Source organism: Schistocerca gregaria, chromosome 1, assembly GCF_023897955.1.
Source record: "Schistocerca gregaria isolate iqSchGreg1 chromosome 1, iqSchGreg1.2, whole genome shotgun sequence".
NCBI classification, from domain to species: Eukaryota; Metazoa; Arthropoda; class Insecta; order Orthoptera; family Acrididae; genus Schistocerca; species Schistocerca gregaria.
This window is the reverse complement of record NC_064920.1, coordinates 444,564,304-444,636,392: the sequence shown is the minus strand read 5'-3', so window position 1 is coordinate 444,636,392 and position 72,089 is coordinate 444,564,304.

Sequence of the window (72,089 nt, the reverse complement as noted above, 5' to 3'; positions counted from 1 at the left end):
CGAAGCTGATGAAATGTAGCACTTAGTGCAAAACTTTGTCAAAAGTAGAACGTTTACCATCAAAAAGCACCTTGTGCACATGGCCATGTCGGTACATGTAACGCTCACAGATGATCCTTAAGTTTTACAAATCAAAATGTATACACTCCCTCTAAAATGGATCATCAATAAAAGGAAGATGTCAATCGAAGGCAAACGGACGTGCTGTTGTACATTTCACTGTACATTGAAATTTTTAAGACCTAACAATCATCTTTGAGGAGACACTTACGAACACGACCATGTGGACAAGGTGATGTTCCACTGTAAATGTTTTATTTCTGACAAAAAATTGCATAATGTGCTACAGTTCAGGCACTAATATAACCTCTGGGCAATAGGTTCCAATGAAAAATTAACACGGTTTGTAACAAAAAATTTTACAGTCCAGAAGATGATAACAGAGTCTGTTGAAATCGGTTGGCGAAAATAATGAAGCATTTATGCGATGTTGGCTACGAAACGTTTTTACCAACCAAAAGTTTTACCACCAAACCTTTCTGTAAATTTCCTTTCGTAATATTGACGAACCTGACACCGGCAGTCCGGCCCACCTTTGGAGGCGCCCCGTGGCTCATATGCATCAGTGAGAATTTATGTTTGGAAAGCATGTTGCATTGCATGGGTGGTTGAAATCCTTTCAGAGAAAGCTCTAAATTCATATTCGCCACAACCGCGAGGACTGCGGTCGGTCACTGAACCCACAGCAGTTTTTCACAAGCTTTGCTAAGCTGGTCAAAATCTCATGTCGCTCTCAGCCTGCTCCCAAGGGGAGGGGGAGGGGTCAGATGGGCTGGTGGTTTCTCGCCCTGTCACGTGTCCAGTGACTCGACTCGTCTGCTGTGGCTGATGGGGGCCGAAATAGACAAATCTTTTAAAATTAAAGAATGAAAATCCTCTACAAACATTCCCATGGATAATACCACCCTGTTACTTACATATTAGAAATTATGAGCCTTTACCAGCAGCACGACGTCACCTGCAGCGCCTGTTCTGGGCTCACGAACATATCGGTTGAGACTTAGACGGCAAAAAAGTCGTGACCTGGTAAGATGAGATCCGATTTCAGTTGGTAAGAACTGATGGTAGGGTTCGAATGTGGCGCAGACCCCACGAAACCGTGGACCGAGGTCGTCAACAAGAACTGTATAAGCTGGCTATGACTCCATAGTGGTGTCTGATGCGTTTACATAGAATGGACTGGCCTCTCGCTTATATTCGGTTACTTGGCGATGACACGCAACCATTCGTGGTCATTACGTTCACAAACAACGATGGAATACTTTTCAACTTCTCGCAGCGTAATGAGTAATCCATTAAATTTCGGGCATGCTGCCTCGCAAATAAAATTTCCTCCACTTGTTTTTTGGCCGCGTATCGTCCGGCCATCCTCAGAGTGGCTCACAAGACTGACGACAAGATGCCAGGAGCGGACTTATATGCTCCACCGCGGCGGTACTGCGCATGCGGGTCACAGATGTTGGCCGGCGGCAGAGACATTCGCTTACACATGCGCCGCCTGTGGCGAAGGCGTTCAGACATTCGATTCGCTTATCGATGTATGATCGGCGGCGGTGACGCGATGACGACTTCTCTGCAGTTTAATTACTTCAAGAGCCGGATACCATGCTTTATCCAAATTAAAACCATTATCTCTATTTATTAAATTCTTAACATCGAAGATACACACGCTTATTACAGTCAGACAAGTCAGCTGTGGCCGAACATTGTAGTGATACATGTCATTCCATGAATTACAGTGGTGTGAAGATTTTAGCATCCCGCTCTTCTTTTTGGGAATCCGTCTTCAAGGAAGCTATAGAAATTAGACTAGCTAACAATTTAATAGAGATAATGGTTTTAATTTGGACATGCATGGAATTCTGCTCTTGGAGTAATTAAAATGTAGAGAAGTCGTCATCGTGTCACCGCCGCCGATCATACATCGATAAGCGAATCGAATGTCTGAACGCCTTCGCCACAGGCGGCGCTTGTGTAAGCGAATGTCTCTGCCGCCGACCATCATCTGTGACCCGTATGCGCAGTACCGCCGCGGTGGAGCATATAAGGCCGCGCTTAGCATCTTGTCGTCAATCTTGTGACTCAGTCTGAGGATGGCCGGACGATACGCGGCCGAAATATCAGTGGAGGAAATTTTATTTGCGCGGCTGCATGCCCGAAATTTAATGGCAACGGTGGAATACTTATGGATGATAACGCGGCATATCGCTTTGCTATAGTTGTTCATTGTTGGTTTGAAGAATATTCTCCAAGATCCGAGCGAATGATATGGTCATCCAGATCGCGTGATATGTATCTAATCGAACATTTATGGGACATAATCGAGAGGTCAGTTGGCGCACAAAGTCCTACACCGGCTACACTTTCAAAATAATGGACGGCAATAGAGGCAACATGGCTCAGTATTTCTGTAGGGGATTTCCAACGACTCTTTCAGTCCATGCCATGTCGAGTCGTGGCCCTACGTGGGGCAAAAGGAGTTCCGACGCGATATTAGGAAGTACTCAATGACTTTTGTCACCTCAATGTTCGTCTACCCGTGTGGTGCTGCGGTGTGGATGCCAGCAAGAAACGTATAAGTAGAAGGCCGACAGCGTAGACAGGCAGAGGTGGGCGACGCGCTCTGATGGAGTGGAGTGCGGGCCGTGGACCACGGGGCCACGTGGCTGCCTGCAGAGAGGCGGCCGGGATTAATGAAGGACCGTAGCGCCGCGCCGCGCCGCGCCGGCAGGTGTGGCCGTGGCCGAGGCTGGTGCCCGGCGCTGCAGCGGCGGCGGTTGCTGCATTATTAACTGGAGCACGCGCCTTAATTAAAACGCCAGCCGGCCGGGCCAGCAGCATAATGGCCGGCACCGGAAGCGACAAAGGCCGCCGCGGAGGCGGGAAGCCAGGGGCAGCCGCACAACGCACTGGCTCTGTGTGTGCACCGCCTCAAACACTTCTGCACTGCGAGACACCCGTAAACGGACGAATTTTAGGAAAAGCTTATCACAGTAGTTAAAATCCTCTGGGTTGTTGCGGCGTGTCATAATTCCTTCAAACAATCGACGTTTCGAACCTTGTTCTGGGATCTTCTTCAGGATCTTGTGATGTCCGCTTGTGGATTCAGCACATTTCGACCTCTCAGCTGGGACCTACTTCAGGATCTTGTAGAGCCAACTGTAGACTGAGCATTCAACGCACTTGAGTGTTCGATCTATAGTGAACACCATAATATCCTGAAGAAAATCTCAGCAGACGGTTCGAAACGTTCATTGTTTAAAGGAATTATGTCACTGCGTAGCAACCCAGAAGATTTTTAACTTCAGTGACAATGGCCACAAAAGACTGCAGACTTACAGTTCATAACTTTATCTACGTCAGTACTCCGTTACTCTCTGCACCATCCTCAGCAAAACCACATGTGGCCTGCGGGAATAATCACTGCCAATACGTCTACATACACTACTGATACTTAAAGCTGAAACATGCAGCAAACGTCAAATTGTATAGAATTGAACTAAATGCTTGGGTATGCCAATTATTACATTTTTCAAGGAACCGCAGAGAGTTCGTCGTACAAGGGGGCTGTCTAACCCCATTTTCATTGCTTTCTCGTTTGCAAAGTTGCGCTCCACCAAAATAATTGTTCCATAGTTTGGTACCCTAGATAAATGACGTAGTGAATAGTAGGATTAACGGTATTGGTATCATAGGTATGGAAGGAAACATGAATGAAAGCGTAAGAGAGAAACTGGGAGCAGACGGCTCCTCGTTGTGATTTTTGCTTTATTTTATTTATTTTCTTTTTTGGATGTAATTAGAACTGCACATCATTCACTGTTGGTCCATTGTTCATTTATATTCTTACAGAATAATATAAATTATGTAATTAAAGCAGTTATTTTTGTGCAACTAAAGTTTACATGTAAAAACATAAAAAATGTACGGCTATTGTTGTTTTGTACTCAACAGAACGTCCTTCATCATGATCAAAGGCAAAAGCTTCCTGTTATTATCGATAAATGTGAAAGTTGTTTATAAATAACAGGAACGTGTTTTATACAATTCGATGAAGTATTGAAGTGATGTTTGATATATTTTTGTTTTGCAGTTTTCTGTTGTATTTTACCTTCTTGTTGAGGAAACTGCGCTTGGTAGCGCTATATGGTAACTCTGTATTGTTTTATTTACTTTTACTACAGTATCTCTCTGCTTCACTATACAGATCAACAATTTTCGATTTAAATGATAGTTTCAATTTTGGTATAAATACTATTTAATTTTAAGTAACAGACAGGAGGACGATACATAGTTCACCACTTCCGGTTTTTAGCGGACTCTGTTGAGACATTGATGGCATGTGTAGAGAAAGTGATCATTATGAGGTAACGCCCGAGAGGTATGCAACATACCCAACATACAGGTAATGGAGGTACTACCTTAACTGCCCAAAGCTACTGTGGAAACTACCATAGCTTACCTTTACTTACGATGGAGTACCGTAGCCATCGGCAGTTTTACGACTGTATTTCCACGACACTGCATGATAGCCTCTTGTATATGTTGCACAGACAGTTTTTCTTGGAAAAAAGAATATGCACAGTATAACAATATCTATTTTTTGCAATAACCAGTATGGTCTTCTCATCCACTCTATGTCCAAAATAATCTCTGTACGTGTGAATGTGCGAGTGTGTGTATCCAATCTGTCAAGGAGGGAAACAAGAAGTTGTTTGTGTCCTCTGGTACTGTAGTGACATCTTTCATAATCTTCCCCAGTTAGGTCAGACAAAGCTGCTTCTTTGGGAGACATAATGCTTCCGCTCTTTAGCACAGAACTATTGACTGTGTGATCGTTCCCACTCCATTAAAGGAAAACGGGTCTTCGTGAGAACCGGTGCTGTATGGCTCTTATTTCGAATCGAGGAGTTTTCGTATTAATTTCCGTGAGTGATCTTTGAACTTGAGTTCTTCCTTTGTTCAAACCAATACCGACCCTGTACAACCAGCACTAGTGTTCCCTTAATTAAGAACCTTTCCGCATTTACTTAAAATTATTGTTTTATGCTATTTGTAAGCACAACGATACTCATATATAAGTTAATTTCTTTCTACATGAAGGAGACTGATGATTTCGTGTGACGAGCCACTTATAGAGGTTTGCAGCTGTGTAGTCAAATTATCGCCTTCAGCTTTCAACTCGTGCATTCGAAGCGTATTTACATGAACTATTTCTCTTTCTTGTATAGGAACCTTCAAGCAGAATGAAGCCCAGTTTAATAATTCTTTTTTATTTTTTAATATGATGCTGATTCCGGAATTTATTAATATTAGTGCGAAGGCTGTGACAACGATTTTAGTCACTGTGCAGCTTTCATCTGTGTGGTTCAGTGATGCTTAGGAAGAAACTGTCTCTTTCAGTCACTTATGTTGCGTATGATTTATTACAGTGCCACTGCTAGACTATTTTATTTTCCGAGTTTTCATGTCCTTGCCTCTGAAGTCATTCACGCTGGTTTCCTCTTGTAATTTTATTTAAGCATGATTTTCAGGCAAGTAAGTGATAGTGTAATTCAAACACTGGTTTAATATCAATTCCTGTCCCTTCCTCACGATAAAGAAATCAAGTCCTTTTATGTTCAAGATACCATTTAATTACATTTTATGTGTAATGGGTGTTTACGTGATGCACGCAACGTCACCATGTAATAGACCTGTTCTATAGCGATTTCTCCATTGTGAGAAAAAAATCAAGCTTTTCATGAACTTCGTAAATCGTCCTAAGTCTTGGCATTGCACTCACGGTGAACAAGAGTGAAACGAAATTTAACTAAATTATTTGCGTTCTCCCTTCATCACTCTACAGTTGAAACGTCCCCTTAGAAAAATTGTACATGACTGTGCTTGAACTGACACAATATTTTTAGCGCAACGCAATCTGACTTTCAATAATCCCTACAAAAGAATGGCCCTGACTAACATTAACCTATGCCTTTCACAAATCACTTACCTCACCAAAAATCTTCGTTACTCGAACTACTGCAATACAGCGAGCGCCACTACTGCCAGCTTTATAAAAGATTCAAACTACAGAAGTCACTAACCACTGATAGGCACAGTTAGCAAATGAAAGATTTTAATAGAGAGCAAACAATGTATTTACCTTAATAGTCATAATATATATATCAGTTCATGACATCAATTCTTACAAATTTCAAAACTCCGCCATCTCTCTCCCCACGTCCACCACTGTTGGCGGCTCACCTCCAACTGCGCAATGCTACGCGCTGTTCACTTCCATCTGTCCAACGCTACAATGGCGAGTATTACAACAATGCCCGCCAGCCAGAGACTGCACATAGCACAGCCAGTGATCTTCATACAGAGCGATACGTGGCGTTGCCAATATAAAAAAACCTAAACAGCCTACTTACATAGCCCCCATGCTCCCGACAAAAAATTGTTTTCATAACTACAATAACAAAGAAATGAAATGCACACACTTATCGATACAATGTTGGTCAAAAGCTAAAATTCTCTCACAGTTCATAAAGACAGTCCTGATCGTTCATCACAGTAAAATAGCAGTGTTTTTCTCAAAGACTGAGAAAAAAAATAAAATGCACTCGGAAGTAGTGGATTTCCATGCAGTCTTGAAGAAGTAGTGTTGTCCTTAGAACGAAAGACAGTGCTGACTCTTGACATGCAGACAGGTAATGGTCCACAACAGAGCAAACCCACAGCAGAGTCAGTCGAAGTTTTGAAGAATATTGGTAGGTAGTTCAACACAGAGTAGACCCAGTGTAGTCCTGGTAGAGATTATGGTATTGGTGGGCCACCAGAGGTGCAGACCCACTGCAGTCCTTGTAGAAATAATGGTATTGGTGAGCCTTCAAAGGTGTAGACCCACTTCAGTCCTTGTAGAGATAGCCAGCAGCCATCTGTTGTGACTGTGCAGGTGCACAATCACCATTGAAGAGTCTTACGGAGAATATAGCAAGTCCATCAACCACCACTTGTGCATGCACAAAATTTTTGGAATTGTCCTTAGAACCAGCAATGCTGTTAACCAGTCCCTTGCTGAATTATCAACACATGTGCAAACACTATCAGTCCCTACTTCTCACATATTGTCCTTATACTATGACCAACAGAAATGTGTGCAGTGAAATGAATGCTTACAGTTCACTTAATTTGATGAACTGGTGTCAATTACAATTTCATAACATGAGAATACAATAACAAAGGTACGAAATACATCATTAAAGAACATAACAATACAGATAACATTTGTAGTAATACAGGCTTTACAAAATAATAGAAATATACATATACATCAGTGTTACGGGAATTATGACATAAGTACATACATAAAAGATCAGAATAACTTTTGAAACATCAACTTCACACGTGAGCACTAAAACATAACAGAACAAACAATGTCTAAACATCTTTACAAAGTAAATAACATATTATTAGAAAAATTCTACAACATAACTCTTAATAGCTAAACACATAAATGCAGAAAAAAACATAAATATACAAGAGTACACGAACACGTAGTGAGATAACACAAGGAAAGGACAGGGTTTGTTTTACTGCAGTATCTTGCAAACAAAACTTTCTTTACTTCTCGGAGATCTCCCTTCGTCCTTCATTATTTCCAAAAAGTCCGATCTATACCTCCTTTCTGTACTTTCTCCATATAACTTCTCAATGCATTTCTTCCAATTCATCGCAACTCATTCTCTTATATAGTCTCCCCCCTCTTAAGCTAACTTAAATCTACTGAGCTCAGATGCATAAACTAAGGGATGAGGCATTGCAGCAGCACAAAACCATTAACACAAACAGCAATGACAAAAAGAGGAAATTGGCAAAGCAAGCATTAGTAAATGTAGTAACTTATATCTAAACATGACAAAGCTCAAGTAGAAAAAATAGTACACTAAAGACGACAATGCAGATAAGGAAAATGTATATTCACATCTTAATGTCTATATAATTAAAGTGGTGCACCACAAAAACGTATTCTATGAAATAAATTACCAAGTACTTGAAAAGAAAATTATGTATGCAGTTACTGTTACTAGTACCTTCTTATTGTTCTTTCCTTTCCAAGTGCTCCTTTTTTTGAAGAATGTGGATCATAACATTATTATTTAACAGATCTGTTGACAGAGAGTTTTCACATTAGCAAATGCATTTAATTTTATTTTATAAAACCAATGTTGTAACACAGCAGGGAACCAGATATCAAATGAAATAAGCAACTATGAAAGGCAAAGCATAAAAATATCATTCAATAGTCATGTAACATTTCATAAGTTAGTACAAATTTCATTCAACTCTCGTAGAAAGACGCTTGTCATTATCAGGTGTGCAGATGTAAATAAGTATCTTTTCCAAGTAATGAGCGTGTCGTTTTTGCGATGCTTTCTACAAAGGAATGTTAATATCGAGGATAATGGCCTCTATTTTTTTCTTGTGCCTCTGAAAGGCACACACTAATGGATTGTTTCCAGGTGGCTGTCGCGCAGCTGGGTGCCCACGGCGCATTACATGCACGTGGTCACTTAACTTTCTTACCAAAATATTCACGACACCAGTTTCCGCTACAGTGGCAGTCTCATATAAAAATTTCACAGGTCAGGAATTTGCGTTATTCATCTGTAGAAACAAAATCCAATTGATATAACAGTGTCCAAAAAATTATCGTCGGCATTGTAATACATTCACGCATTTACATACATTTCATAACTCTTAAAGTACGATTCTATGTTTACAACATTTTTCACAAACCAGAGTCCATAACCACTACTCATTATTCCTTGCTTCATTACACATATACATATTCGTAGACACTTCTTCAATATTTCATCATAATAAATACGTAGCATAATCAAATTCCTGATATAGCATCAGCTTATTGATCGTAAATATACCGCAACAGCGTAATACACATCGTCATCATAACATCATAAAACCTCAGCCAAATCTCAAAAGCGTCTTAGCTTCCTCCAATAATTTCAAAACCTAAAAAAAATTCCCTGCTCATGTCAAAGGTGTCATCTACCTCAAAGGTACTTTAAAAATCATGATCCCATACCAAATACATCATTCAAAGCTCTCATAGTAACACAATGGTTCCGAAAAAATATGAACAGTTCAAAAAGTACAGACAAAATACAGTTTCATAGGTGTCAAGTTATCCAACTGTGTAATTGTGTAAACATGTGTCACTGATGTAGTAAAAAAATGTTTATCTCTCAGTTAAATGATCAGATAGCTGCGTAATTTATATGTTAGAGAAATATGGTACCGATGTGTAAAGTTGTATAAGCAAATACCATATTAGCTAGGGCTCCTTGTGCTTGCCAAACACATGATACACAAAGTAAGCGTGTACCCCCCTGAGAATTAATGTAATTATATCCTCAGGTGTTACAGATTACAGCAATGGAATGAAATGTATCACAGAAAACCTTTGTATCATTGTACTTCAAATATCTTTAAAAATAAATGTTTTAATTACAAAATTAGTCACTCAAATACACGTACTGTAGCGCTAAACTGTGCGTCTTGTTGTAAGATAATCTCTGTGGAAGTGTCGTAGTTATCGTCCTCCGAAAGCTACGTTCTGCAGAAGTCAATGTACTTAACTCATGGTAAACAAAAGTGAAATGCTTTGTGTGTAGATATCGTAGTTACTACGCTTATTGCCGTGATGAAGTAAGTACTGTAGTGTAACGTATTGTTGTGCTACAGAAAAGGCTGTCTCATTGTAGCTATACCACAAAGTTACTACTGAAACATGTCTTACTTTCTAGAAGAATTTAGAAAAACTGTGCAGATATAAAACAGAAACACCGCAAAAACAACATTGTAAATTATCACTCATTAGTAGCGTCATGATATAATCGTGTGGCTGTCAAAGAAACCAATTGCTAAGTCATGTTTAATCTCACAGAAAGTACTTCAAATACAGAATGTCTTTTCAACTAAACCAAAATGTTGCATTAAAATCTCATTAACAATACATGTTCTAAGTATGTAAGACTTATAGTCATTACGTAATCGTGCAACTAACAAGCAAGAATGTACAAATAACAACACTGTGTCGTCTGTTCCCTATAACAATCCATTCGTAATTTCTGTTTAAAAATGTTCCCTAGATTCTAGACTGGATAGTTAACTTCAAAATATAGTTGCATGTTAAGAGTTTGTAAGTGTGACAAAGAGTACTACTAACGTGAAGTGAAAAATTTTATAGCAAAGACTAAGTTAAAAGGCAGATTATCTCTCAATAAACGGTTTTACATATGAAATATGGTGCAATCCTTTACTCTTCATAGTACTCAGAGTTTCAACTTGAACGCAATTATCATGTGATAAACGTCGGTAAAGAATACTGGAGTTTTTCTCAAGGTTAGCGCCTATGCTATTTTTCTCTGAGCCAGCCGGCGCACGTGGCTGCCTGAGGTGCGAGTCATTGTCTGCTATCTCTTTGTTGGCGTGCGTCGTTATTGGGATTAGGAGACCTAACTGCTACAAATTCACCTTGTCGAGAGTGCCCAGCTCTGTTTGAATCCCGCCAGTTCTGATGAAATTCCGGTCTGTCGTTATGATTATATCGTCTGTCGTCATGTCGGTAGATTCCATAGTTTCTTTCTTGTCTGTCACGTGGTGATGAATTTCTCCCTGAATCCTAACTGCGCGCTGGACCGTTGCGTCTAAAGTTATTCTGTCTCCCTTGATAATAATTATTTTGGTTCCCATATTGTCTGTTTCTCTGTCTCTGTGATAGTCACTACCGCGGAGATGTGATCTTTCCCTGTAATTATTACTACTCTGCCAACAGTTGTCATACGGGTGGTGTCTGTTATGGTCACGATTTACGTTGTACGAATAGCCATGTCCTGTCCAGTTATTGTTTCTTTCATCACGGAATTGCAACGGATGTGACCTGTAGTGATTGTTTTCCTGTTTCCGCATCCCGCAACTGTCTGTGTCAATTTCTAATTCTTGTAAGAGTCCCTGAAAAGCTTCAATGTCGTCTTTGCAACGCCCTGCCAAAATAATATTCCTTAAATATTCCGGCAATTTCATTAAGCAAATGCGGATGAGTTCTGAAGGGCTGTATGGGTTTGAAAGATATTGATTCTTATGCAACATGTCTTCGAAATATTTCAAAAGACTGGAAAATTCAGATTGTTCGAAATGTTTCATCATAATGATGCTATGTTTTACTCGGTTTTGTGTAGCTTGAGACCATTTTGCTGAGAGGAAGGCATGATAAAATTCTCCTTCACTGTGATAATCGTGAATGACCGATCGCATTCTTACAGCTGGTTCATTCTCTAAGTAGCCACACATAAATTCTAATCTGTGTGCTAATGACCAGTTGAGAGGAAAACAATGAGAGAATTGATGGAGCTACGCTTGTGGATGAATATCGTTGCCAGAATTCTTAAATGTTTTGAATTTACTTGTAGTAATGAACAGCTTATAGTCAAAATCATCATGTCGGCGAGTCGCATGTCGGTTATTGTTACATCGTTTCAGCGGTTGCATCTCAAAATTCGGTACCTTGCCAATTTCTTTCAGAATTTTCGAAGTGCCTTGTGTTATTATTTTGTGGCTGTTCCGTATTTCTATGTCCCTCTTCCCGTATTAGAGCGCGAGTGTCCTCTGAAATACGTAATTCTTGTATTACCTGAGCCAACTGATCTTGTACTTCCCGCATTTCTCTTTTGAACTGTGTGTTGATTTGATTTCGATTCTGTTTGAATTTTCTAATTTGTTCATACTCTTCAGTGTCAGTGAAGGCTACAGGTTTTGTGCCATTCAGATCATCATCTACCTTTGTAGATATGTTAGTGAACTGATCTGAAAGTTCGGCTACTTTATCAGATAGTGAAATTATATCCTCAGTGTGTTTTTCTGAACCACGTTTCAGAGTGTCCATTTGTGTTGAAATCGTATCTACTGTGTCCTTTAAGTTTTCCTGAGTTTTTGCACGTTGCGTAACCGAATCAGTAGATGCAACTGAGTCAATTTTAGCTTGCAAGGTCTCATGATTTTCATGAACAATAGTTTGCAGTTCTTTTATGGCTGCTTCGTGATTCTGTAATGCATTTTCATGCCGAGAAAAAAATAGGTTGAAAATGCTCACAAATTTGTGTTTTTACGTCATTACAGACTTTTTGACATTTCGATTCAATGTTATTAACTCATTAGCTAAATCTTCACGTGTTTGTTCAAGCGTGGTGTCTAATTTCCGAAGATTTTTTTACATTGTGTCTAACTTTTGAAGATTTTGTCCCATTTTGTTCCTGCTTTTGTTCAAGTGTTGTGTCTAACTTTTGAAGATTTTGCTGTGGTTGTCTCTGATTTTGTTCCATTGTGTCTAACTGTTGCTGTGTTTGTCTCTGATTTTGTTTCATTTGTTGCATTAATTGCAATAATAATGTATTAGTGTCTGGAATCTGTTCCTCTATGCTTTTCGGCAGTGCATTTGCACCGGCAACATTCACCTTTTGACAAGCAAAAAATGTGTCTTGACTTATTTGAGAAAACGGTGAGGACGCAAAACCTGAATGTACAGTATTTCCTAGATTGTGTCCTGTCATTTCGGATTCCTGACGCGAGCTGTTGCCAACCGATCGATCGATAATGCTTCCCTGTTTACTAATTGTTTCACTGCCTACACCATTATTTGCAGCCCGTTCCATTTCCCTATGCACTATTACCAAATTACTACTTTGAACATTATTTAATTCATTACATGGTGGCGCTAACACACTGCTTTCGTCTTCACTGTCATTTCTCAGTTTGCTTTGGAGCCTAGTATTACGTTTTTCACACGCCATTATTGTCACAACATTTCACATGACAACACAGAAAAACACAATTTGAAGAGCAAAAATAAGAGAACACATTAACATAGCAAATAATATCTAGTTAATTGCAAGCGCAGCTGCGAAATACTAGGTGCAAATCTACATGCATGCCACAATTGTTTTACTGTACAACAATGAAGGACTACAACTACAAAGGAAATTCTCTCTATAATTACGCGCTAGCAATAAACAAAATCTACACTAATTACACAAACTACAAGAAAAAAAAATCTGAAGATTCCAGTGAGGGTCGACATATGAAATGTCCCCTTAGAAAAATTGTACATGATTGTGCTTAAACTGACACACAATATTTTTAGCGCAACGCAATCTGACTTTCAATAATCCCTACAAAAGAATGGCCCTGACTAACATTAACCTATACCTTTCACAAATCACTTACCTCACCAAAAATCTTCGTTACTCGAACTACTGCAATACAGCGAGCGCCGCTACTGCCAGCTTTATAAAAGATTCAAACTACGGAAGTCACTAACTACTGATAGGCACAGTTAGCAAATGAAAAATTTTAATAGTGAACAAACAATGTATTTACCTTAATAATTATATATATATATATATATATATATATATATATATATATATATATATATATCAGTTCATGAAATCAATTCTTACAAATTTCAAAACTCCGCCATCTCTCTCCCCAAGTCCACCACTGCTGGCGGCTCACCTCCAACTGCGCAACGCTACGCGCTGTTAGCATCCAGCTGCCGCTGCCCAACACTGCAATGGCGAGTATTACAACAATGCCAACCAGCCACAGACTGCACACAGCACAGCCAGCGATCTTCATACAGAGCGCTACGTGACGTTGCCAATATAAAAAAAACCTAAACAGCCTACTTACACAGTGACACCATGTTATACGACAGCTACTCAAACATACTGATAGATAGTTTTTATGGATTATTTAGCACTATAAAGGAAGGGCAGATTTAAACAAGCTGCAGAGTATGAATCAAATCCCAGAAAAAATCTAAACAAAAGAAGTAGTAGACTTGCAGTAGGAATAACACTATATATATTTTTGCATATGACGCAAGATTAAACATTCTCATCATCCAAATCAACAGCTTGGTTCGGAACTCGGTAGCTGCCGGATTGCGGCTTGTCAAAACTGCGGCTTACCAACTCTCGGTAGTGCTGCTTACATTGCACGGCATTCCACAACTGTTAACGAAACACATGAACTTCCTCAATGGATCGGTGATCACTACGGATATTTGGTGATAAGTTCCTCCGATATCTCCGCTTAGGCACAGGTTTTATTGATTAACACTGATGTTGTTTAACACGTAGATAGATTTGCTCTGATGAGAACAGAAGTCGAAACCACGTTATAAATAGACAGATCAGACGATTTTATTTATAAAATTCTTCAGTTGTCATGCAAATTTGGAACGAATAGGTCCAAGGAAGCCGTACTCAATATCATAAAGGATCTCAATGGTTTCACGTGACTAGAGCTCAAGAGGATAAATATATTGTTCATTTTACTGTGTAGAATCGTACTGTGACATGATACCTGGAAATAGCCTCGATTGCCACAAGACTGGTACAGATACAAACGTGTGCATTTACATGTACCTCAGATTACCTCTAATGAAAATAATATGCAGTCCATGTTTAACAACACTGTATTAATTTAATTAATAATTAATAGCAACATGTCTCTTGTACAAATATTAGATGAATTTCTCGAAGCAGATTTTACTTTCAAATTAATCTTAGTATATGCTGTCATGGCTATCAGATTTTATTAATGTTAGAAGTTGCATAGCTGTGGAAAAAAGGATAGAGACATAATTAAGGGTAATAAAAAAAGTGGTGTCTGGTGGGCATCTGGAATTGGGTGGCTCTCCAGGCTACTGAGGAAAAAGCAGTGCTTTAACAGCTAGCGAGGAAAACACATCGGTTGCCAAGAAGACTAGCAGGCGCCGGCTACAACCGGACTCTTTTACAACTTTCTAGAAGGAACCTCGGTCTTTAGAAAGACATTCGGAAGAGTCAGGGGGAAAGTAATTCAAACCGGGTAGTCAAGGGAAGGCAGGATTCGGTTACGATTGTGGACGGGGCCGTAATCAGTTACTATTGGTTTCCTTTTACCGTTACACACAATTTATTTTAAACCACTAATTCCAGATTCAAAAATAAATAAAAATACCACACGTTATTACTGAAGGAAAACAAAACTGTGTAAATAATATTTTCAGTGAGTTACAATTTACAAATTTACCATTAAATACACATACAATAGATAATGTTTTAAAAGCAAGCCACTGTGATCTGGGCAGAAGGCCTTACACGCCAGGAATAGCAATAAATTAAGAATTGTTTAAAACTCGCTGCAACTTACAAATTACAGGTACTGAAATACTAAAGGCAAGTGGCCACAAACACAGCAGAAGGCCTCAAACGCCAGGAATGGCAGTAAATAACGTTTTAAGTTTTAGTGCCAAAATACAAATACCAAATTAGAATTTTAAGGCAAATGATAACAATCTCAGCTGAAGGCCTTACACGTCAGGAACGGCAATAACATAAAAATTTTAGAAACCTGCTGTAAAACAGCAAATACAGTAGCAATTGTTAATTCAAAACCAAGAACTTGATCACCAAACGGGTCAAGTAAAATAATGGTAAACTTTGTAACACAATCCTTACCATCCACTACACTGCACTATACAGCTAGATTTATTCCAGTAGGCGACCAGAAATATTAACTAGACATATATAACCTTTAATGTAAGCATTATAAGGTACTGTAATAAATAATACAGTAATAAAACACAAGGACCAATACATAAGTTCCTTAAAGGGTACTGAGGCAGATTATACCTGCAGAAGGTGTGGCCTGAAGGAGCGTTACACTGAACTACCTCCTTTTAGAACACATATATCTTACAAGAACCAAGGGGCAACAGACGGTGCTCCAGGAATCGACCTCTTAGAAGGTCGGCAACAAACACTTTCCCGAGCGATAAGATAGGCAGCCAAGAGTTGCATTCACTTCACAAGATGGTAACTCAACTACTGGCAGTCTAACGAATGACTAATGATAATCTTGCTGAAGCTACCTGACGTCCGATAAACCAAATGCAACGATGGAACAATACGCCAAACCCCGAACCGGCGGTCTGCACTACATCTCGTGAATACTGTGTTTAGAGCGCCCGGAATGAGGAGTAGGAGACTCACCAATCGACCTACAATCAAGAAAGCTGTCAAAACAACTCGCCTCACCGGACAGCAGCGGCAAGGCGAGGAAACGTACACTGCCGTTATATACACTAACCCCCAGGGCAGGTAACTGGTGCGTTAGCGGCCACCTGGCAAGAAAAATTACCGCTGGTTGAACTTAACAAACTGTAACAAGTTGAACGCAGTAAATAGTAGTAGGAAGTCGAGAAAAGCTAATCAGATCCGCCTTCCACAAGCACTATACTCGCTTCTCTTCACCTCAGCGACACTACGAGCAGCAACACAAACCCAAGTCACTGGAGAATCAAATGGTTCAAATGGCTCTGAGCCTATGGGACTTAAATTCTGAGGTCATCAGTCCCCTAAAGCATAGAACTACTTAAAGCTTACTAACCTAAGGACATCACACACATTCATGCCCGATACAGGATTAGACCCTGCGACCGTAGCAGTCGCGCGTTTCGAGACAGTAGCGCCTAGAACCGCTCGGCCACCTCGGCCGGTCACTGGAGAATCGCGGGATACCACAATGGTGGAGGTTTCGCTACTTAGACTGAAATTCACTCATCTTAAGGCTTGCTGTATTCGGTTTACGAGGAGGTTGTGCACCCTCGTGACCACAGCCCTCCCATCCGGCAGTCCATGCGTGCCGCCAGCAGTCCCGGCGTGTTCTGGCGCTGTGCGAACCTGGCTCCTCCTGAGTCCCAACCGAACTGGCACACTCACACGATCCGGAGAAACAACGACGTCGCCCCAAAGATAGGGAAACAGCTACTACGTATCAATAACCGCCGCTGCTACCACTAGTGGACACGCAACACTTGCGAAACCGAGTGGCGCCAGTCAAAACGAGAAGACAAACAACAGCGACCGTGCCGACTAAACGATACCGTCTGGCCTCCAACAGAGGGCGGAAACCTACAAACAGCACCAATGCGAGCCGCAGCACGGCTCAGTACTACTGTGGGAAAAAGTCACACAAGAGCCCTAAAAGACGATATACAAGTGGCTAGAACACAGAGCCAGCCCAGTCAATACCAATAATTAGAATCAGTCATTACCACGATGCGCTCGCAGTTGGTAATAGTCGGGCGCAATAACAATGCAAAGAATCTAAGGCACTAACAAATGAAAGCCGAGAAGACTGTACACCTGTGAGGGATAACAGCTTCGCCGGCCGCGGTGGTCTCGCGGTTCTAGGCGCGCAGTCCGGAGCCGTGCGACTGCTACGGTCGCAGGTTCGAGTCCTGCCTCGGGCATGGATGCGTGTGATATCCTTAGGTTAGTTAGGTTTAAGTAGTTCTAAGGTCTAGGGGACTAATGACCACAGCAATTGAGTCCCATAGTGCTCAGAGCCATTTGAACCATTTGATAACAGCTTCCTGTATGTATCCAGCAGCATTATCTTGAATTGCCAGACTGTGAAAGAAGATCGAGCACTATAAGCTTTCTTTTTCTAGTAGCAACGAATAATATTTGATATTTGCTGTGTGTCAGAACACAAACAGGAACAAGCGCTGTCTCTTCAGTTGTCACCTACTGTAAATAAGGTGTGTGGTTGTGTGTTATCTGAACCATTGCGTGATCGACAGGTCGCGTCACGTCTCCTGCAACACAAACTTTGGCATGATGGAAACGAGGACGTTTCCCGTGAGAGCCGTTCAGGCCATTTTCCGGGGAAAGGCAGTCAGCCTTCTATAGCCAAAATCGCATAAATACTTATTTATTTTCAACATCTAATTTAGACAGGCTTTGCTATCGTCTTCTGGCCTTTATAAATGTTTGTTAACAAAATGTGTTCACTGTCAGGTGGAACGTCGTGCGAAGTTATCATATAGTTGATAGATATAGAAGTAAACCGTTTATCATCAAAAAGCACCTCGTTCGTGTAGCCATGTCCGTATACGTAGCACTCACAGATGATTCTTAATTTTTTTTAAATCAAAATACACACATCAAAAAGGTTGACTCTTCCTGGCAGATTAAAACTGTGTGCCCGACCGAGACTCGAACTCGGGACCTTTGTCTTTCGCGGGCAAGTGCTCTACCATCTGAGCTACCGAAGCACGACTCACGCCCGGTACTCACAGACTTACTTCTGCCAGTACCTCGCCTCCTATCTTCCAAACTTTCCAGAAGCTCTCCAAAAAGGTTTTGCATCAACTCGATTCCGAGAGATCCGGAACCTGTACAGAAAATTGGAATAGAGATCAACATAAACATCATTTCCGCTCTTTTTATTGCTCATGAAAACCTCATATTGCCTGTTGTACCACAATACAGGGAGACTTTCAGAGGTTGCGGTCCAGATTTCTGTATGCTCCGGTACCTCTAATACCCAGTAGCACGTCCTCTTGCTTTGATGCATGCCTGTATTCGTCGTGACATACTACTCACAAGTTCATCATTTTTGGTCAAGATTGTCCCACACTTCAATGGCGATTCAGCGTAGATCTCTCAGAGTGGTTGGTGGGTCACAGCGTCCATAAACAGCCTTTTTCAATCTATCCCAGGAATGTTCGATAGGGTTCACAGCTGGAGAACATGCTGGCCACTCTAGTCGAGCGATGTCATTATCCTGACGGAAGTCATTCACAATGTGTGCACGATGGGGGTGCGAAGTGTCATCCATGAAGACGAATGCCTCTCCAATATGCTGCCGACATGGTTGCAGTATCAGTCGGAGTATGGCATTCACATATCGTACGGCCACTACGGCACCTTCCATGACCACCAACGGCGTAAGTCGGACCCACATAATGACACCCCAAAACAGCAGGGAACCTCGTTGCTGCACTCGCTGTACAGTGTGTCTAAGGCGTCCAGCCCGACTGGGTTGCCTCCAAACACGTCTCCGACGATTGTCTGCTTGAAAGCATATGCGACACACATTGGTGAAGAGAATTTGATGGCAAGCCTCAGCGGTCCATGGGACATATTGTTGGGCCCATCTGTACCGTGCTGCATGGTGTCGTGGTTGCAAAGTTGGAACTCACTATGAACGTCGGGACACAAGTTCCGTATCATGCAGCCTATTGCTACCAGTTTTATTCATAACACGACGTTTTGTGGTTGCACGGAAAGCATTATTCAACATGGTGGCGTTGCTGTCAGTGTTCCTCTGAGCTATAATCCGTAGGTAGCGGTCATCCAGTGCAGTAGTAGCCCTTAGGAGGCCTGAGCGAGGCATCTCATTGACAGTTCCCGTCTCTCTTATTTCCTCCATGTCCGAACTATATTGCTTTGATTCACTCAGATGCCTGGACACTTCCCTTACTGATAGTCCTTCCTGGTAAAAAGTAACAATGCAGAAGCTATAGAACCGCGGTATTGACTGTCTAGGCATGGTGGAACTATAGACAACACGAGCTATGTATCGCCTTCCTAGTGGAATGACTGGAACTGACCTGCTGTCAGACCCCGTCCGTCTAATAGGCGCTGCTCATGCATGGTTGTTTACATCTTTGGGCGGGTTTAGTGACATCTCTGAACAGTCAAAGGTACTGTGTCTGTGATACAATATCCACAGTCAACGTGTATCCTCAGGAGTTCTGGGAACCAGGGTGATGCAAAACTTTTTTTGATGTGTGTATATACAGTGAGTTATACCATGCACTCCATCGTAGGTGGACCATGTAATATTAGGACATGTCAGGCTAAGGCAAAGGGATGTGCTTTCGTACAGTTTTAAGACCTAAATCATCTGTGAGGCTTTTCGGTTGTAAACATTTTATTTCTGACCAAACTTTGAATAATGTGCTACAGTTCATCCTTTAATATGACCTCTTGGCATGACGTCCCAACGAACAATGAACACCTTTTGTAACAAACACTTTTAAAGAGCAGAGGATGATAACGAAGGCTCTCGAAACCAGTTGTCGAAAATAAAGAAGTACTTATGAAATGTTGGCTACAGAAAGATTTTTGCCAACTAAATGCACTACCACTGAAACTGTCTGTAAATTATCTTTGGTAATTTTTACGTATGTGCCACGGGCAATCTGGCAGGACATGACAAAAGACTCACACGTGGAAGCGCTTCGTGGCTCATATGCATGAGTAAGAAGCTGTGTTTGGAAAGCACGCAGCATTGCATGGGTGTTTGAAATCGTTTCATAGAAAGCTCCGAATTCATATTCGCCACTGTGGTGAGGACCGAGGTCTGTCACAGAACGCGCAGCAATCTTTCACAAGCTTTACTAAGCTGGTCAAAGGCTCAAGTCGCTCCCAGCCACAGAGAATGCACCAAGGGCCTTAGGGCCATTTCCTGGGGACGGTGGGGGGGGGGGGGAGGGGCAGGGGAGAATGGATCAGATGGGCTGGTGTTTTCTTGCCCTCTCCAGTGACTCATCTCGTCTCCTGTGGCTGATGGAGGCCGCTCAGTCATAATTCCTCTTCCAGATAAGCACCATAGAAATAGACTAATCAAGTATTTTAGGATTAAAGAAAGAAAATCCTCTAAAGTAATCAAACGTTCCCACAGATAACACCGCCCTATTCCACACACGTTACAAATTAAGGAGGAAACTGTTCTATTTTATTGAGGGATAAAGTTCGCTGGATGAGAAACAATGAAAGAAGAGGCTAGCTACATCCGGATACGTTTGAAGGTAACTGTATCATCTGCAAAACGTGTGCAGTTAGTATTAATATTGTCTACAGGTCATGAAACACACAACATTCATGGGAGATGTCCCGACACAATACCTTAGGGGACATTCGAAGTTAGGTCCATTTCTGTCAACGACTCTCCATCCATCCCAAAATTCGTTTGAAACCTATTATGATCATGCTTTGTATATAAACGTCGATGTGGTAGTGAGTCAAACACTTTTTGGAAGACATCCCTGACTGTCTTTATTCATGTCTTTCAAGATATCATATGAGCAAGGAAAGTGTTGGGTTTCGCATGATAAGGAATAGTAAGAACTGTGCTGAGGTAATGAAGTTATGTGATAGAGATATGTACATTTATAGATTGCAGTGTTATTGTGTACACAAGCATTATGCACAAGTGCGTTGTCCCAGCTGTCATTTGTACGCAGGTGATTCACGTGAAAAGATTTCCGACGTGATTATGGCAGCACAGATAGTGAATGTCTGCAGGACAATGGGCCAGCTGTTTATTCTACCACCTGTGTGACTTCCAAGTTGGTCTGACTGAGTATCCTCTGGTCATAAGGCACAGGCAGCAGTGATGGGAGTGTACACATTATTCCTTTGGCTGACATGGTCTGGAGGTGAGCGGTGGTTCATCATCGTCCACATATCTCCTGGCCACTGCTAGTTTATCCATAGTTTACAATCCCACAGCTGGTTTGGATGCTCGGTGTTTGGTTTTAGTTGAGGCTTCGGTGTCGAGACCACACGGCATTCATAAACACTGTTCTTCAATCCCTCTGTCAGCACAATAATTGTGACTCGTGTGTTTCCTGAGCGTGTTTGTGCCCTGCTGTTCCTATATTATGCTCGGTTCAGTCTCCTGTTGCTGTTCCATGTTCCTGCATCTGGCCAGACGATTTGCGGAGTGTGTCGCTCCTATCAAACATAATAGCTTGCATTTTGTAATTGTCATAGAGGTATAATACATAGTTTGTTTTAAATGATTGGGGTTTTGTAAATGCCTTGTACGTTCAATGTCATTTACATGAAGTCCAAAACATTTCTTCTTGCCTAATACCATGTATACTTATTCGCCAAGACGATTTCTTTACTTACTTTGAGCCTGCACACTTATATGCCTGAATAGTGCAAATCTTGTTGCTTGTATTTTGGTGGATTATACTTCCAGGCCTTTCTTGTGCTAGCATAGGTGAGGGTAATGGAGCAAAGGAGCATCAGGACAGTTTGTTAGTGCAGGTTGCCTACATTTAATGTCAAGCATGTATCCAGTGGCAAAGCTATTGTTCTCCTTTGATCCTTAGCCTATCGTTCCGCTAAGAGGATTATGACCTCATGGGAAAAACCCATGACAGGCCGTTAATCTACTGTCCATTTAAGGGGTTTTTCAAGAAACCACCACCCTTCCCCCTCCCCATCCCTATGCTCACCAATAGAAACATATGTTTGATATCAGTCTCATTGACTAATTAATTCAACAGATCAATTAATTAACCCCTCCCTATCTCATAAACAGGCTGGCCCATCCCCTCCCATCCCCCAACTGGAAATTGCCAGGAAAGAGACTCAATTTGACTGCTCATTTGGCGAAAATTGGTTTCATTGTACGGATTATTGTTTAAATAATTTAGGCAATGTGTGGAATATTGGTTATTTAAACAATTTTTGCGATATGTGGAAGTGTATGGAATAAAGTTTACTCATTTATATAAAGAATTTGACGGGAAATCGATTGCAGTGTATGGAATATTGTTTAAACAATTTAGAGGATGTGTGAAATATTGTTTATTTAAACAATTTATAGCATATCAGGCGGAATGTGGAATATATTTTTTTATTTATTGGAGGAATTTGGTGGGAAATCGATTGCAATGTATTGAACATTGTTCAAAAAAATTAGGTGCTATGTTGAATACCTTTTAATTAGAAAATTTATGGGGTATAAGGTGGTATATTGAATATTTGAACAATTGTGGCGGTTTCTAACTCCAATCGCGTAAGGTAACATGTAATGACAGCATCACAGATTGCTTAAACATATCTCAAAATCACTTGTAAATTATAGATTGCAGCGATCAGTCGTCCTTTTTAAATTTTATTGTGCAGATTTAGATGCATGTAATTCCCTTTTGGTCAGGCTTCTTTCACAGTTCAATGGGTGCACTTTTCCATGCACATGCATCCACTATTGCGGCTGCTGCCATGCCGGTAGATTTCACTGTCCTCTTAGTGTTGACACTGGTGATGTGTGAGGGATTGTCATGCTCCATGTGGACATTTGGACATGAGTGCACATGATATGCAAGTATTTCAGTGATCTCCAACATGTATCCATGAGAACTATTGCTATGGACTGAACATGGCTTATGTGTGTCAGATTAGTGCTTCTCAGTACATTACACTGGACTCTGTGTTACAGTAAGTGTTATCTGGTGTTCTGTCTGTCCTATCGCGCAATGGACCCTTCCTCCTTCTCCCCCTTCCAAAATTAGCGGAGAGCGTCAATTCAAGAATTCTATAGTGCTTTAGGAACCCACTCGCAACCTCTGATTCTCGACTGATGGTGATTTCCAACACCTATCCATGACAAGCACTGCTACTATGGATTGGATCATTACAAAAGTGCGTGAAGTGTGTCAGATGGTTTCAGGAGTGTTCCCCACGATCTCTTTACAGAATGTGTTCAAGAATGGCGGTGTACTACGCAAACTGAGGCAAACTAATGTGCATCGATCTTTTTGAAACTGTATTTAGAGTCATATTCAATTTGATTTAGTAACTCCTCAAGCAGATTGTGCTCAAAGGCCAGGAAAGGATGTGGTATTTACCACAAAAACACGTGAAGTGTCCCTGGGATAGGTTTACAAATGTGCCACAATATTTTTTCAGAGTTTGTGTTCAAGTGCAATGCAGGTATTCCTCGGAATAAAACATGTAATTACTTCGTAAATGGATTAAGTATTCTTGTGCCATCTGCAAATCTCACACTCTTTGTGCATTGGTGGATTTAATTCCTGTGACATCTTCAAGTAATGTATGTGACAATTTGCCACACATTACTTAAAAACCAGCTTCTGAAGAAGCTCGTGAATTGTACCACAGGCAAAGCGTATCATGAAGATTAGAGGCAGTTTGGATTCCATGGCAGAATGAAATATCTTATACTAGATCCTACATCATCTGTAAAGTAAACTACTACTCTCTTTGTATGCAATGATATTTTGTTGAAGTGTATTCCTAATCAGCCAGATAACAGTTTTGTGTCATCGTCAATTTGTGTGTGTGAAATGGCTACCGTGCCTCTCTTATATCCCCTATATGACGATCATATGACCGGAAGTTAATTGTTTATTAACTTTAACAGTATTTCAGGATCAATTCTCAGTCAGGTATTTGCTCTGGAAGGAAATCATCTCTCGCATGTGCTGGTATCTGACCTCACACATGCAGAAACAGAATGTGACTACTTGGCAGCCGACAGCCGACAGCCAACGGCGGTGAAGCGAGCGCGGTGGTGCTTCAAAGTCCATCCAGCGCACCCTGACTCTGGACAGCAACACAAGTGGCGAGATGCGAGACGTATTTTAACATATGTTCCGCAATCTGTGATGCTGTAAATACGTGTTTCTTTATATTTTCGAAGTTAAAAAGCGCCACAGTTTTTCAAATATTCTATACACCATCTTGTATCCCACAAATTGTTTAAATAAACAGTATTCAACACAATGTGTAAATTGTTCGAACAATATTCAATACACTGCAATCGGTTTCCCTCCAAATTCCTTGAATAAATGATTAAATTGTATTCCAAACACCACCTCATATCGCATAAATTTTTTAAATAAACAATATCCCACACTTTGTATAAATTTACACTGCAATCGGTTTCCTGCCAAATGGCTAATTAACTAAATATTTTTCCCACCAATTTCCGGGTGAGGAAGGGGAGGGAGAGGGCTGGTGAGTGTCCCAAAGGGAGAGGAGTTAATTAATTGATCGATTTAATTAATTAATCAATCAAGCTGCTATAAAAAGTGTGCAAGGGAAGTTCCCAGAGGAATGTGGGAGGAGGAGGTGGAGGAGTGGGTTTGAGGGGGTAGGGGTTTCTTGCAAAACCACATAACTAATCAATGGGTTATGGATCTATCAAAAGGATGGATTATCCCCAGGTGGTCATGATCCACCTAGCAGGACATTAGGTAAAGGTCATCTCAGTTAAAATAGAATGAGAGGTTTTCCAATGAATGCATGATTGCCCCTTAATGTAAGCAACCCACATGAACAAATTGTCCTGACGCACCCCTTGCCCCACTACTGGTGAGGTACATCAGCCAACCATTTGCACCTACCTTGCGTCCCATGAGTGTGTTAAGTATTTATCATTTCTGCCCATGGCATGATGTGAAGCTGAATCTCAATTGCCCACTGAACTTCCTTACTATCAGGTGTAAGTGATGGTGGTTGTCTTGGCCAGTTACCTTATTATCATTTACTGATTTTTCACAAATGTCGTCTATGCTGCCAGCTCTTAATCTGATGACTTAAGTTTTATCTGTGTTTATGCCTCGGAATGGTTTCCACTGGTTGCTTAGAAAAGGAGGAGTGTGGTGAGCAGCACATTGGGCTTGTCATAAGTAATTTACATTCCATTTGTCCAGACCAAATAGTTCAACACATTGTGGTTTCATATGAAGCAATTTTAATAGCTTTTTAATGAACTCGTTTTTAGGTAGACCTGAATTATTTGTTGTATTCTAGTCAAACATATTCAAAAGATGTTTGTGACCTACCTATTTGAAGACTGTTCCTTAGAACATCTGAACAGATTGTTATGTAACTTCAATTCTGAATTATTACCTTGCATCTCTTCGCTTTAAATATTTCAACAACTGTAACCAGTGTCACACAAGATTTCAATATGATTGCAAACAGAATAACATTTGCTGTAAATTTAAACATTCTTACTTCATGTTTCCATGAATGACTTTTGAGAGTTTGCGACCAAGTATTTGAACTAACACTACAGCTTTTTGTTTATTGATCCCACTGAAATATTTGATAACATTGTTGAGGGATTATCATTATTTTGTCCCAAATAATTGTATCTAATTGAACTGTGTTTTCGTAATGTGTCAGTGTCCTGTTGGCCTAATTGATGAAGTTATTTTGCTGGGAGGTGCCATAAAAATCTTGATATGAATACGTGCTCTCTACCCATATTTGATCCCAATCTTCCACACAAAGCCAACCTTAGGCCAGTAGTGTGTAAAATTCTAGTAGCTGTACGTGATTATTTCTTGTCACAATCCGTTGTTCTATGACTTTGGGATTCGGGTGCATTCGTCTGTTGTGGAGTCTCAAGCTGTGGCTGGAGTGGGCTGCCTTCAAAGGGAACAGTTGAGAATCGTCAATAAAACCGAGGATTGATAGAGAATGGGACCGTCGCACAGCTATCGGCGCATATTCGGCGCATATTCTGGGGCCTAGAAGTGGCGATATAGAGAACGTGCAGTCCAATTTTACCCCATGACTTATTGAGTGTGTCGCGTGGGATAGAATGCCTTGCTACCGATACTCAACAAGAGTTGGATTAATTTTTGTGGTTTGCTGTTACTTTAAAAGAACAAGTTGACGTTTCTAAGATGTCGTGGGAAACAGTTTTTCAGTTGGTGTATCCCTTGTCTCAAGGGTTCTTGGTCAGCGAGGTTTTATCCCGGAAGGGATGGTTAAGGGAACTTCGCTCCTTCGTGGTAAGGGAGCACCTGTCTGCCAGGGTTAGGAGCGACACCATTAAACAATATATTTTCGTGTGCAACTTGATTACAGGAACCTAGCTGAGTATATTCGCGGAGCATGCATGGCAACTGTGGCCTCTGATCTAAAATTGGCTGAGCACAAGATTGCTGCCATCATTTTGCGAGGAAGTAACCCGGAGGACCATTCCAGGGTCTTGTTTGTCGTTACTTAGATAACTTATTATATGTATGCATAATGTCTGTTCATTCGGACATATCCTGAAGGACAGACACAACGTGGAATCTGCAGCTATGATACACTGTGATGCAAGCTGCATCGGAGCATTATGCAGAATCGGTGGCGACGAGTGAATATGTATAGCGTAGCGACATTCAAACCTGCGATCTCGTGCTTACTATGCAGGTGCGTTAGCCATTGTGAATCTGGGACACAGTGTTAATGCAACTGCGCGAACTGTCTCGGCACGCCTCACGGCCGACCCACATTCTCACTGAATGCCATCTCTCTGCAGTCCCTGTCCATTTCCTCCGTGCTCGCTACTCTGAGATTCCCACTGCAGGTTGGACGTTCTTGGGCATCCGCTATGAAGAAGGTGGATCAGTCGCCCATCTAGGCGAATCAGTTATATGAACGCATTGTGTCTGTTCTTTTGAGAATATGAAATAGTGGTGTCTGTTCTTTCGGACATGTCCAAAAGAACAAATACCATGCAGAATCCGTAGCTGTGTTTCATCATATGTAAACTGAAGGTAGAGGGGGACAGGAAGGAAAGGAAAGAAAATAGATTGGTGTTGTCAGCTGCATAGGGCGATTGCACGGATTCATCGGTGACGAGTGAAAATGTGTACGGGGCCAGGATAACTTAGTAGCTCTTTTGGAGAAGAGGCTGTGAGAAGACGTTAGCTTAGTCTTACGTCAAACCCACCTCCGCTGTTAAGATGAGGTTCCCTCAAGGTTGGTATTATCACTTTCGTCGGTAGGGGCAACCGAAACAGCCGTTTCTTCAGCTGATGCCGCAGAATGGAACGGGGTAGGACCTTTTTCACGTTGTCGAATGCATGTAATAAAGTAAAAGAGGTGACCCACAATCCTCTTTCGTGTTTGTACGCGTACATCAATCATGACCCGCTCTGTGCGCTATTGGATTCTGGCGGCGGTCTTTTTTTAATGGGTTGTGGGTAGCAATTCCGACACCGGGATCATAAGTAAGTTCTCCAGTTTAAATCCCATGGATAGAACATGTAGAACTGTTAACGCTCAAGCTCTTCGTTTGATAGGATCCCTGGTGATTTCTTGTCTCGTCAGTGAATTTTCGTGGCGCGTGGAGGTGTTGGTGACAGAGGGTTTAAGCACCGACCTCCCCTTGGGGTGTGATTTTGTGAATGAACCGGGATTAGTTTTGGATTATGTTTATGGGAAACTCTATTTTGGGTTTCGATCTGCGCCGCCATTCTAGGAGGCAGGGCCCTGTAATACGTGCGTTAGAGGGGCGGAGTTGCGGACTTACCTCCTCATCAGGATTAGGCTGTCTTGAAGAAGTTCCGTGATTTCCCGGAAGTGTTGACAGATAAATTAGGTATGGCTAATCGTACCGAATACGGAATTTTCTTTTCCGATCATCTCCCAGTCAGGCAGTTACCCTACCGTCTGTCTCCACCTGGGATTAATTTATGGCACGAATTCCTAGATAAAATTGTCACTGACGTTTATAAGGTTGTCCACAACGCCATATACATCGCCGATATTTCCATTCCCTTAGAACAAAAGGGGAGGCTCGGGTTTTGGACTCGTTGTGCACTGTTTTGTCCCTAATCAGAAAATAATCTTGGCGTCTGTCCCTGTTCCTGATCTACATGGGTGTGTTTCCTGGTATTCTGGTGTCCACTATTGAATTGCAACTGGTTTTGGAGCGTTGAAGCAAGCGGGTCTAACTGTGAAACCGCCTACATTTACCTTAGCTCGTCGAGATATATCTTTTTCTCGGGCATCCAACCTCGACCGAGGGGTTTCAGGACTGATCAGTCTAGTACTCAAACTATTATTTACAATTTCCGCCTTCCTAAGACAAAGAATGGACTAGTCCGTTTCATTTGAATGATTAACTTCTCCCGAAAATTCGTTCCGAAGTTTTCTGCGCTAGCTGCTCCGTTAAACAGGTTACAAAGAAAGGGCAAGTCGCTTGTCTGGACCAACAGCCAGCAGGTTGCGTCTGATGCACTTAAGAGCCCCATGAGTAATGCCACTCTTCTGGCAGTTCCTTACTTCAATCAACCCTTTGTGTTCCAAACCGTCGTGTTGTTTTAGGAGCAAGGTGATGAACCGAGGCTCTTAGCCTATGCCTCTAGGCGCCTTCTCCAGATGAGACGAAATACTCTGCTTATGAGTCGGAGGGTCTGCCTGTCCTCCTCTCGCTAGAGAAATTTAAATACTACCTCGAATTCAGGCATTCACACTGGAGACGAACTATCAGGCCCTTCTGGCTTGCCCGCGTAAAACTGGGCATATTACGAGGTTGGCTTCTGCTTCAACGTGCGCTATTTTAGGGATGCGACAACTTTGTAGAGGATACATTGAGCAGACTTTCGAAGAGGAGGAAGGTTCTTCTGCCTGCGATGCCTAGATGGTAGAAGGTCTTTCTGATTCAGTGATTACCAGGGCTCCGGCACTGTTTACTGACCCTGAACAACAAGAGGAGGACAACAAATTGAGTTCCATTATGCAGCAGTTGAGAGCCCGTCAGCGAGCTTCCGGGTACGAATTGCGAAAGGACATTCTCTGCTTCAGTTGTTCAAATGGCTATAAGCACTATGATACTTAACGTCTGAGGTCTTCAGTCCCCTAGACTTAGAACTACTTAAACCTAGCTATCCTAAGGACATCACATACATCCGTGCCCGAGCAGGATTAGAACCTGAGACCGTAGCAGCAGCGCGGTTCCGGACTGAAGCGCTTACAACCGCTCGGAAACAGCGGACGACCATTCTTCGCTGCGAAGGGCGCCAGATGAAGAGCTTAAAATCTGTCTACTTGCCGCTTTTATTCGGAATATTTTCAAATATTATAATAATTCCGTTGTGAAGGTCATCTGGGGGTATATAAAACCCTTCATAAAAACCATAAGTCTCTAAATTGTCACATCCTATATCGCGATTTAAAAAAAAAATAGTCAGGAATGCAAGATGGCTAGTAAAAATTCCGAAGGGCTTAATGCTTGCTCCAATCCACTTGGGGAGGGGGTGGGAGGGGGGGAGGGAGGACCTCATGGACTGTCCTTTTACTGATTACACGGACCCAAGGTGGAAAGCGCTATGCAGTATATTGTGGAGACTGGTTGTTTTACTCGATTCAGCTGGTTGCTCCCCAGCAGTGATATAACTTACCGGACAAAGTATTATGCATCTGAGTGTTCTCTTATCTCGGTGCAGTCGTCTGAAGGTCATCGTCAGGAATAATGTGCCTTGTTTCTCTTCGAGGGAGTTTCGGAACTTCTGTTTCCGATCACGGGTGAAACATATCACCATGATACCGTATTACCTCCAGTCTTCGCCCTCGGAGAGCATTAATCGCAACTTAGTGTCCTCTCTGACTCTTTTTCCACTCTGAGGCTCAGACTAAATGGGATCTTTCTCTGTAATTCCACATTATCAAATACATGGTTTTCTGCCCAATGATATCAGTCCTGAGTTAACCAACAATAACTGTTGTAGAGCCTTTACAGTGGGCACCGTGTTGATTGCCCTTGATGCTCAAAACTTCGTCACACCATCCGCAATCAGATGACACCTAGGGGTAACATCAGTAGACTAAAACTACCTATAACTGTCCCAGGTTGGCCACGCCTATATAAGACAACAAGTGCTTGGCGCAGTTGTTAGATCCGTTACTGCTGCTAAGATCGCAGGTTCTCATATGTGTGAGACTGGTTCTCATCTATCTTCCCACCAAATTTATGCAAGGATGCTCTGTGAGAGCGTTAGGAATTTGGTGTTGAGCCTACGGCCTGCAAGATGGGAAGATACCATCTCACGCATGCAGAGTTCAGAAGAGTGAAGTAGTATGGACAGTGATGTAATCAGACAATGATATCAATGTCGGTTCCACTACACCCCTTGCCCAGGAAATTTTATCGCTAGCAGAAATTAGTGTAGGGTTTAGGCATAACTATATGTTATCAAAAAATGAAAATCTTTCATTTTCGTTATCAAGGTTTATTTTTTCTCTAAGTATGACTTCATAATATCATAGTTATAATACATAAAGGATGGTAAAATATTGATACTGATTGTTTCCAACTGTGAAATGAAATTCCTAACTATTATAAGACTCTTTAATAGTAATATGGTTGATGACAATGTCTGGGGGTCGATAAAATAAAATAAAATTAAATACAATTGCAGCCATAGATATCAATTAAGCTAAAAATGCACAATAACCATCATCACATAATGTTTTGAATTCGGTCTGTGTGTCATCGCTCAACGTTTTTATTTCGGTCTGGGTGTCGTCCCGCCATGTTTGCGCGCGTCCACCTGGAGCTTGTCAGCATATGTTCTCAATTGCGTGTGAGTTATAATAAAATTTGTTATCACATCTCGGGATTCTTTTGCCTCTTCCTCAGTTTGACGTAATTGCTCTTTGACCTCTTTGTTTTTTGTTTTTTTTTTTTTAATTTCACGTAGTTGTTTCGTTGCTTCTGCATTCTGCACTCTGCTCACGCTGCTCACGTACCTGATGTTTTACGTCTATGTTTTGTATCATTATGGTGCACGTTAATTGCTGGGGAATGACAAATTAAAGGGTCCTACTTCCTCTTCTTCCAACGCTCTCCATTCTGCATTTATTCTCGTGTCTGTCTGCAACTGACTGCAGTGAGCCATGCAGTGACATCTTTCGAGTTACATTGCCTGTTGTCAGTTGTAAGGGAGGTCTTATTACATGCACTATGGGTTCTATGTATTCGAGACGTTCCCCATCTTCCTGCACCTCTTCATTATGTTGGTCGCCGCTTATGGCGCCTTGTTGCTCGGTCCTGCTACACCCCCTTACCTACTTCTTGCGGCATTGTGTCCTGAGTTTCCCTACTTTATCTTGCTGGGTGTCAATCTCAATTCGGTCAAGATCTCCAAATGCCTTTGCTAATCTCACTGATTCCCGTCATTGCAATTTTAACTGACGCGCCCTACTTCGCTTAATCATGCGATAACACGACCTTACTCGCTTGATAAACTTATTACCTTCACCCTTTCTCTACTGTTCATAGTTCCCTTATCAGTTGGGACACAAACGACGTATCAATCCTGTATCAGCCACTTGCGCACTTCCAAAAAAAACTTAAATATAACAATGGCTTTACAGTTATACTGTGAAGATACTGCGTACGTCTCTCAGTGCATTGCACGTCCCTGTCTCCCTACTGACTTGTCAGTAGCCACTGATATTTACCATTGGTTGATACAATACAAAAGATTAATACGAAAATTTTTCTGGCCTACTAATTACATATGGTCGACCATGGTATTTTACCATCCTGGCAGGGTTGCTATTATCTAAAATGTGCGCGACTAGTTCTGATCTGTCTTCCTACCACAGTTGCCCGAGGACGCTCTGTGACTGTCTTAGGAATTTGGTATTGCACCTACGGCCTGCAATGTAGGAAGATACCATCTCACGCATGCAGAGTTCAGAAGAGTGCAGCAGTACAGACAGTGATGTAATCAAACAAGAATATCAATGTTGGTTCCACTACACTCCCTGTACAGGAAACGTTATCGCTAACAAATATTAGTGTATGGGTTCAGGCATAACTATATGTTACCAATAAATTAAAATCTTAGGTTTTCGTTATCAATGTTTATTTTTCTCTAAGTATGATTTCATAACATCATAATATCAAAATTATAATACATATAGGAGATAAAATATTGATATTGGGTGTTTTCATCTGTCAAGCGAAATTCCCAACCACTCTAAGGCTGTTTAACAGTAACATGGTTGATGACCATGTTTGGGGGTCGATGAGATACAAAGAAATTGAATACAGTTGGGGCCAGAGATATCAATTAAGCTAAAATGCACAATTAAAATAACCAATTAATGGATGGGAGTCAGTAAAGAGCAATCAGAAAGAAGTACACAATTAAAATAGTTTAATGATTTCAGGATGTAAAGCACTCTATAGGGGCTGATCAGTTCTTTTAATTAAATCGGATATCTCGATTTTTTGCTTCAATTAAACCTGACAGTCATGAATATATTTAACTACAAGTCATGGTTGAATGCACAAGAAAGCAAGAGAGACAGAGACGACCGCAGTTCTGAGTGTCAATTACATATCACTTGCTGGCGTAGTGTGAGCGCATGTTTTTACCTTTTGCTGTCGGAGGCAGTGGCGGTTGGCGGCGGAAGCTGTGAAATTGAGAATCTATTCCAAATCTCTCTCGACTGTTGAACCGCGGTGTATACATCCTACATCTTCGCTGAAACTGAGACTCCTAGTTCCCTTGCTAAGTTAATTGGCATGGTACACGCTATTTGCCGGGAATAGCATGTATGTCGTTGCCCTCAAATCGCTAACAAGCATTAACTGTCAGTGTTCAGTGGGATTCTCCATATTAGGAGCGTTTGCAGTTTAGCTCCTTACGAGTTAAGGCGAGTATGTGAACAAGTGTTCACCTAATACCCTCGCAGTCTCCTCAGCATGGCGCGAATCGGAATGCTCAAACACACGACAATTTGGTGCAAGAGAAAGTGCGAATTTCTCTGCCTACATTTGCCTGTATTAAATCCGGTGGCCACGCGTTTTCCTTCTGGCCAATCAGAACGTTTGTACTTGTTATAAATCCATCCCTAGAGTTTTTGTAGCCTGTCCTAGGTGTCGTTTCTTTCCTAGGGCAGGGTTTAACTTCTGTTAAGTAATACTGAGATAAAAAGCTTTTTCTTTCATGCAAGTTTTAACACAGATGGCTACAATGAGTCGCCAATGTTTTCAGTTGTGTTTCTCCATTTATATGCCATCTACAGCCATGTTCCTGTAGAACGGCTTCCTGAAGGGTCGTCGTTAAAAGCAGGGGCAAGGGCAGCTTTTGCTGATGGCCCGTGGCCTGGCTCTGGTGTCTCATTGTGTCCGCTAGATACCCTGCTGTGTGGGTTTCCGCCTAGCATAGGAACGGGCGTTGCCGTGATAAAATTATCGTTCCCTCAGAACTACGTCTCATAACTCGGATCTGGGAAATTACTTGCATTCAATTACCGATGTCAGTGTTGGTGGTTTATATTCATGAAATGCTGGCTTGTATATTAGCTTTTCCTGTCAATAATTCGTACGTTTACACGTAACTATGCCACGTGACATAAAGATTTAACTGGAACTGTTACAGGAATTCAGTTAAGATGTGTTATTTGTTTGACACATTACAAGGTTATCTAGATTTAAGTGAGTTAGAATGTGGTGTTATAGTCGGCACATAGGTGATGGGACAGAGCATCTCCGAGATAGTGATGAAGTGGGGATTTTCTCGTACAACCATTTCAGGATTGTACTGTGAATATCAGGTATCTGGTAAAACAACAAATCTCTGACACCGCTGCAGCTGGAAAAAGATCCTCCAGAACGGGACCGATTTTGGTTTTCCGGGATTTCCCTAAACCGCTTCAGACAAATGCCGGGATGGTCCCTTTGAGAGGGCACAGCCGACGTCTTTCCCTGTTCTTCCCGAAGCCGATGGGACGAATGACCTCACTGTGTGGTCCCTTTCCTCAAACCAACCAATCAACCACATCTAAACCTTGATCTCACACACCTGATTCAGCACCCAGAATGTCTCGAAATATGTAATTACGGCCCATCAGTTGTTCTATGTGCACTCCATCCCGTCTCCTTACAAAATTATGTAAAGTACAGCACACTTTTACAGTTTCATCAGTTTTATCAGGACGAACATGTGTGGTAATGAGTGACAAGTGCTATTTATTGCACAACACCCCACAATTGCATTTAACACTCCGACTGCACCGTCACAGCTTACAGTTAAAAACGTGTTGTCAACAGTACAAGTCGCGAAATGAGTAGGGCCGCAAAAGGTTAGTATGAAGTTTTAAAGCCTCATCTCCTACAAGAACAAAAGACTGTGGCAGTGGATCTGAGCTCAGAAAATCCCGCAGAGGGGGGATATCGAGCTGCCCTGAGTACAGATGTTCCTGGAAGGAACAGTTTCTGAAAATGGTCGAGATTCCTTTTTCAACTTCAGCCCCAACATCTATTGCGGAGAAACTGAGATTATTATTAGGTATGGCCTTTAAAATTGTCGAGAAATGCTTCTTGTAACTGAAAAATTAGGTCCCTAAATTTTTGGGCTTGACACATTTCATGCGTTTTCCATCTATCGCTCCCAAGCAGTTAGCGAATTTAGTCCTCTTGTAAAAAGTTTCAGCTATTGAATACCACTGCTGATACTGCACCAAAACTCAATCCAGTGGAGAAGTACCTGCAATGGTAAACACATGTATTACCGCACAGCAATCCTAACAGCTAGAAAAAGAATAACACGGAAGAAGGTTTCCAAGAAGGTACAGTGTCTTACTTCTACTGTCACCAGGTTTTTCTTCCTCCCTTATCGAAAATACGTACGAGTATGTACCTATGATTTTCACTTTCCTTTCTTCTTTTTGTGTGAAAAATGAACATTAAAAACTTGAGTCAAATTCAAACACACAATTCTATATCTTTTATATTGACTTGTACTTATTCGTTCCCCATTTATATTGTCCCTTTTTCTGTTCTCGTTTTTCACGAGTATGGACATACATATTAGTTTTACATGTACCTCTATTTGAGTTATCCATATATATATATGCCCTTTGTTTCCTTATGTGTATTGCAGTGACAAATGTGAAGACCAAGTGGAGCACGTGCGCGACCAGTAAGTGGGAATACTGAGAGAAGGTAAATTTGGGGATGCTGCAAAGAAGGGGAAGGAGTATGTGTGTAGCGATGCACTAGACATTCTACAGAATGCTGCAAAAAAAAGAAGATAAATAAGCTGAGGTGTGTTAGGCACCCTTAATAATACTGAGGCTTCCTATTTTCCATAAATTCTTGGTTGCTGTGCACCTATATGGGTTTCTATATTGTTATCCTATTTCGACATTGTATAATAAGATTTATATTCTTTCCATTTCACAGCACATCGGTCATGACTCACGACGAAAACGAGGAAGAAGGTGAGGATCCAATTTCACTACCACCAGCTACAGCTGAGGACCGTGGAGACCCTGCTATCAACACTGATGTCCCTCGCGTGTCGCCAGCCCTGTCTTCACGGCTTCAACAAGAAGTGTATCCTCGCCATCAGCCTTGATATGGTTCCAGCAACAGGAAAAATCACAACATTTCACAAACTGTTCCTAGATCGCCTCGATGAGAATTCACGAAAGCAAGAAGAGAATGATCCTCCACTCTTGATGTGGCTCCTTCCACATATGAAATAACTTAACATGGAAGAAAACTTTCAACTGTATGTCCTCACCTTCTGCAAACAAAGCAAATTTACAAAACAAGGTGTTCTGGTTTTACCCTCAGACTCTCACCCTCAAAACCCCAGCTAGTATTCACACTTACCCTTACCAGATTCTCAGTCTTTATCTCTACTTTAACAAAGCCAATACATACCACCTCCTTTCCTGCCACCATGCCTCCCAACCAGTCACGAAACCCTGTACTCCCCGAATCCACCAGCTCCAACTAATTACGAAACTATATCCTCTACAGCTCTACAGGATGATTTTCTCCCATAGTTTGGCGTTCCCACCACCCATTCTTATACAAATTTTATGCCGAAAATATATCGACTAACAAGTGCTTATATTGACGGATAAGTATACTGACACATTCTAATTTTAATTTCTGTACTGATATGTATATTGCCATGTTCTGATTAGAAATTTTCTGCTTGAAAGTGTATAGACTGATACTCAGTAGTATGTACCAATAATGGCATGTTCTAATTTCAATTTCTGTACTGAAAAGTATATTAACTGATAGTATGTATATTGGAATGTTCTAATTTCAGTGTTTGTGGTTATGAGTATGAGTACACTGACATGTTGTAATTTTAATTAACCCTGATAGTACAAATATATACTTTTATGTAAGTACCTACAAATGTGTACTTAAAATACGTACAAATTGCTTTTCTGTGATGTACAAATACTATAGATAGGCACCTACAATTTACGAGTAAGTACATTCCCTTTTTTCATTATTAAATTTTATTTAGCGTTTTCCATAAAAGCAACGTTGCTGATACCTGTCCATATATTGTCTCTTCTCCATAATTTACGTTTCTTTTTCAGAGGTCAAATGTTTTATTTTTGTGAAATTTCTCGTCTCAGTGTCACTGTTAGTCTCTCTTCAGCACTTACAGGATATGCTACTTTGTGACACAATATCCCGTCAAAAGATGTTAATGACACACGAAACTATGTAATAAAACTTGTCGTCATACTTTCGTACATCTTCGGAATATTTTTTGAAATTTTCTTCGCTTTTGAGATCATTGTGAAATGGATGGACACAAAACCTCAGAGAGAGATATGTTCATCAAACAACCCGCAGGTTTCTGCTGCACCAGCGAACATTAACATTTCATGGGACATGATTGTTATTTGCACAACTCTTAACCGTTAATTGATCATTCAGTCTCGGGATAAATCAGATGGGGGAAGAGATAAGAAGAACGGTGGAAATTAGTCGTTATTTGATGCGATAGGCGTGGGTTTGAAGACTCGACACGTATTCCCAGGTGAAATAAATACGTCGGCATAAACGCCATAGAGAATGTGCCATGTGCGGGTTGACATTTTCTGCATGAGGACGCACGACGTTGGTGACCTACCGTTGAACCGCCAGCCTTTCCCTAGTCACTACCAGCCCTGATCAGGAGTCATGCCCGACGCCAGCAGTATCAGTATCAGTAGCACCACATATTTACACACGCTGAAACACCGTTATTAGTACATGGTGTAGCCTCCACAGGCGGCAATGCAGGCGCTGCCACTGGCGTCCACTACATTTTACACATGGCGAACACTGTACTAAGATACGTTGTGCCAGGCCTGATCGAACTGTTCACGTGGATCCGTAAGCGTTGTTGGTGACAAGTCGTGCGAGTAATTCTTGTTCCATCTTATCCACACGTGCTAGACTGGGGATAATTTCGGAGATCGTGCTGGCCAGGGAACCTGCTGCACTTCTTGCAGAGCACGTTGACTTTCACGGGCGGTGTGTGGGAGAGCATTAATCTGCTGGAACAACACATCACCTTCCTGTTGAGAAAATGGGAAAAGAACGTGCCTAACAACATTCTGCACGTACGAAGCGCTAGGTAGCGTCCCCTCCTGAAATAGTGTTGTACCTTACTGCGTCCCAGACAATAATGCCTGGGGTGGAGCCACTATGTCGTGGACGAACGCACTCTACGAGACAGCGCTCACCGGATCTACATCGGACGCTCAAACGGCATCAACTGGGTGCAGGCAGACTCTCCTTTCATCGCTGAAGACCACAGCGCGCCAGTCCATCTTCCAAGTGATACTCTGACGTCACCAGTCGAGTCGTGCACGGCGATGCTGTGGCGTGCGCGAAGGGTGGCTAGAGGTGTGCGGGCGCATAGTCCCAGTGGTAGTAATCGTGTCCCAATAGTTTGTGGTTACATGCCTGGCCTCGCAAGCCCTATTACTTGTACTGTGGTTGCCGTAAGGTCAGCCACAGCTGCCGTTTCCATGCGACAATCCTGGCTTCAGCCACAGCTGCCGTAACCATGCGACAATCCAGGCTGGAGTCTGTGTTGCTTGGACGTCCAGAACCTCGTCTAAGTGTGTATAAATGTTCATGTGGCCGTTGAAACTAGCATCGTTGCACCACTGAAGCAGCACATCCACCTTGTATGGCAAGGATCGTCCCACCATCCGGAAGAGCACGATATTACCCTTCCCATATCCGCTCAGCTGGCTGTAGGAAGCTCGAGTGCCCCACCGTGACATGATTTCCTTCTTGCTTCACATATTTTCACCACACTGAGTCTTCTGGCTGTGAGCATTACTTATTAAAGTGTAGAGACGGATGGCGCTCTGGTATCCATACCACCAAGCTGTTTGTTAGCGGTCGACGTTGAAACCAGGTGTCATGCGCTGTCATCGGATCAACAGGGTATTGTATTGTACTGAACTGGGGACCTAGAAACGACGGAGAGGTTTCGTCCCCGCCGAAGCCCTCAGTGATTCACAACCTCACAACAGGCTACCTCAGTCCACTCACGCCACCGCCGCCCCAGACCGATCCCAGGGTTATTGTGTGGTTCGGCCCACAGTGGATGCTCCCCCCTCCCCCCCCCCCCCCCCCCCCTCGGGGAACTCTTACACCAGACGAATGTAAACCCAATGTTTGCGTGGTGGAGTAATTATGATGTACGTGCACGTAGAGAAACTGATTGCGCAGCAATCGCTGATGTAGTGTAACTGAGGCGCAATAAGGGGAAACAGCCCGCATTCACCGAGGCAGATGGAAAACCGCCTTAAAAGCCATCCATAGACTGGCTGGCACACCGGACCTCGGCATTAATCCACCAGGCGGATTCGTGCCGGGGACCGGCAAGGTTTTCCCGCCCGAAAAGCAGTGCGTTAGACAGCACGGCTAACCGTGCGAGCTACATGTGTATTAATTATTTTTTCTTAGCGCAGTGTATGACATCCTATTTCCCACATATTTGCTACTTATGAATCATCCCATTCAAGAAAGGAAATGAATTTTACGCCTAAACAATCTAAAATCATATGGTAGCCTCATCAGCTGTTACAAAAATTTGTTGTTCATGCTACCATTTTCGGTTTTTATAAATCATCAATGGGAACCTGGGGTAAGTAAATGAACAGAAATATTCTAAATATACGTAGAATGGGGTTAAACATCATATATTTATTAGCACAAACACTATGACTCAATAACTCCCTAGAAGTATGTTATTCGATCTTACAAGTTTGTACAACTTCTGCCTTTCGTGTTTTAAAAATTTCTCCTCGGCTGTTTTCTGGTACTTCTAGTTTATATCTTCTAATCGAAACCTGTAGCAGTAAGAAATATTTTACGTAGCTGCTGACTGTGATACACTTTAATTTTTTGATGGGTACGTGCAGTCTCTGAACATCATTTAATGACAATATTTCATATCTCTCTCTCTCTCTCTCTCTCTCTCTCTCTCTCTCTCTCTCTCTTTTGTTTGTTTCTTTTTTTTTTTTTAAATCTGTGGTATCCAGATATGACATATAAGGTTAATAAAATTTCACACAAAAACAGGCTGAGAAAGTTGCCGATAGTCTCCTGTGAAATGTTTTGTACGTTATGAACTGAAAAAGCTTTGGCCGACAGAAAGATATTTTAGAAACAACTGTGACCAAGAGCTTACACTATGCATTTCCTGATTGCCGTACAGTATTTTCGTGACGATCTGGCGGCTATTTTATTGTCATGTCAGCTTTTACCCTGAAAGCTGTGTTTACAGGCAGTGGTGAAGGAGAGATGCGACCAAACGACTTCACGCGCCGCTGGGCATCAATTCCTGTTTATACTGCGCCTCTCCCCAATAAAGTGCCTGTCTGTGAGCGGGCTGATGTCGCGCTGGTGATGGAGCAGATAAAACAAGAAACTGAGCATCTGGAACAGAGAAACGAATATAGCATCGAATGAAAATATTTACCGCCTCTAGTTCATCTTATCTGAGCCAACAATTTGTAATTTTTATACTCCTGAACCACACAAGGCACTCCAGCGAAGGAATACTACACACAAAATCTTAAGTATATTTGTCAGAATGTAACATTTAGCAGCGAATATGTAGTGAATTAATTACATATTACAAACATATTATTATTGCATATTATATAACACATATTATATTACAGATGTCGTATTGTTCATAGTCTATAGCACTGTTAATGAAGAGAACAACATCTACATCTCCATCATATTCCGCAAGCCATCTAATGATGTGTAGCAGAGAGTACTTTTTGACCACTAACTTAACCCTCCAACCTTTTTCCAATCGCGAAAGCGCATGGGAAGAATGTTTGTAGATAAGCCTCTGCATTGGCTGTAATTTCTCGAATTTTCTCCTCGTGGTCATTACGTGAGACGTATGTTGGTGGAAGCGATAGGTTTTCTGACTCTTCCAGGAAAGCGCACTCTCGAAATTTCGATAGGAAACCTTTCCGTGATGCACAATGCCTCTCTTTGTTAAGTCTCCAAATGGAGTTTGTTGAGCATCTTCGTAACGCCCTCGTGCTAACTAAACGATCCCATGACGAAACGTGCCGCTCTTTGTTGGATCTTTTCTATCTGTTCTATCAATCCTGCGTATTAGAGATCCCAGACAGATGAACAATAGTCAAGAGTGGGCCGAAAAAGCGCATTATAAGTCACTTCGTTCGTGGCTGAGTTACACTTCCTTAAGATTCTTCCTATCAATTTGAGTCTGGCATCCGCTTTCCCCACTATTCGCTTTATATGGTCATTACACTTTAGGTCGCTCCTAGATATTTTACGGCAGTTGCTGTTTCCAGCGGTTACTCCTCAATATTGTAGCTCTACGGTAGTGGATTTCGTTTCCTACGTACGTGCAGTACGTTAAAATTATTGACGTTAAGGATCAACTGCATCAGCCTGCAACATTCATTAATTTTATGGAGATCATTCTGCAAATCGTTACTACCTTGTAGCGTTGTTACTTTGTTGCGGACAGCCTTAGAGAGCATCTGACACTTTCTGCTACATCACTTACATATATTGTAAACAGTAACGGTCCTATCACGTTTCGTTCGGGAACACCGAACATTACCGTTACATCTATAGATTTTATTCCGTTAAGAGCGACGTGTTGAGGTATGTCTGCAAGGAAGTCTTGAATAAAAAACCCAACGGAGGAGGAAAGACAAATTCTCACAAAATCGGAAAGATATGAGGACTTGAGTTTAGTTATAAAAACATTTAGACGAGGGGACGGATTATTACCCACTTCCAAAATTTCCAGTGATGTGTATTAAACAGCTGGTGCTGCATTGTAGGAACTTTGTTTAGCATCGTTGGGTTATTGCCAGCGGCTTACAATAGCAATAGTGGTACCATGTACCATTTACATTCGAATGACATGTGAGAGTAGTAAACAGTATTCGGGAAAAGCTAATTTGAATGTACCCTGCTACCACCAACGTTTAGGTGTGTCACTAAAGGTCTTCTGCCAAGTTCTTAAACGCGTGCTTCCTTCAGCTGTTTACGGTTGCTTCCTTATCCTGTTTCGTCCCCAGTGGCCTGTTAAACCACATCAATGTCGACAAGACGCTATAATCTGACCTCGTTCGTGATGGTACCAGACTACAGATGCCTCCTGCAGGCTACTGCAATTGCCGCTGTGGAAAGGCCGATATTCGAGATAGTTGTCGTGAAAATCCAAGAGAGTTTATTTAACTGCATACTCTATGGATAGTAAATGCGATCTCTCGCTCTGATGTATAAAAACTCTTACAGATATCGTAAATTTTGTCAGCGAAAAATATGGCAACTTGCTGACGTGAGTGGCTGAATCTAAATTCCTTTTAAATTTCTTTTTGCAGAGTGATTTACGTTGAACTATGTTCAGTCTCTCTCTCTCTCTCTCTCTCTCTCTCTCTCTCTCTCTGACACACACACAAACACATTCGTAGGAAAACACACTATGGTATTGTATGTTCTGAAATTCCTCTAAGGAGTGAAAGAAAACGTTAAGCAAATACGATTTCAGTTTTTGTTTAAAGTTAATTTTATTATCTATTCAGTTATTTAAAAGTGACAAAAGATTTTTGTGGCTGAATGTCCCACTTCTTTCTGTACCAAACTAAGGCTGAGTGAGGGCTACTGCAAGTAATTGTTTTTTCAGAGTTATATTTATGAACTTTTTTTTGTACTTGTGGCGATTCACAGCGTCCAGATGCTTAATAAACGTAAACATGGTCCGTAGGCCGTAAAGCGATGTTTATTTAATCGTGCGATTAGCTAATTTTGTCTAAGTGTCGTTATGAAGCTCATTTGTAACACACGTATTTCATGTCATTTTCGACTCACTCCTAATTACAAGTAAAAAGAAGCCATATTCCATCACTTTACGAAATGATCCACACACATTGGTACCTTTTAATATCGTATTCTGAACTTTCCTGCACTGCATCGTAGTATTTGTGAGACTATAAAGGAATTAAGTTTATGTAGCTGCGCCCCCGAAATATAATGGAACAATTACTACGCTGCGAAAACATGAATGTAGATATAAATATTTTTGTCTCTTGATTATAGGATGGTAAATCATTTACGTATAACCAGAAGAAGAACGGGCCCAATACTGATCCCTGTCTTACACTTACAATGCTCTTCTCCGTTTAGGAAGTGCTGTTTCATTGTGTACATTCCTTGGGCCTCTTAATACTACAAGGTTTTTTAGTTTGAAGGTATCAAAACCACATACCAATAAGATGCCTTATACAATAAGATTTGAACTCTAGGATACTGGTGTCTTCACAATCAATTCCTTTCGTTAAGTCACAGAAAATACCAGTTCGAAGTGAAGAAAAAAAGAGCAGTATTAGGGTTGCCGGTGGGGTTGTAATTCTGTCAGAAATGGAGATGGACTTGGAAAACGTGTCAAAAGAATCAAGACTATGGAGTGTGGTCAAACTAAGTCAAGCGACGATGAGGAATGTAGATTAAGAAGTGAGACACTCAAACTAGTTCATGGGTTTTGCTGTTTGGCTAGCAGAATGACTGATGATGGCTGAATAAAAATGATATAAAATGCAGACAGCCAATAAAAAGTGAAATTTTTGCAACACAGAATATGAATGAGTTAGGAAGTCTTTTCCGAAAACAGAGTTTACCTTTAAACGGAATTTAACAAGGACCATAAGCACTACGCACAAGAGGAGAACAGATAAGTATAGAATGTGACTTTACAGAGTATTGATGAATATTTTATAGATAGATCAAATAAGTAATGAAGATGTACTGAATGTAACTGCAGGTAAGAGAGCTTTACAACACAACTAAAACAGGAGATGGATTCGTGGGACAAATGGGAAGTTTGAAGGATAAACATTTTAAAGGTAGCTCAAGGTTTGATTACAGTAAACAGGTGCCAGTCGTTTCAGGTTGCAGTAGTTATGAAAAGATGCAGAGATCCGCAGCACTCCGTTCTTCATACTGAAGAACACAACCACGATAACAAGTATCTACATATTTATACAATTGGAGAAATTAACGATCAGGAGACAAGTTTCCCTTGATTCACGTCCAAACTCGGTAATCCTGTGGTCACTGCCTTTGTAATTAACGGTCTCACTGAGTCAACGTAGGGGTCGTCTCCCCAGAGCTCCATGTTCAGTAACGTGCGCTGAACGCTGTGCTCCGCAGCACTTGTGCCTGCGCCAGCTTTGTACTGTGGAGTAAGGTCGTCGCCATCTTGCTTTATGTAGCGGGCGAGCCTTTGACCACCACGTTCTGTGACGAGGCGTACATCACCCAACATCTCGTCGCCTAATCGTCGTTTCATAGTCATTCAGCCAGTTTCCAGAGATGTCCAAGACAGTGGTACGCAAACAGCCGACCAGCTTCGCCGTTTCTGAGTTGCTCGTCTCATAACAATTTCGCCTTTGTCAAATGCGCTTTTGTCAGTGGACTTCCCATTTGCAGCCCGAGTCGTCGCTGCAAGATTCCCCGTTATTCTCTGCTGCGCTTATTTACTTTCCTTGCTAAGTCACGTTCTCACACCGCCACCAGAAGGCATTAGAACTTGCGAATAACAGCGAACAGAATTTTTTTTGTCTTCAGGAGATATATTCAATTACATTTACTTATTTGATAAGTTCAAAATTAGTGTGATGTAAGTTATTTCATTTTAATCTCTATAAAGCCGCTATACAGAATGTCTCAAACCTTTTATGGTCAAATTGAAACAGGTCATAATGAGTCCACAACCGATTATATTGAGATAGGGAACCAGTGATCGGAAAGGCATATTTGTTGTGTTATGTACATATACAGCGTACACCGGGTGACAACACCGTAGCTTATAGCAATTGTTCAAAGTGACGACCGCCAGTCTCCGTGAGTGCTTGACAATGGTTTATGAAGTTCTGTCGCACTCTCTCAGAGACGTCTGTTGTCTGTTGTACTACAAGACACGCAACTGGGAACCTATAAAGCAGGTCCTCTTCCAGTTCTTCGGCGGTTGCATACACAAACGAACTGACCTAACTCCAGAGGAAAACGTCGAGAGGGGTCAGATCAGGCGGTCGCGCTGACTATGAGACAGTACCTTCCTTTGCCGGCCGGGGTGGCCATACGGTTCTAGGCGCTTCAGTCTGGAACTACGTGACTGCTACGGTCGCAGGTTCGAATCCTGCCTCGGGCATGGATGTGAGTGATGTCCTTAGGTTAGTTAGGTTTAAGTAGTTCTAAGTTCTAGGGGACTGATGATCTCAGAAGTTAAGTCCCATAGTACTCAGAGCCATTTTTTTAGTACCTTTCTTTCCATTCCAGTGATGAGGGTACGTGTAGTTCAGATGCTCGCGGACACTAACATCAATGTGGGCTGATACACAGTCGTGTAGCAAGGGGTACACTCTCCAAAAACTGTGACAGCACGTCACACAGGAATACTAGGTAACGTGCACCAGTCAAACGGGGGGGTGGGGGGGGGTGGGGGGGGGCAGGTAAGATGCTATTAGTTGATCTTGGATAGTGACCTCCCAGAGAATCGTTACTGGTGGTCACCGATGTGGGTGGTGTGGAAATTGCTCTTACTCCATACATATTTGTTGGGTCTGTTGAAAATACTATCACGAGTTAATAAGGCCTCTCCTGTGTACAATATAAACTGTACGAAGTTAGGTGCTCCAGCCCTGCTGTAGATAACACACCGATAAAAGTTAAAATTGGGCTAGAAATTCGTTCGTCACAGTGCTTGCACACTTTCTTTATGATGCGGTTGTAATAACTACTCCACCAGTACTCTCCACACCGTATACTTCGAAGCGTGGGAATCACCGGCAAATTGACAGTTATTTATTATTGCTGGATGGTCTGCCACACGATCTCTTCAAAGTCTGATGTTCGGACCTGTCTTTGGCGGGTACTTGGCCGGTTCTCTGTGGCGTGAACGACTCCGTCTTTCGTAAGTTGGTATACGCGGAGATAAACGTCTTACTGTTATATATGTGTTTTTGGATAGGGTCCGCCTTTAGCAAAACACAGTTTTGTTTCATAACCCAAACATGTTTCACTGCAGTTGCAGCATCCTCAGTGGGCTTTTATTTTCCATCTGTTAAAGATAAAGAACGTTCTTTGTTGTTTTGTATACATGTAGCTATTAGTTAAAAAAATGTAATTATAGATATTTGAAGAAACACATAAATTATGAAAATCCATACCTTTTACAACATGGTGTGGTTTTTCTGACGTCTTGTGTTTCTACAGTGACCGGCAGTTTGTCATCTGCAACCACTTATACCTTAAAGTAGATAAATTGTTTAAGCCAAAATTACGATTTGAAGAACTATGTTATTATTACGCCTTAAATTGTTTAATTCTATGTGTGTGTGTGTGTGTGTGTGTGTGTGTGTGTGTGTGAGTGTCTATTTACATGGTGTTTCACTTACTCTTTTTTCGTCTTCATCACTGTCAAACACTGAATATTGAGTTGCCACTGCCACTGTCACTGTCACTCACTGTTTCACTGTTTATCAGCTATAAAAACAAAACATGGCTGGCAGTGGAACAGCTGGAGGTGTAAAAACAAAATGGCTGACAGTGGAACAGTTGAAGGTGTTCCTGGCGGTTGTTTTGAACCTTTCAGAGGTGACTGAGACTTTTTTTTTTACTTTGTGTGTGTGTGTGTGTGTGTGTGTGTGTGTGTGTGTGTGTGTGTATGTAAAAGGGGGAGACAGAGAGAGAAAGAGAGGGAGAGAGAAAGGGAGGGAGAGAGACATTTTAGGTTTCAGGATTTTTTTTTTTGTGGTGTGTTGGGGAAGGGGGATAAGATCTCTAAAGGTTGGTTTTGTCTGTTAATTCTTTGAGGGCAGAGAACAGAGTGCCATTGCAAAGAGCTGTGTATTCATTTATCGTTTGTTTGCCTTCCACTATGGCTTTTTGTATCTGGTAATTTTCTTCGATTATCAGTTTTTGTGAGGGGCTGTTGCTGCATTCGAGAATTTTCAAATCTGTGTTGATGTTTGTTGGGCTATGTTTCTTGTCCATGAGGTGTTCAGCAAATGTGGAATGACAGCTGTTACTTTTTAATGCTCTTTTGTGTTCTGTATATCTGATATTAAAGTTTCTGGTTGTCTGTCCTATATAAACTGCATTGCAATCCTGGCATGTTAATTGGTAAATACCAGATGTGTTGTGTTTGTCTGTGCTTGTGTTGGTTGTCCTTAGTTTTTTCTGTGTTGAGTTGTCTGTCCTGTAGGCTATTTTTATCCCTTGTTTTTTGAGTATGTTGCCTATTCTGTGTACTGTTTTGTTGTTATAGGTGAGAGTGAACCATCTGTTTGTCATTGTGGGTGTTTCCAGTTCATGTGTGTTCATTGGTGGGTTCTGTGTGTTTGTAGGCTGAGGCTTTTGTTTTCGATTTTGTATGTTGGGTGTCCTTTTTAATTTTGCTTTAACTTTGTGATTTAGTTTATCTATAGTGTTTGTGTCATATCCATTCTCCACTGCTATTTGTCTGATTGTCTGCACTTCATTCTTGTAGTTGTTATCAGTGAGTGGGGTTTTGTTTAGTCTGTGTAGCATATATTGGGAGCCGGCTAGTTTGTGTGTAATCAGATGATTAGAGTCTTTGTGAATGGTTGTGCTAGTGGTGGTCGCTTTCCTGAATATAGAGAATTGGTGTTGGTTGTTGTGTCTGTATATTGTGAGGTCAAGGAAGTTTAGCCTTTTGTCGTGTTCTGTTTCTATGGTGAATTTTATTTTTGGGTGTACTTTGTTTATATCACTGTGGAATTGTTGGATGCGACTTGGTGTTTCATCTATAAGGCATATGATGTCATCTACATAACGGTACCAATATATTATCCGGTATTGTTTGGGTCTAACTATTGTTTCGAATATTTTATTTTCAATGTGATTGAGAAAGATGTTGGCTAGGACTCCACTGACTGGTGACCCCATTGGAAGCCCATCTTCTTGTGAGTAAAACTGATTGTCAAAGGAGAAGTAGTTTTGTTGTGTGATAAGTTTTAGGATGCTAGCTATTTCTTTTATGTGGGGTTCGGGAATTTTGGCTTGTTCTTCTAATTGTTGTCTGATGATGTTGATGGTTTCAGTGGTGGGGATATTGGTGTACATGGATGTGATGTCAAATGATGTGAGTGTGGCTGTTGTGGGTATGTTGATGTCTTTGATTTGCTGTACCAGCTCTTCGGTGTTGCGTATGCTTCTGTTATTTGTGTATATGTAATGTTTCTGTATGTATGTGTGAATTTTTCTGGCTAAGTGGTATGTGGGTGCACTTGTGAAATTGACTACTGGGCGTATAGGAATGCCATCGTTGTGGAGCTTTAGTAGGCTGTTCAGTGTGGGTGCTTGGGGGTTCTTTTGTTTCAACCATTTTGCTTTCAATATACAGACACAACAACCAACACCAATTCTCTATATTCAGGAAAGCGACCACCACTAGCACAACCATTCACAAAGACTCTAATCATCCGATTACACACAAACTAGCCAGCTCCCAATATATGCTACACAGACTAAACAAAACCCCACTCACTGATAACTACTACAAGAATGAAGTGCAGACAATCAGACAAATAGCAGTGGAGAATGGATATGACACAAACACTATAGATAAACTAAACCACAAAATTAAAGCAAAATTAAAAAGGACACCCAACATTCAAAATCAAAAACAAAAGCCTCAGCCTACAAACACACAGAACCCACCAATGAACACACATGAACAGGAAACACCCACAATGACAAACAGATGGTTCACTCTCACCTATAACAACAAAACAGTACACAGAATAGGCAACATACTCAAAAAACAAGGGATAAAAATAGCCTACAGGACAGACAACTCAACACAGAAAAAACTAAGGACAACCAACACAAGCACAGACAAACACAACACATCTGGTATTTACCAATTAACATGCCAGGATTGCAAAGCAGTTTATATAGGACAGACAACCAGAAACTTTAATATCAGATATACAGAACACAAAAGAGCATTAAAAAGTAACAGCTGTCATTCCACATTTGCTGAACACCTCATGGACAAGAAACATAGCCCAACAAACATCAACACAGATTTGAAAATTCTCGAATGCAGCAACAGCCCCTCACAAAAACTGATAATCGAAGAAAATTACCAGATACAAAAAGCCATAGTGGAAGGCAAACAAATGATAAATGAATACACAGCTCTCTGTAATGGCACTCTGTTCTCTGCCCTCAAAGAATTAACAGACAAAACCAACCTATAGAGACCTTAACCCCCCTCCCCCACACACCACAAAAAAAAATCCTGAAACCTAAAATGTCTCTCTCCCTCCCTTTCTCTCTCCCTCTCTTTCTCTCTCTGTCTCCCCCTTTTACATACATACACACACACACACACACACACACACACACACACACAGACAGACAGACAGAATTAAACAATTTAAGGCATAATAATAACATAGTTCTTCAAATCGTAATTTTGGCTTAAACGATTTATCTACTTTAAGGTATAAGTGGTTGCAGATGACAAACTGTCGGTCACTGTAGAAACACAAGACGTCAGAAAAACCACACCATGTGGTAAAAAGGTATGGATTTTCATAATTTATTTGTTTCTTCAAATATCTATAATTACATTTTTTTAAAACTAATAGCTACATGTATACAAAACAACAAAGAACGTTCTTTATCTTTAACAGATGGAAAATAAAAGCCCACTTAGGATGCTGCAACTGCAGTGAAACATGTTTGGGTTATAAAACAAAACTGTGTTTTGCTAAAGGCGGACCCTATCCAAAAACGTATATATTGTTAAAGCAAACACAGAAAAAAAGAGCTTCAATACCAAGATGATTATGTCTTACCGTTAGGATGACAGCTGTTGGAAGAGCGTTCTCTGTACATTCGTGAAGCTTTACGGGCACCATATCGTGCCGCACCGTACATTAAATTCATGTCTGCTAAGTCCCGCAATGTTACGTCTTTGACATGCTAAATTTAAAAGAACGCAAAACCTCATGATTGGCAAAGTTTTTCAGAAGCTCGAAAGGTAGCACGTTCTTCAATGTGAGATGCTTTTAATGATTTCCACCATGAAACTCTGTCTCTAAATCTGGCAGAAAACCCAAAGAGTTTCTCAGCATACATAAAGCACACCAGTGCCAGGACGTAATCAATACCTTCACTGCGCGATAACAAGGGTGAAGTCACCGATGACAGTGCCACTAAAGCAGAATTATTAAACAGGGTTTTCCGAAACTCCTTCACCAAAGGAGACGAAGTAAATGTTCTTGAATTCCAATCAAGAACAGCTACTAAGATGAGAAACATAAAAGTAGATATCCTCGGTGTAGCAAAGCAGCTTCAATATCAGAGTAAAGGCAAGACCTCCGTCCCGATTTTATACCAGTCAGGTTCCTTTCAGTGTATGGTCATACAATAGCTCCATATTTAGCAATTATACAAACATGCTCGCTAACAGAAATATCCGTACTTAAACACTGTAAAATTTCTCAAGCCACACCAATACCCAAAACGGGAAATAGGAGTAATCCGCTGAATTACAGGCCCATATCACTAGCGTAGATTTGTGGTAGGGTTTTGGAACACATACGGTGTTCGAAAATTATGAAGCATCTCGAAGGAAACGATTGACACATAATCAGCACGGTTTCAAAAAATATCGTTCTTGAGAAACACAACTGGCTCTTTATACTCACGAAGTAATGAGTGCTATCGACAGGGCATGTCAAACTCATTCCATTATTTTTACATTTCCATAAGGCTTTCGACACCGTTTCCCACAAGCATCTCCTAACCAAACTGCTTGCCTATGGAATATCGCCATAGTTGTGCGACTGCATTTGTGATTTCCTGTCAGAAACGTCACAGATCGTAGTAGAGGACCGGTAGTCATCGAGTACAACAGAAGTACTATCCGGCGTTCTCCAAGGAACCGTGAGAGGCCCTCTATTTTTCTTGATCTGTATTAACAACATAGGAAACAATCTGAGTAGCCCTCTTAGATAGTTTGCAGATGATGCGGTCATTTACCGTCTTGCGAAAGTCATCAGATGACCAAAACGAATTATAAAATGATGTAGATAAGACGTCTGTACGGTGCTCAAAGTGGCGATTGACCCTGAATAAGGAAAAGTGTGAAGTTATTTACATGAGTACTAAAAGAAATACGCTAAATATCGACAAGTCACACAAATCTAAAGGCTGTAAAATCAACTGAATACTTAGAGATTACAATTACAAATAATCTACATTGGAAAGATCACATAGATAGGTTTCTGGGTAGAGAAAACCAAAGATTGCTATTCATTGGCAGAACACTTAGAAGTTGCAACAGGTCTACTGAAGAGACTGCTTATACCATGCTTGTCGGCCCAGTTCTTGAATACTGCTGTGTGGTGTGGCATCCGCATCCTGACGGATGACATCGAAAAAGTTCAAAGAAGGGCAGCTCGTTTTGTATTATCACGAAATAGGGGAGATAGTGCCACAAAAATGATATATGAATTGGAGTGGCAATCATTAAAACAAAGGCGTTTTTCGTTGCGACGGGATCTTCTTATTATATTTCGATCACCAGTTTCTCCTCCGATTGCGAAAACATATAATAAGAGAAATTTGGGCTCGCACAGAAAAATTTATGTCCTCGTTTTTCCCGCGCACCGATCGAGAGTGGAAAGATAGACAGCTTGAAGTGTTTTCTTGAACCCTCTTCCAGGCAATTTATTGTGAACAGCAGCATAATAGCGCAGATGTAGATGTAGATGCATTGTACACAGTAACACGTCACAGCACGGACACATCGCAAGCTGTCTGATACAATGGACAATTGACACCACGGATAGTGGTGTGCGTGCGGCCTAAGTTAATGTGCCGGTGATATGATTGTGGTCGTCACGTGACGCACGTGCTGGGAGCTAAGTTGTCTGCGGAAAGTCTGTTTGGTGGGCTGGGGTGTAGCTACCTGTTCCCGTGTGGAACAGACACCCGGGATCGTTGGGATAGTGCCGCAGAATTGCATACGCCGTTGGTGTACATGGATTGAAACTGGCGTTCTTCACTTTGAACAATTACTATCAGCTACGTCGATGTTGCGCACTGTATGCTGCCCGTAATACAATAAACGTGCATTTTCGACTATTGGTTCCCTGTCTCATTGTAATCGGTTGTTGGCCTACTATCTGCTGTTTAAATTTGAGCCAAAAGGTTTGAGATACTGTGTATATTCATTTACTTATCAATTTCTTCATTCTTAAGAGAGAGTGCAATTGCTCCACAAATGATCATTTGACGTTGCATCACTACGGCACCATTTTCAAATCCACTAACCAATACTGTAAACATAAACACGTCATAGTCAAAAACAGCTAAAATGTGGGTTTGTTTGTCGTCTCGTCCCCATCACCACTAGACACTGACAGCCAGTAAAATAGCATCAAGCTTTGTAGGAAATTTACTTTCCTCACTGAAGAAGTACGGCATGAAATTACTGCATGCTTCTTTGTGTTTCCACGAAGCTTTATTTCCTGTGTACTAGCGTATAATTGATACGTGCATTTGCGAGAGTAGCTCTGGCAATAAACACCCATCAGCGCCCCTCACGTGTAATACACGATGCCTGTCATCTAAGCCAGATGAAGCTAAGCTCAAAACCTCATTAAGTTAAGTGCTGCGAAACTGCAGTACCGAGTGCCAGCGTGAACTCCAAGGTAAAAGCGTGACACACAACGAAAACTAAGGTGTTGGCAGTAAAGAACTTCACACGACTGTTAAATGCAACCAAGATCCTAGCCGTGCACACTAAGATGACGCTTCGAAACAAACAATACCTGCAATATAACGGAAAGCAGCTGTCACGAATTCTCCTCTTCTGCTAGCCTTTTCACGTCAGAATAGCACTTTCATCCTACGTCCTCAGTTGTTTGCTGGATGTATACAAATCATTTTATTTACTCTACAGTTTTTAGCTTTCATATGTCCCTATAGCACGTGGAAGCTATTCCCCGAGGTCTTAACGTGTCACCCACACTATATGTTCAAAAGTATCCGGACACCCTCAAAAACATACGCTTTTTCACATTAGGTGCATTGTGCTGCCACCTACTGCCAGGTACTCCATATCAGAGACCTCAGTAGTCATTAAGTCATTAGACATCGTGAGAGAGCAGAATAGGGCGCTCCGCGGAACTCACGGACTTCGAACGTGGTCAGGTGATTGGATCTCACTCGTGCCATACGTCTGTACGCGAGATTTCCACACTCCTAAACATCGCTAGGTCCACAGTTTCTGAACCATTGGACGATGGAACAGTTTGGAAACGTTTTGTGAAGTGACGAATCACGGTAAACAATGTGCAAGGGTGCGGGTATGGAGAATGTCAGGTGAACAGCATTTGCCAGCGTGTGTAGTGCCAACAGTAAAATTTGGAGGCGGTGGTGTTATGGTGTGGTCGGATTTTTCAAGGAGGGGCCTTGCACCCCTTGCTTTTTTGCGTGGTACTATCATAGCACAGGCCTACAAAGATGTTTTAAGCATCTTCATGCTTCCCACTGTTGAAGAGCAATTCGAAAATGCCGATTGCATCTTTCAACACAATCGAGCACCTGTTCATAGTGCACGGCCTGTGGCGGAATGGTTACATGACAATAACATCCTTGTAATCGACTGGTCTGCAGAGACGCCTGATCTGAATGCTATAGAACACCTCTGGGATGTTTTGGGATGCCGACTTCGTCCCAGGCCTCACCGACCGACATTGATACCTTTCTTTATTGCAGCACTACGTGAAGAATGTGCTGTCATTCCCCAAGAAACCTTCCAGCGCCTGACTGAACGTATGCCTGCGAGAGTGCAAGCTGTCATTAAGGCTAAGGGTGGGTCAACACCATATTGAAATCCAGCATTACCCATGGAGGGCTCCGCGAACTTGTAAGTCATCTTCAGCCAGGAGTCAAGAGTTTTTGATCGCAAAGTTTGTCGACCTGTCCTTTCCTCTTGTAAGTGTTTTTCGTATGTTCCTTTCTTCGACTGTTTTTTGGATAACATTCTAATTCCTTATCTCAGCAGTATGCCTATTTTCATTATTCATCTGTAATACCACAGCCCAGACTCCACCATTCTTCCCTTTTCTGATTTTCCCACTGTTCATGATTCAATTCCATACAATGTTCTGCTCCAGAAGTACAGTCTCAAAAACTTCTTCTTATAATTAAGACTTATTAGAAGACTAACAGACTTCTTCTGGCCAAAAATACACTCTTTACCTTTGGCGTTCTTCTCCTCCTCGCTTCGTCAGCCACGGGTTATTTTACATCCAAGTAAGCAGATTTCCTTAAATTCGTTTACTTCATTCACATCAAGTTTGATGTTAAGCTCCTCGCTAATCTCATTCTGCTACTTCTCATTACTTTCATATTTCTTCGGTTTATTCTCAATCCATATTCTGCACACATTAGACTGTTCTTTTAATCCAGTAGATCCAGTGACTCTTCTTCATATTCACTGAAGATAACAATGTTATCTGCGAATCTACTCACTGGTATCGTTTAATCCTCGATTTTAACTCACTCTTGAATCTTTCTTCGCTATATAGACTGAACGGTACGATCGAAGGCCTGCATCTCTGGCTTACACACCTCTTAATTCGAGCACTATGTTCTTGGTTTTCCAGTCACATTGTTTCCTCTTCGTTCTCGTGCACATTATATGTTGTCCGTCTTTCTCTGTAGCTAACTCCTGTTTTTCCCAGCTCTCTAATGCCTTTACTTTAGCTAAAGCCAAACCTATCATCATCTAAAAGATCCTCAATTTTCTTTTCCATTCTTGTGTACATTTTCTTGTAAGCTCTTAACCTTATAGCTCTCGCACTTACCGGATATTTCTAACAGGGAAACACTCGTGCCCTCCTTGACAGACGCAGAAAAACTTCATCTTAGGGCTCCTCCGAAAATCATAATATGTGTGGTCTTATTTTGAGGGTACCAGTGTTAGCCATGAGACTACACTACCATCAGTCTGTAATTTGGGAAAACAGGGCACGTTCGTGTTTTCAAGCAGTCCTAATAACTGCATGTGCTCCGTACTCTTACCTTCGACCCAGTATCCCGTAGGCTACAGCTCAGATGATGCCGATATAGGGGCCCGAGTAACCTACAAGAAGTCGCAATTCTGAAAAAAATTATGTCACGATGGAAAATCAAGAAATAGTGCCACGATTCAGCATCATCGGTAGCAGAGCAAAGATAAAGATGCTGAGTGTAATACAGTGCATGCAAGTGAAACGACTCAATTTTTAAAAACAGTATCGTTTGTACTGATGACTATGATTGCGAGTGGATATTGATCACCCTGATCTACGAAACTGCCAGCAGAAGTCCTCACGGCAATACAAGCCCTGTACCGGTAGAAGAATGCTGGTGCACATTCGCACACATTAACTTATTGACTTCTTCATGTTTCTTTCCACACCTATAAATTTCAAATTACACTTCCACTGAACGTGTCTCCTACTTGAATAGAATATTAAATTTGTCACTATTGGACAAATAGACCGCTTGGGCCTAGTTAAGTGTCATGTATATACCCTTACAAACTGATGAGCCCAACGTTATGACCACTGCCAGCCGCCAGATACACTACTGGCCATTAAAATTACCACACCAAGAAAAATGCAGATGACAAACGGGTTTTCATTGAACAAATATATTATACTAGAACTGACATGTGATTACATTTTCACACAATTTGGGTGCATAGATCCTGAGAAATCAGTACCCAGAACAACCACCTCTGGCCGTAATAACGGCCTTGATTCGCCTGGGCATTCAGTCAAACAGAGCTTGGATGGCGTGTACACGTACAGCTGCCCACGCAGCTTGAACACGAGACCACGGTTAATCAAGAGTAGTGACTGGCGTATTGTGACGAGCCAGTTGCTCGGCCACCATTGACCAAACCTTTCCAATTGGTGAGAGATCTGGAGAATGTACTGGCCACAGCAGCAGTCGAACATTTTCTGTATCCAGAAAGGCCCGTACTGGACTTGCAACATGCGGTCGTGCATTATCCTGCTGAAATGTAGGGTTTCGCAGGTATCGAATAAAGGGTAGAGCCACGGGTCGTAGCACGTCTGAAATGTAACGTCCACTGTTCAAAGTGCCGTCAGTGCGAACAAGAGGTGACCGAGACGTGTAACCAATGGCACCCCATACCATTATGCAGGGGCATACGCCAGTATGGCGATGCCGAATACACGCTTCCAATGTGCGTTCACCGTAATGTCGCCAAACACGGATACAACCATCATGATGCTGTAAACAGAACCTGGATTCATCTGAAAAAATGTTTTGCCATTCGCACACCAAGGTTCGTCGCTGAGTACACCATCGCACGTGCTCCTGTCTGTGACGCAGCGTCAAGCGTAACCGCAGCCATGGTTTCCGACCTGATAGTCCATGCTGCTGCAAACGTCGTCGAACTGTTCGTGCAGGTGGTTGCTGTCTTGCAAACGTCCCCATCTGTTGACTCAGGGATCGAGACGTGGCTGCACGATCCGTTACAGCCATGCGGATAAGATGCCTGTCATCTCGACTTCTAGTGATCCGAGGCTGTTGGGATCCTTCACGGCGTTCCGTATTACCCTCCTGAACCCATCGATTCCATATTCTGCTAACAGTCATAGGATTTCGACCAATGCGAGCAGCAATGTCGTGATACGATAAACCGCAATCGTGATAGGCTACAATCCGACCTTTATCAAAGTTGGAAACGTGACATCACAACAATGTTTCACCAGGCAACGCCGGTCAACTGCTGTTTGTGTATGGGAAATCGGTTGGAAACTTTCCTCATGTCAGTACCTTGTGTGAATGCTCTGAAAAGCTAATCATTTGCATATCACAGCATCTTCTTCCTGTCGGTTAAATTTCGCGTCTGTAGCACGTCATCTTCGTGGTGCAGCGATTTTAATGGTTAGTAGTGTAGAATGCCGCCTGTGATGCTGCGGGTACGTGAAACGCCAAGGTAAGTGTATAAACGGAGCAGCACGAATGGGGGAGTCATTTTAGCGACGACACGTACTGAAAATGAGGAAACCCCGTGACAAAAGCGACTACTGGTAGCGTTTTTAATAATAATCAAATCATCCTTTGATTTTGGTTTGATCCCTGTTGCTGCTGAATAAATGTCATCAGACTTAGCCGCCGAAGACTTCCCGCATAAGAAGTATCTGTCATTCAGCCAACGGTCTTGTCAAACATGGCGGAGAAGAGGACAGAAGTTAAAAGAACTCACTTGCCTTTGTCGTGGGCAACTGTCACTAAAGGCGGAAGAATCAGCAATAATCAACGGCCCCTGCATTAAAGATACATAGTGGTATCCCCCGAGAAATGTGGCCTGTAATTGAAAAATTGTCATGATCATCTCTCCATTGACAAAAGATTTCGGACTAGCCACCATTCGATTCTCCGGAAGGGGACTGCCAATGTGGAGGTGACCATGAGAAAAATATTGAGTAACCAACGAAAGGATAACGTTATACGAGTCGGTTCGTGGAGGTCAGTACAGTGAAATGGATAGAACATCAGCATTTCTTGTGCGATGAGTATAGGCTAATATCAACAGCAGCAGAAAATGGTGTAACGGGGTACGATTCGTTATGAATAAGGAGGTAGGACATAGAGTGAGTTAATGTGAACAGTTCAATGATACGGCTGTTCTCATCAGAATCGACAGGAAACCAACACCGACAATGATACTTCAGGTATTGATGGCGAGATAGGGAGAGTATATGAGGATATCGAACAAATACTTCAGTACGGGAAGGGAAATGGAAATGTAACAGACATGGGAGACTAGAATGCTGCTGTAGAGGAGAGAGTAGAAGAAAGGGTTAGGGAAGAATATGTGATTTGTAGTAGGAACGAGAGAAGTGGAAGAGTAATTGAGTTCTGCAGCAAATTTCAGCTATTAATAACGAATAATCTGTTCATAAATCACTAGAGGAGGAGGTGTACTCGGAGAAGGCAGAGACATATGGAAAGATTTCAGTTACATTAATCATGGTAGGGCAGAGAATCCGAAATGAGATACTGGATTCTAAGGCTTACCACAGGAGCAGAGACAGAATCAGATAGCAATTTAGCAGTGATTAAGAGTAGGCTGAAGTCTAAGAGATTAGTGAGGAAAAATCAAAGCTCAGAGAAATTGGATACGGTAGCCTTAAGGAATGAAATATAGGCTTTCAGTTTTCTAAGGCTATAGAAAAAGCGACAAGAAGTAATTCACTTACCAGTTCAATAGAAGAGGAACGGACGTGTCTAAAAAGAGTAACCACAGAAGATGCATCGAAAACCTTATGGACAAAGGTAGCAGCAAAGTAATCGTGGGTAACAGGACAAATACTTCAGTTGATCGATGGAAGAAAGAAGTACAAAAATGCTAAGGGAAATTCATAAGTACAGATATACATGTCACATGGGTAGATAATAAATCGGAAGCGCAGGGAAGCTAAGACGAAATTGCTGTATGAAAAACGTGAAAAAATCGACGAACAAATGATTGTCGGAAGGAATTTTTCAGCATATACAAGTATGAAACCGGAATTTAGTTGCAATAATTACATGTCTGTTGTATAAAAGTGATAAACAATATTTTATTCAAAATAATATCCATTGCAATTCATACATTTATGCCATTCCTCAGCCAGTCTATGAATGTCACGCCAAAAAAAAGTTGTGCTTTTGAAGCAAACCAGCCAGCGAGCTATTTTCGTACATTTTCATATGATTTGAAGCGATGTTCAGCGGGAGCGTGTCATGGTGACGCAAATAGCTGATAATCGGACGAAGTCAAATCTAGAGAATAAGCCACTTGCCAAGGTATTTCCCAAATGAACGCCTCCATCGTTTCCCTAACCCGCTTTGCTGTGTGTGATAGGGCATTATCTTGGAGTAATATGACTGTGACTTGTCTTTTTCCATATTCTGGTCGTTTTTCACGTAATGCTCGATTTAAATCGGTTATATGCTGTTTCACTGTTTCACCGGATTTTGGCAGCTCATGATACATGACAACCTCCTGATCCCGGCGAACACAGAGTATTTTCTTTTTTTCCCAAAGCGATTTGGTCTTGTAGTGGATGTCGATGGTTTGCCTGCATTCACCCATAATTTACGACGCTTAGGATTCTTAAAATATGTCCATTTGCCATCACCTGTCGCCATTCGATGGAGAAACGACTTTCTTTTGTATGTGGAGCGCAGCGTTTCAATAATGGTCTTTCGATTTGCTTGCTGTCTTTCATTCAGTTCATGCGGATCCATTTTCCCATTTTCTGCACCATAGCTTTGAACCGAAGTGAAGCGGCATTCTGCCCCACATTCAACTGTGCGGCGAAATCCTGTTGAGTTTATCATCTTCATCCAATAAGGCCTGCAATTCGTTGTCTTTTAACTTTTTCGGTGGTTTCCCGCTCTCGTCGTTTCTCACGAAAAATCACCACTTTTGAATTTTTGAACTACTCGAAACACTGTTTACCCAAGAGCTGTTCGCCGAAAGCTTTGACAAGCATTCGATGTGATTCTGCAGCAGATTTCTTCAAATGACACCAATGATGTGCGCAAATCGTGGGTTGTAGCCACAAAACTCGAGATGTTTACTGGTTTGAAACAGACACCGAAGTACGGAACATGGGATACTGTGTGCTGACTTTCGTCGTCACCCGTTAAAGGAAGCAGATGGCGCTGCAGACGCGGTCTCACGGACCCTGCACTGATGGCTAGTACCATCCATAGGGAAATTCCGGTTTCATACTTATACACCTGGTGGAAAAGTCAAAACAACCTTCGGTAAATTAAGGCAAAGATAATTCTACTGTTAATTGCAGAGAACAGAGCAGGCAGGTGAAAAAAGTACATTCAAGGCGTCTGTGAGGGGAAGACATGTCTGTTGACGTGATAGAAGAAAAAAAAAAACAGGCGTCGACGTAGAAGAAATAAGGGATCCACTATTAGAATCAGAATTTACAAAAGCTTTGGAAGACGAAAGATGAAATAAGGCAGAAGTGATAGCTGACCTTCCATCAGAATTTCTAAAATGATTAGGGGAAGTGGCAACAAAATGACTACTCACGTTGGAATGTAGAATATATGCGTCTGGTGGCATATCATCTGACATAATTACGGAGACTGTAAGTGCCTACAAATGCGAGGGTTACCACACAATCAGCTTAAAAACTCATTCACGCAAGTTAGTGACAAGAATAATCCACAGAAAAATGGAAAAGAATACTGAGGATATGTTAGATAACAATCATTTTGGCTTTATAGAAGGTAAAGGCACAAGAGAACCAATTCTGACGTTGTAGTTGATAACGCAAGCAAAAATAAAGAGAAATGAAGATACGTTCATAGGTTCTGTCGACCTGGAAAAAGCGTTCGACCATATCAAATGGTGCAAGATGTTCAAAATTCTTAGACAAGTTAGAGTGGAAGACCAAGAACGAAGCGCTCTGGTTTGAAAAGGTTTAAGACAAAGAGGTCGGCTTTCGACCCCCCCGCCGTTCAGTCTACTTAGCGAAGAAGCAATGACGGAAATAAAAGAAAGGTTCAAGAGTAGGATTAAAATTCAAGGTATGTTTTGTTTGGGTTTTAGGGCGCAGCTAGGGTCATAGACGCCCATGTCAAAACTGTAGAACACAAAGACAAACGAGTTAAAAGCAACTAGGTGTCGATCCCATCCGACGGAAGAGAAGACAGCTAAAAACAGGGACGTGGGGGAAGGTCTATAAAATACGCCACAGAAAACGGAGTCCAGAACTAAAAATTAAATGGTCGTCGCCGTATTGCTACAACGGATAGAAAGTAAAACGCAGTCGACAGTCCGCGCGTCGTTCGCTAAAACGTCGGATAATTCAAACGGCAAACACAAACGGGGACAAAAGCGGTTAATACATCTACATCTACATTTATACTCCGCAAGCCACCCAACGGTGTGTGGCGGAGGGCACTTTACGTGCCACTGTCATGACCTCCGTTTCCTGTACCACTCGTATATGGTTCGCGGGAAGAACGACTGCCGGGAAGCCTCCGTGAGCTCTCGAATCTCTCTAATTTTACATTTGTGATCTCCTAGGGAGGTATAAGTAGGGGGAAGCAATATATTCGATACCTCATCCAGAAACGCACCCTCTCGAAACCTGGACAGCAAGCTACACCACGAATCAGAGCGCCACTCTTGCAGAGTCTGCCACTTGAGTTTGCTAAACGCTATCACGCTTGCCAAATAACCCTGTGACGAAACGCGCCGCTCTTCTTTGGATCTTCTCTATCTCTCCTGTCAATCCGACCTGGTACGGATCCCACACTGATGAGCAATACTCAAGTATAGGTCGAACGAGTGTTTTGTAAGTCACCTCCTTTGCTGATGGATTACATTTTCTAAGGACTCTCCCAATGAGTCTCAACCTGTCACCCGCCTTACCAACAATTAATTTTATATGATCATTCCACTTCAAATCGTTCCGCACGCATACTCCCAGATATTTTACAGAAGTAACTGCTACCAGGGTTTGTTCCGCTATCATATAATCATACAATAAAGGATCCTTCTTTCCATGTATTCGCAACGCATTACAGTTGTCTATGTTAAGGGTCAGTTGCCACTCCCTGCACCAAGTGCCTATCCACCGCAGATCTTCATGCATTTCACAGCAATTTTCTAAAGTTGCAACTTCTCTGTAAACTACAGCATCATCCGCGAAAAGCTTCATGGAAATTCCGACACTATCTACTAGGTCATTTCTACACTCCTGGAAATTGAAATAAGAACACCGTGAATTCATTGTCCCAGGAAAGGGAAACTTCATTGACACATTCCTGGGGTCAGATACATCACATGATCACACTGACAGAACCACAGGCACATAGACACAGGCAACAGAGCATGCACAATGTCGGCACTAGTACAGAGTATATCCACCTTTCGCAGCAATGCAGGCTGCTATTCTCCCATGGAGACGATCGTAGAGATGCTGGATGTAGTCCTGTGGAACGGCTTGCCATGCCATTTCCACCTGGCGCCTCAGTTGGACCAGCGTTCGTGCTGGACGTGCAGACCGCGTGAGACGACGCTTCATCCAGTCCCAAACATGCTCAATGGGGGACAGATCCGGAGATCTTGCTGGCCAGGGTAGTTGACTTACACCTTCTAGAGCACGTTGGGTGGCACGGGATACATGCGGACGTGCATTGTCCTGTTGGAACAGCAAGTTCCCTTGCCGGTCTAGGAATGGTAGAACGATGGGTTCGATGACGGTTTGGATGTACCGTGCACTATTCAGTGTCCTCTCGACGATCACCAGAGGTGTACGGGCAGTGTAGGAGATCGCTCCCCACACCATGATGCCGGGTGTTGGCCCTGTGTGCCTCGGTCGTATGTAGTCCTGATTGAGGCGCTCACCTGCACGGCGCCAAACACGCATACGACCATCATTGGCACCAAGGCAGAAGCGACTCCCATCCCTTAAGACGACACGTCTCCATTCGTCCCTCCATTCACGCCTGTCGCGACACCACTGGAGGCGGGCTGCACGATGTTGGGGCGTGAGCGGAAGACGGCCTAACGGTGTGCGGGACCGTAGCCCAGCTTCATGGAGACGGTTGCGAATGGTCCTCGCCGATACCCCAGGAGCAACAGAGTCCATAATTTGCTGGGAAGTGGCGGTGCGGTCCCCTACGGCACTGCGTAGGATCCTACGGTCTTGGCGTGCATCCGTGCGTCGCTGCGGTCCGGTCCCAGGTCGACGGGCACGTGCACCTTCCGCCGACCACTGGCGACAACATCGATGTACTGTGGAGACCTCACGCCCCACGTGTTGAGCAATTCGGCGGTACGTCCACCCGGCCTCCCGCATGCCCACTATACGCCCTCGCTCAAAGTCCGTCAACTGCACATACGGTTCACGTCCACGATGTCGCGGCATGCTACCAGTGTTAAAGACTGCGATGGAGCTCCGTATGCCACGGAAAACTGGCTGACACTGACGGCGGTGGTCCACAAATGCTGCGCAGCTAGCGCCATTCGACGGCCAACACCGCGGTTCCTGGTGTGTCCGCTGTGCCGTGCGTGTGATCATTGCTTTTACAGCCCTCTCGCAGTGTCCGGAGCAACTATGGTGGGTTTGACACACCGGTGTCAATGTGTTCTTTTTTCCATTTCCAGGAGTGTATATATTGTGAAAAGCAATGGTCTCATAACACTCCCCTGTGGCACGCCAGAGGTTACTTTAACGTCTGTAGACGTCTCTCCATTGAGAACAACATGCTGTGTTCTGTTTGCTAGAAACTCTTCAGTCCAGCCACACAGCTGGTCTGATATTACTTTGTTTATCAGGCGACAGTGCGGAACTGTATGGAACGCCTTCCGGAAGTCAAGGAAAATGGCATCCATTTGGGAGCCCGTATCAAATTTTTCCTGCGTCTCATGAACAAATAAAGCGAGTTGGGTCTCACACTATCGCTGTTTCCGGAATCCATGTTGATTCCTACAGAGTAGATTCTGGGTTTCCAGAAATGACATGATACGCGAGCAAAAAACATGTTCTAAAATTCTAAGGGTATTCCGTCAGGAAATGGCGGACAGTCAGAGGTTGGGTGCAATGTGCACCAAGTTTGCAGTGCAGCACCACTTAAAAAATGGCCATGGCTAAAGAGACAGTGCCCAATACGCAACCTACGTAGTTAGAACGATCTCCTCGCGATGAGAGCGCCGAGAGGAGTTCGTCCAAGCCGCTGGGAAAGGCTTAATAGCCCGGAGCTTGTTCCCATGAAGGGAGGAGCAGTGGTGATTCCAAAGTGACACCACCTACTGACAAACAATAACAAAGAGATCATCGGAGGAAGTATAAGAACTAGCGGGCAGAGGTGCGAGGACTGCAGCCTTGGCGGCAGCGTCAGCGACCTCGTTTCCTGTCAGACAGACATGGTCAAGAATCCACATAAACATCACAGCCGCTCATCAAGAGTGGGCAAATGACAGCTTTGCTGGACCCGTTGCGCTGAGGGATGTGCTGCACACATAGGCTCAGAAGGGCGCTGAGAGGGCCGGAGTGGATGACGTACTTGAAAGACCTGTGTCACAGGATGTACTTCGTGGCCTGTTACAGAGCGTAGAGCCCTGCTGTAAATACTGAGGAGTATTCCGGAAGCCGATATCGAAAAACGACGGTGCCATTGACGAAAACACACCCGACACCACGGTCAGTCCGAGAGCCATCAGTGTACACAGATGTACTATCGCGAAATTGCATGCGAAGGTCGTGAAATTGACGGCGATAGAGGGAGGCTGAGGCAGTGTTATTAGGAAGTGAATGAAGGCCATGCTTAACATGGGCCGCCGCACGAAGCCAAGGTGGTGAAGGGTTCACACCTACTGGGACAGTAAGTTGTAGGTGGCGTGAAGTTAAGCTGCCGGAGAAAGAGCTGAAAGCGAAATCCAGAAGATAACAGAAAAGATTGAGGCGTCCCCTACTGGCGATCAAAAAAGGCATCGAAGGACAAGGCATAGGATGGGTGGCCACGCATGTCAGACAAGCAACATCCATATCTGCTGAGGAGAAAAAAAAGGCTCTGAGCACTATGGGACTTAACATCTGAGGTCATCAGTCCCCTAGAATTTAGAACTACTTAAACCTAACTAACCTAAGGACATCACACACATCCATGCCCGAGGCAGGATTCGAACCTGCGACCGTGGCGGTCACACGGTTCCAGATTGAAGGGCCTAGAACCGCTCGGCCACTCCGGCGGCCCTGAGGAGAAAGTCACGACGGTAGGACAGAGGTAGTTCGGCAGTTTCTACATACAGACTCTCAACCGAGCTAGTTTAAAAGGCGCCAGTGACCGAAGGGATGCCACGATGGTGGATAGTATTGAGACGGTGTAAGAGGGACGGACGTGCAGATGCATAAACGAAGCACCCATAAGTTTCAAACGGACAAGGGACCGGTACAAACGGAGGAGAGTGGTACGATCTGCACCACAGGAAGTACCACTGAGGACATGTAGGACACTGAGCGACCGTACACAGCGGGCTGCCAGGTAAGACACATGGGAGACTCAAGGAAGATTCCTATCGAGTAAGAGCCTCAAGAATTTTGTAGTTTCAATGAACAGAAGAGCAGCATGCCCAAGATGGTGGAAGAAGCCACTTGTGTCGCCAGAAATTCATATAAATGGTTTTGTGTGTAGAAATACGGAAGCCATTGTCGATGCTCGATGAGAAGAGACGATCGAGACATCGCTGAAGACGCCGGTCAGTGAGCCAGGAACTGCAATAGATGGCAAAATCACCAACGGAAAGATGTCTGGCGGGAGACAGGCCATTACAGGGTTTATGGCGATAGCAAAGAGGATGACGCTCGGGACGGTACCCTGAGGTACACCGTATTTTCTGGGTAATGGTGTCCAACAAGACAAAACCCACACGTACCATGAAACCTCGGTCTTTTAAAAATTCCACAAGGAAACAGGGCAGACGGCCACGGAAAGATCTACGGAATGGATTCAACAGCTGAATGAGTACGGAATGTGGATTGACAGTAAATCGAAGAAAGATGAACTTAATGAGAAGAAGCACAAATGAGAACATCGAGAAACTTAACATCAGGACTGATGGTGATGAAGTGGATGAAGTTAACCCATGAGGAGAAAGAAAGGACATAGAAAAAGGATTATCACTGGAAGAAAGCACATTTGGCCAAGAGAAATCTACTATTATCAAACACAGGCCTTAGTTTGAGGGAAAATTTCTAAGAATGTAAATTTGGAGCACATAATTTGGGTAGTGAAACATGGATTGTGGGAAAATCATAACAGAAGATAATCTAAGCATTTTAGATGTGATGTTGAAAATCAGATGGACTGATAAAATGAGAAGCTTCTCCGCAGAAATCGGCGAGCAAAGATATACGTGAGAAACACTGGCAAAAATAAGAGTCACGGTGGTAGGGCATACGTTAAGACATCCATGGCTCTATAGGGAGCTGTAGAGGGTGAGAACCTTAGACGAAGACAGTGATTGGAATACATCCAGCAAATAATTGAGGCCGTTGGTTGCAAATGCTACTCTGAGAGGTAGAGTGAACAGGTTAGCACAGAACAGGAATTCGTGACGGGTCGCATAAAACCAATCATAAGACTGGTGAATCAAGAGAAAAAAAGTCTTCGACAGTGGCCAGATTCTTACAGCCCAGCGCCAGAAAAAGAGCGTTTCGGATAGGTTGTTTGGCTGTTTCCACGTGCTGCTGTCGCTGACATATATGCAAAGCGATCGAAGTGCCGTGAAACGACAAGTGTTGGACGTTCGCGCATCGTCTCAGAACGTGGAGATCAGAGGATTTTCCAGTTTATAAAGCAGGATTGACAGCGATCTGTAGCAAAAATCCGACGAAACACTTCAAAACTTCACAAAAGGCAATGTCCATGTTACTGTTCTCTGTCCGATCCCTACACTATGCGTTGGTACACTAACACTTTAAGGGAACTATACAAGAAATACCACACAGTCACATGTAAGAATCCCCAAGTTAACACACACACACACACACACACACACACACACACACACACACTCGATACAAGAAGGGAGAAAGTAAAAAAAAAAAAGGTTCAAATTCGGTGCAAGACTATGAAAACAGGTGAAGACCTGCAGGGATCGGATGCTGCATGAGTCACAGGGAGAGTAGCGCCTTGCTAAAGTTGTCGCCAGAGCCAGCTCAGTGGTGCGATGACGTCTGGGCCACGTGGTCTGTCCCGCCCTGATTGCTTCCGCGAGCGTAACAGCTCTCACTCTCTCGTAATGCCGTCGCTGGAGTCGCCACCGTCCTGCTCGTAATACTTACAGCGCGTTACTCAACTGCTGACAGAACTAACGGCCGTTTCAGTGACGTGAGACGCCGCTAACGTCGAGTATCAATTGCTAAAGAAAACCCCTGGGGGGAACTTACATTTAGACTGTCTTATCTTGTGTTCCCACTATGTACTTTCTTGAGACGGAGAAGCAGAGTTTTTAAAGGTGGTGTGAAGGTGTATGATTCTCAGTGATCATTATTATCATTTGCCATTTTTTTGTGAGGAAAGCAGCTACTTAATGAGAGAGCACTTGCTAGGTGACCAGAGGTCTCAGGATGTGGAGACGTTTGATAGAGGCAGTTTGGTAACAACAAAGCGGTCTTGGCGAGGTCTTATCCAAGGTGAAGTAGAATTCCACCAACCAAGTTTTAGAGGTTGTTCTGGAATACCTTTTCAGGATTTTGGTATAAGGACTCCGTGGCTGCAACGGCTTGTTAGAGACTTATTGTATTTTGTTTGGTTTCTTGTCCCAGTTGGCTTGGTATCTGCATTGCACTGTAAATAACATTCGACAGTGCAAATGTCAACGGTATGCTCCGTGTCTCCTGTTACGAAACAAACTTCTTCATTTACTCACGGTTCTTTCTGCCGATGATGGTAATAGTCAATTTACTCGTCGGCCTCGAGACTGCATTTACAACTGTTCGGTCCTGTCCCGGGTTTTACTGGAAGTGTTGTACGTTAACAGTGATACATAAAAGTACGGATAGGTATACCGATGAAGAGTTGGCGATATGTGTCTGGTTTCAGTGAATGTAATAAATATACGACCGACGTAACGGTGCTGAACTGTTGAAACAGCCACGGCAACCACATCACGATACTTCTGCGTCGTCTGAGGTTTGTTGCACTGCTCCGTGTTGTGTGTTCTACGTTTCGATTATTGCACAACACAGGCTTCTTCACTGTTCTGAAGGTGTTTTTACAAGAACAATGATGATTGCGGTAATAAACTAAATAATTCATAATTACATTATTAGTCTGTAACTGGCCCTCAGGACAGTAGGTCCCTCATTCCAAAGTAGTCGGAAGTTATCCCCAAACAACCTGTGAAAGTTTGTCGGTGGATTCCTGGTTTATCCTGTAGCAGACAATAAATTCCATTTGTTGCAGAGGAAAATTGTGATGGTTTTGTGTTCGTCCTTCTTCCTTTAAACTGTAAACTGCTATCCAATTTTGTTTCGGGATTCAAATATGTGTGATGCGTGAATGGACGCGACCGTAAACTCGCAGTGTTTCTACTGTGGCCGCCAGGTGGCGATACCACTGCGCATCCTTGACGAAATGGAATTGCAATTAGGAATTACAATTACGAACAACTTATATTGGAAGGAACAGGTAGAAAGTGTTGTGGGGAAGACTATCAAAAGACTGCGTTTTATTGGCAAGACACTGAGAAAACGTATAGTAACAGATATACGCTTGTCTGTCCTCTTTTAGAATACTGCTGCACGGTGTGGGATCATTACCAGATAGGACTCAAAGAGAACCTACAAAAATTTCAAAGAAGGACAGCACGTTTTGTATCATAGTGAAATAGGGGAGAGAGTGTCACTGAAATGATACAGGAATTGTGGTGGACATCATTGAAACAAAGACGTTTTTCGTTGCTACGGAATCTTCTCACGAAATTCTAGTCACCAACAATTTCCTCCGAATGCGAAAATATCTTGTTGATACCGACATACATAGGGAAAAACGTTCTCCATTATAAAATAAGGGAAATCAGAGCTCATACAGAAAATTATAGGTGTTCGTTCTTTCCGCGCGCGATACGAGATTGGAACAATAGAGAATTGTGAAGGTGGTTCGATGAACCCTCTACCAGGCACTTAAATGTGATTTGCAGAGTATCCATGTAGATAAAAATGGCGACAAAGCAACAAAAGAGTTTTTGTGTGTTGGAATATGTTATACGCAATTAAGTGCAGCATACATTCAGAAGGAATTATGGAAAATAACAAGTGAATGCTTTGTTCTTTTGTCCGTTTGTATCGACAACTTAGGGTCACTTTTTGTCTGTGTAAACAGAAGAGTGCTGGACGCCCAAGTGTGCTAGATGCAATAATGAAAGAATGAGAGCAACTCTCGTACATAGTTAAAAAAAAAAGAAAGATATACTCTCCGAGCAAGCCACGAGTTTTGGAATACCCGACCAAATTGTGTGAAACATTTTGCAATCGTTGTTACTACCTGCAGCTAGAGCATACAATTAAAACCGGAAAACTGTAGCTGCTCCTTTCAGTTTCATACCACCATGCAGGAAGGACAGAGAGGTAGAACATTTCACCTACAACCTAATATTCGGCGACGAAAAATCGTTCAAATGGCTCTGAGCACTATGGGACTTAACATCTGAGGTCATCAGACCGTAGCTCCTAGAACCGGTCGGTCACTCCGGCAGGCACACAGTTGCCTCCACTGCGGTTTGGGATAGTACCGCTTTGCATGCACGGTATGCTTTACCCACGACGGCACATGACAGTTTAGAGACTTAGGCGAAGCCAATGATTTTACCCTTTTGGACGCAAATAAATTGCTACCATTCTGCATTACGACATTTGTCTTCCTCGTCCTCCGACAAGCTTTACATACCCAGAGCTGCTAGCGATGCCACGTGGTGCCCGTGACTGGCTATTGCACATTGACATCGAACGTAGGCGATGGTCACATTAACGTGACTGGACGGTGTAGTAGCCGCTTATATAACTGAATCACCCGCGAAAAAATGTATTGACGATTAGTTTCGATGGGCTGTGTTCCTACCTTCGTGGTCAGCACGCAACCTACCGAAGTGTTGCGCAGAAGCCGTCTGCCCGGTACATTCCCAGTGTCCGTGTGCCGGCCTAGTCCCGAGCTGGCTGGGCCGACTCTCGAGCCGGTGGCCGTGACTCAGCTGCCGACTATCGGAGCTGCAGCCACCAGCGGCCAGCGACCGGGAACACAGGTGCCGCGCTCTCGCGGTGCTTTCTCCAAACAGCCCGTCTCCCGAGAGCAAAACAAGTGCTAATTAGTATATATGCTGCCCGGCCGTTTCATCGGTCGTCTGCCGTAAAAATCTCAGATAACCCAATAAACCCGGCGCGGGTTGGGAGTCACGATCCAGATGCTTATCACTGGCCCGGGATAAAGCAGGTGCCATAAACTGAACACTCTCTGACGTGTTGTAATGGGCGGGCGGGCAGCTGCGCGGATACCCGTTCCAGTTACGGAACCGGTTGGCGAGCGAACTGCCGCACGTCGGCAGATTAGGCGGGGGCGCATGCCCCGTTTAAAAACGCATTGCACCGCCACGCTGGCCCCTGCCTCGGACACGTCTCTCACTAGTCTACGTTGTAGCAACAGCTCCATAGGATGTCCTACAAAGAATTCCCGACTCACGCACTGGGCACCAAAAACGCCTTATTTCAATAGTGAAATCATAATTTGAAATATATTACCACTAAAAGGAGTTCTTTGTCAGCTGCCAGACGTTGTTTGTGTCATCTTTAATCCGAAAATTTTGTCTGATGCAGCTTTCCACGCTACTCTATGTCTTCATCTCTGTATAACTACTGCAAACACACATCCGAACTTGTTCATTCACCTCTTGGTCTCCCTCTTTAATTTTATCCCCCTACACGTACCGCCAGTACAAAGCTGATGACTCCTTGATGCATCAGAATGTCTCCTACCAAGCGAATCACTACTTTAATCAAGTTGTGCCAATTTTCCCCCAGTTCAGTTCAGTACCACTTCATTAGTTATTCGATCTACCCATGTAACCTTTAGCATTCTTTTGTAGCAGCGCATTTCAAAAGCTTGTATTCTCCTCTTGTCTCAAATGATTACAGTCAACGTTCCACAAATTTCTCTCTTTCAGAAATGCTTTTCTTGCTGTTGCCAGGTCAGCATTTTATATCATCTCATTTCGGCTGTCGTCAGTTATTTGATATCTATAGAAAAAATGCCACTAATAATAACTTTATAAATGCCCATTCCTGACATCCAAACTACCAATTCCCCATTCAATCATTAATGGATTAAATAACCTATCATTAGGAAAACACATATTTCAAAAAGAAGTTAACATACTTCGTTATTAAAGCCTATAGAAATGACTGGCTGCGACGTAAACACAAAATTATACTACTAATGTAGAACACCAAAGCAGAACACAGTGTATAACGAGATGTGTCTAACTTCAAGAAAAATCATCTAAACAAAACATAACATACGTACCAATAATTTACCTTGGTAGAATCTCCAACAAAATTCAGTTTTAATGCCATAAATATTCGTCTGGCCTTTCGAACTAATAACAACCTTTCAGTAAAATTACGTTCCGCCACCATCAAAACATCCGAATATGATAACCCAAGCATATATAAAATGCATGGGATACACCATTTCAGAAATAATTGGAGAATTCAGTATTCCGAGACCACAGTGTCAAGTGGGCGCCGAGGATTCCAGGTTTCAGGCATTACCTCTCACACCACAGGCAACACGTCACATGATGCAACTGCAGCAGCTTTTACATTGGCCAAACAGGAAGATACAAAGAACACGTTAAAAACAGCGAGAATATTCAGTTGAGCTTATTTCTGCATTTGATAAATGAAAACTATAGCGCCGACACTATCTAAATTACGCTCCATATCCTCTACAAAATACCAATAGGTCTTGCAGTGAACATTCTTGAAGAATTGGAATTCTATATACACACGAGAAAATACACACAAGAAATATTAACGGAACTTACAGACGTTAGACACAAATACTACTACAAATATTTTATTGAAATGTTAGTACATGAAGAAGGATAAATCTGAAATAGTATTCAGTAAAATAATATCGTTGTTCATTTGTAAATCTTTTATAAACATATAACAACGTCAGAGTAGAAATGTGAAATTACTGTCAAACCATAGTTAAAGTATTATTTTCAGTATACTTCGTTATTTACCATCTAATCAAAACTCTGACAATTATACGACAGTTCACAAATGACGTAATCTGGACGTCTCAACATTCTAGAGTACATTATAGTCGCTTTAATACAGATGAGATTCGCAATCAACCGGCGGCGCGGTCTCACAAAAATTGTATTCGTAGGTACTTGATAACGGCGATAAATACCGAAACAGCCCGTCGTTAATAAATATTATTTATTATAAGTAGCCATTCTTGTGCATCCTTTTAATAATTTTCAGACGTATGTAATGCTCTTGGGCCTAAAGAAGAAAAATTGTTGACAATAATTTAATTCCCTTTGAACAATCTGATTCCACTACATTCCTTCAAAAGACAACGACTCTGGTTAAGTAAAAGGA